Below are 72,089 nucleotides of genomic sequence, written 5' to 3' on the forward strand. Positions count from 1 at the left end.
AGACTTTATGCTGATTTTTATTCCCTCTCCACTCTAGTCTACTGGGTAGTTAGCCAGCATTTCCACCGACATATCTGAAACTCCACATGGCAAGGAAGGAGATGTGAACTGACCAGATCAGCTTAGTAGACCGTTAACTTCTGGTTCCCTCCATTGTAGTAGAAGATCAGACATCGTTGGAAGACAACAAGACTGGTTGTGCGGTTAATTCCAGTCTTCACACTTTGTCCATGTGAGGAATTAGCTTCCAATACTGGTGTGAAGTTCCCTACAGAAGCTAAGAATCACCGACGTTGTGGGATGGTGTACTGGTAAATCGTGGTTGTGAGACCAAGGAATTCTCTCCATGTTCCTGGCTGCTGAAACGTGCGGGTCTGGGTGAAGCCCAGCTTCTCCAAACACTTGTGGGCAATAGGTTGAGCTGAAGTGGCCTGTGCTATCACTGCCCTACAGCCCCTTTTCCTGGCAAAGTCTATAGCGGTCTTACACAATGCCTTCGCTATTCCTTTCCGACGGTGGATCCTACACACCATGAGCCGTCTTATCTCCATATGGTTTTCCCCGTCAGGGCCAGACAGTGGTATAATGCCCATCATGCCAGCAAACTTCCCTTCAGATTCTCCCACCCAGAAGCGGTAACCGTCCCGGTTCATGTAATAAGCCTTAATGTTCAACAGGTCATCAGACAGAATAAGCCGCGCATCACACAGGAACATATAACGGATGCCGAACCATGTCCAAACCAAGATGACAGCCAAGGTCAGGGTGGTGGCAACAGGAGGCAGAACCTGTACGACAGGAAGGAGGAGGACCACCAGTAGTGGAGAGCAGACATAGGACTTTTGCAGCAGATGGATAAAGGCGGTGTTGGCATGCTCCTTAACAAGGTAGATAAACAACTTCCTGACTGTGAAGTAGTCATAATCGTTATATATCCGGACTTTGGGCGAAGGCATGCCAAAGCTCTGTAAAGAAAAATGGTGATTATTAGTCTGGTTTACTTGCAGTAGTGGCTGCCCAAGCTTGGATATTGGCATGGTTTCTACTTCCACTGGTCTAGCTCATCATGGACTAAGATTGGACGGCACGCTCACACCAACACCCCACCCACCCATCCGTTTACAGGACCAGCAGATGTAGAGACAATGTCCCCGCTCCTGAGAGGACAGCCACCACTGGCAACGATAACTTCTCACCCTCCACCATCTATGGAAACATAGTGCTCAGAGTTGGTAGCAAGGGGAGGTGGAATAGAGACATGAAGAGTGCTGAACTAGTGAGCACTATTAAAAAAAGTTTTGTATTTTTTATAAAGTTGCCTTTAGATAAGGAATGTCGTACTCCAGTCCTCAAGTGCTGAGGGCTCCTCACACATTTTGGTACAAATCAATTGGTGGGACTAAATCAGTTAAAGTGTAGTTCATCAAGTAGAACATTTCTCAGTCCATCCTAAACACTGGCATGGATATGGCCCTCCAGGACTGGAGTTCGACACCCATGTTTTCGATGTAGTACAAAAACCTAGTTAACCTGAGAGCAATAGCTGAGGCACATTTCCACAATTGCATGTTCCATACCAGGGATGCCAACCATTTGTCATCTGTTAGAGTACCATGGGATTGTCCACAGATTACAGCACCAAGTACAAAAATGACGCTTCTCACCAGGTGTACTATTCAGCACCTTCTTGGTCACGACCTGCAGTGAGGGAGGACTCCTTCACCTGGAGGCAAGCCCCCTGGCAGAGGCGAGGGAGGCTCCAGCCTCAGGGCGCAGTATAGGAGGGGGCGCACAACTCACTCAGCTATCATTCCCCTATTGTGTATGAAGCAGAGAGAAATAAGAAAAGGGGATCCATGGCAGTGACTGCAAGCCAGATAACTAGAGATGTAGGTGTTGGGGGCCTTTGGAGCCTTTTAGTCTAATAGCAATCAGTGTGTGACGTCTGGGGTGGGAGGGATGGAGGAGGAGCCTCTTAGTATAATAGCAATCAGTGTGTGACGGCTGGGATGGGAGGGATGGGGAGGGGCCTCTTAGTGTAATAGCAATCAGTATGTGACGGCTGGGGTGGGAGGGATAGGGGAGGAGCCTCTTAGTGTAATAGCAATCAGTGTGTGACGGCTGGGATGGGAGGGATGGGGAGGGGCCTCTTAGTGTAATAGCAATCAGTGTGTGACGGTTGGGAGGGATGGGGGAGGGGCCTCTTAGTGTAATAGCAATCAGTGTGTGACGGCTGGGGTGGGAGGGATGGGGAGGGGCCTCTTAGTGTAATAGCCATCAGTGTGTGACGGCTGGGGTGGGAGGGATGGAGGGGCGCACTTTGGTGTCTCAGCCTCAGCCCGTGGAAACACTCTATGCTGTGAACTTATCAAGGAAATTGTAAGTGCAATGTCATTTTAAAATTTTGATTAAAGATACATTATTACACTATGCGAGGCGTTTTTATTGAGGTACATATGGTGAAGAGACCTGTCTGCTGGAGGTGTATCCGGACACTGCCAGAGTGGTGGGGGGACGACCTGATAACGATCCCAAAGAAAGTGCCTTCTGACCCGTCAGTTGGTCTTAACACATGGTGAGTGCATCTCACTGGGGTGTGGTGACGGCTTTACTATCCAATATTGTTTACCCTGATGTGGCATCAGATCAGCTAGGAAGCAATGATGGCCATTGTATGAAAAATACTGTATGTACAAGAAATGCCACAATAAGAAAGTCTTGTGACCACGCCTACATTTTAAACCCACCCACAATTCCCCAACGGTGCCCCCTTCTATATTGAACATTTTGCCATTAAAAAAAAATTAAAATAAAATTACATTTCATCAACAACCCTGTTCTATATTCATGTCCTGTGCCGATTAGAAGAGTCTCCCTCTGGTGGTGGACTGAACAAGCAAATCAGACCCATCAACCGCTGAGATAAAATGCAAGCCACCCGGTTTGCTGGAGGCATTGCTCACAATATCCACCTTCTCCTGTTTATCACCGCTTTATAAATGGCTGGAGAGGAGGTCTCCCAGCAGCTGCAGAGACACAGCAGTGAGGATGGAGAGCAGACATACCTTCTAGCTAGTTTCATGTAAAAACCGGATGCTATAAACAAGCCAAGTGCCCAGATGTCCCTCTCACAAGTCTACTGGCGGCAGAAGAATCCTAGGGCTCGATTTACTAAAGGGTGCTAAGTGTTTGCACAGTAGTGAAAAGCCGCTTTGCACGTGCAAACTACTTAGCACCTAAGTTTGCATGTGCAAAGCCTTAATGTCACAGGGCCCCTAGTGGCCGGGCCGCACATTGCCTTCCAATCGGTTTCAGCACACAGACCATGAAAGCTGTGGTCGCAATCGGTGCGCAGAAAGCGCTGGTATTTTGGCAGCAGACCAACTAGAAGGGAGTTTGTGAGTTACGGTAATACAAATTACACACTATTTCAGGGTATAACTGCCACCACCTCTGTTACCATGGGACAGAGGAACCCACTGACTGACTCTAGACCTTTAAATAGAAAACTGTTAAACACTATTTTTATCTAGCCATCAACAATAGTAGCGACTCTTCAGAAGCCAGGGTTCCGTTTGTGTTGCTGAATAATAGGGGTAGTCGGACAAATAAATGACGTTAGCGTTGTTTATTAAAAATACAATATAAATAATGAATATATACAGAAAATCGTTAAAATCAACAATTATAGAGACAAATAATAGCACAGTATGAAATAAAAAAATGGAATTCTTAGGTTCGTGGAAATAGGTCCTTTTTGGGAAAATCTGAGCACGTGGAAAATGTCCTTTGTTTCAGTTCAGGAAAATGGCCGCCAGCCACATGATCCTCTGGCTGGCTTGATCAGGTGATGGTACACAGGGGAGGACTGAGGTCCGCCTGCTGGCAATGTGCTTTTGAGGAAGCTGGTTTTGGGTGTGTGGCAACGGCTGCCCCCTCTGAATTACAAACCAATCACAGCTCATTCCCTCAGAGAGAGAGATTTAGGTTTAACTTATGAAACGCTGTAATTCAAAACCGATAAATGCCACATTTGCACTGATAACAGATTAATATTCCTCAGATTATGACAATTCCTATGACATCAGGCTTGATTAGGGTAGAGGGTCCAGTTCCTGAGAAGTTTAATAACTTTGTTTTCACATACCCCTTGCCCCTCAAGACTGGTATCAAAAGATTCAGCACGACTCTACAAATCCAATGATACAACTCTCATAATTATCTTAGATACTAGATTCCGTAAAAAGGCAAAAAAAAATCATATACAGCATTCATCTACTCTCTGCTTCTGACGGAGTCAGGCCGTCTGATCTCATGCTTGGTCTCCTCAAAAGGCATAAAGCTGGCCATACACTGGCCCGATTTGCTGCCATTCGACAGCAGTCGATCACTGGGATTGAATCTGCTGCCAATCGATCGCGCTAAACGCACTCGCCGATCCGATTTCCTCCCGAAATCGGATCAGTCCGGCGATCGCCCGCGGGTAGGGAGCGCGTCGCTAGCGGCGGCCGATCCGATACAGGAATACATTACCTGATGCTGGCTCCCGGGCATCTTCTCCGCACTGCACCGCTCTGTTCCTGCTCCATCCCAGCGTACATCAACTTCCTGTGTCACTCCAGTGACCAGGAAGTTCAAATATAGAGGGCGCTCTATTTGAACTTCCTGGTCACGGAGTGACAGTGTACGCTGGGATGCGGTGTGCGGGATGTGGTGCAGCGCGGAGAAGAGGACCCGGAGCCAGCTTCAGGTAATGTATACGGGGGGGGGGGGGGGTTGACAGGCGGCAGGAGCAGCTCAACAGATTGTGATCGGTTTCAGGCTGAAATCGATTCACAATCTGTTTGCAGTAAAGGCAGCCATACGATCCCTCTCTGATCAGATTCGATCAGGGAGGGATCTGTCAGTTGGTCGATCTAATGGCAAATCAACCAGTGTATGGCTACTTTAACACTTGCCATTTGCTTGCTGCTGGGGGCTTTCACACCTCAGTGTCACTGGCAAGGAAAGGGACTCTTGATCCAGTTAATTAACCACACAGGCCTTATCAGAGAGCACACTTGGCTCTCATGAAAAGAACTGTTAACACCTATGATTGCAACAGAGACCCCCAAGCTTGACTGCCTGGTATCCACAGACAGGCGATTCTGATCTGGCACGTCAACGGCAATCAGTGCAGTAAACTGATTGCGCTCTTTTCTCACGGCTCTTCGTGACACTTAACACTCGAGTTCGCACATACAAAGCCTTTACACATAACTGAGTTATCTTTTAGTGAATTGAGCCCATGTTAATATAACCACCATTCATAATTACATTAACATACTCTGTTTTACTGTGCGGCCGAAGCTCCACTGATTTCAAGGCTTTGCATGTGCAAACTAGGGTGCAAAGTAGCTTGCACTTGCTAACTACTTAGCACCCTAGTTTGCACGTGCAAAGCTTTTAGGCGTGATAACTGAGTTATCTCGCTTTTGTGCATCAAGCCCCTAGCGATTTACACTCCCTACAACAAAACAACTTCACACCTTATGACCCCCTATCTCCGAAATCCGCATGGACATTAAAGAAACAGAAGTCTGATCATACTTTATTCTATACCAAAATATAAGATTTACAGGAGAGTGAAGATCTGTGGAAAATGTCAAGCCGTCACACACGATATCACCGGTAGGAAGTGATGTCACAAGTCCTGAGGTCCACAGCCAAGTTGCATGGCTGGAGAAGTGGGGACAACAGAGATAAAGGTCCATTACTGAAGGGTTACATATGGGGGAACTCTGAATAGTAATGATTGTATTCCTGACATCACTTCCTGCCAGTGATGTAAGAGCTGCAAAGGACCAGTGAAAAGCAAATAATTCAGCAAATTTCTGCATCTTTAAAATCACCCAATGGAATCCCACCTCTCCTTCAAATTGTACTTCAATTTCAGGAAAAAATTTGCATAAGATACACATAATTTTACATAAACACATTGGCGTCTCCAACAGTTGCTAGTGTCGAAATCAACAGCAAAATGACAGTTTGGCCAATAGAGCGCAAGGGTAGAATAATGTTCAGGCTATAGGCCGACACCATAAAACATATACAGAAACCTTCCTTTTAGAGTTCCCAACCCTGCTCTGCGTCAGAAGCTGCTCCATAGAGGAGGAGACATGGATTGCGGCCTAACAGTTCAGCCCACCGCCGTGAGAACTTCTGAAATGACCAATTCTGGATGTAAGCTAGCAATGGCCATTTGCCCAAAACTTTAGAACTCAGCTGACAGGTGCGGACTTTGGTCAAGCTTGAACATCTCTGCTCACTTATGGTAGACTAAGTCAGAATGGAATCCTATACAATATAGCTGTAGCTACCTTTGCTCTTCACTTGGCTTTTTTGCAAAGTCAGTTGTTGTACAGGGTCAGAGGTGGTAGCCAAGCCCCTGGACAACAACTCAGCCCCCCAACTACCTAGGCGTGAGTGATCCAGCTCTGCAAACAAGTGACAGAGGCTAGGCAGCGGTACACTCTTCTTAGGGTTTGCCTGATCCAGTGATCCTGATTCCCTACCAAGCTGCACTTTACAGAACCCTGCTCTTGCAAACAAACTTAAGTTACTCTACAGTTCTTGGTTATAAGTTGGCATGAGTTTGCAAGTTGCAACCTCACTTGGGGTCACAGACAATTGCTGGGGCTGTGTACTAGCCTTAGTCCAGGTCAGGTGTACAGGGTCACTGCTCCTCTCCAAGCATTGCCTTCCTGGAGGACCTGGGTGACCCATGCCTGTGGTTTCAGTCAACAAGCGTGAGAGCATAAAGCAGCAGGAAGTGTGAATATGTCCAAGTGAAACAGTAGAGCAATAAGTCCATTCGCTGAACGATGGGGACTTTACACAGATTTTCACTTTCTCATGTTTCAATTCCACTGGTTGGTTAGCCAGGATTACTACAGAGTCAGAGACCTCCCATACGGCAGGAAAGGAACTGTTAACTAATTGGCTTGGAAAATAAGATGGTGAGTGATCATAGGAAGAGGTGACAAGCATGATGGCATATTTCAGGTTTCATGCTTAGTTCATGAGAAAGGAGTTCCTAGTTCTGGTGGGAAATACAGTTTAATCTAGCACAAAATAGCCCACGTAGGCTGAATCCATCATGGACTCTGTGGGAACTCATACTGATAAAGCAAGGTTTTGACATCAAGCAGCATTCTCAGAAACTGTGCCCGATAATACTTATGGATCAGTTTGAAACCCAGCTTCTCGTACAACTGGTGGGCAGCAGGTTGAGCTGAAGTAGTTGCTGTTATGACTGCCTTACAGCCTCTCTTCCTGGCAAAGTCAACAGCAGTCTTACACAATTCTTCGGCAATCTCTAGTCGACGGTAATTCTTAGACACCACAAGTCGTCTCATCTCCATATTGTTTTCCCTACCAGGAAGAGACAATTGAGCAATGCCCACTGTACCTACAATTTTTTGTTCTGATTCAGCAACCCAGAAGCAATAACCATCCCGATCCAAGTAGTAGGTCTGAATGTCTAACATGTCTTCAGATAGAGTGGACCGAACATAGGTGGAGAACATGTACCAACATCCAAACCACAACCAGAGAATGATGAAGGCCACAGACAGGGTGGAGGCAGCCGGTGGCACAAATTCTAAGATAGGAAGGAAGAGTAAGGCCAACAGTGGTGGCCACATGTGCGGCTGTCGTATTAGTTGTATGAAGGCGGTGTTAGCAAGCTCCATAACACTGCTGACCAGCTTCCTGGCTTGGTAGTAATCGGATTCCTCAAACAGACGGATTTTGAAAGACGACATGACAGCGGTCTGTAAGAAAAATAGAGTTAGTTTGTTACTCATGTTTAGTCGCAGCAGTGGCTGCCCATTCCATATAGTCACACCACCACTTCCACTGGCTCTAGCTCTTCATAGACTTAACACCAAGCACTGCAGCATGGTCATACTAACTCACCAACTACCGGTAAGACTACCGAAGCCAAAACCAACACAAGTAGAAGCAATGTCCTAGTTCCGAGCTCTAGAAACAACAGCCACCACTGCAAAGATGACATTTCAGCCTCCACCATCTATGAAAAACAAGTGCAGCAAGGCAGTGGTGGTGGGAAAATGATGGGGGTTGTGCTAGTGAAGAGGGATGGGGCGTCACACCTATGGCAGAGCTCAACTAGTCCACATCATTACCTTTAGATGGCATAAACACTGTACCATTTACCTAAGAGCCATTGTAGCAAATATCAGACCTGCACTACATGCAAATGTCCTCTACAGAAATAAAGAGTCTCCCTGTAGTGGTGGTAATGTTTAACACCTGCTGAGATAAGATCAAAGCCACATAGGAATCTGAGCTATCTGCAGAATATCTAGTGTTTCTGCAGTACAGGGGGAAAAAACCCTCCATACTACAGCTCTGGCTCCAGGCCCAACCCCGCAGGAATAACACCATACTACAGCTCTGGCCCAACCCAGGAGGAACAACTCCATACTACAGCTCTGGCTCCAGGCCCAACCCAGGAGTAATAACTCCATACTACAGCTCTGGCTCCAGGCCCAATCCAGGAGGAACAACTCCATACTACAGCTCTGGCCCAACCCAGGAGGAACAACTCCATACTACAGCTCTGGCTCCAGGCCCAATCCAGGAGGAACAACTCCATACTACAGCTCTGGCTCCTGGCCCAACCCAGGAGGAACAACTCCATACTACAGCTCTGGCTCCAGGCCCAATCCAGGAGTAATAACTCCATACTACAGCTCTGGCTCCAGGCCCAATCCAGGAGTAATAACTCCATACTACAGCTCTGGCTCCAGTCCAATCCAGGAGTAATAACTCCATACTACAGCTCTGGCTCCATGCCCAACCCAGGAGGAATAACTCCATACTACAGCTCTGGCTCCTGGCCCAACCCAGGAGGAACAACTCCATACTACAGCTCTTGCTCCTGGCCCAACCCAGGAGTAATAACTCCATACTACAGCTCTGGCTCCAGGCCCAACCATGCAGGAATAACACCATACTACAGCTCTGGCTCTAGGCCCAATCCAGGAGGAACAACTCCATACTACAGCTCTGGCTCCAAACCCAACCCAGGAGTAATAACTCCATACTACAGCTCTGGCTCCAGGCCCAACCCAGGAGTAACAACTCCATACTACAGCTCTGGCTCCAAACCCAACCCAGGAGTAATAACTCCATACTACAGCTCTGGCTCCAGGCCCAACCCCGCAGGAATAACTCCATACTACAGCTCTGGCTCCAGGCTCAATCCAGGAGTAATAACTCCATACTACAGCTCTGGCTCCAGGCCCAACCCAGGAGGAACAACTCCATACTACAGCTCTGGCTCCAAACCCAACCCAGGAGTAATAACTCCATACTACAGCTCTGGCTCCAAACCCAACCCAGGAGTAATAACTCCATACTACAGCTCTGGCTCCAGTCCAATCCACAATTAGAGGTTACTAATGACAAGCTTGTATAACCAAATCAGATATAAGATGTAATAAATGTAATTAGTGGTAATGTGTTACCGGTGTGCAACCTCATCATGCAGGTAACCCATTAAGAGTGATAAAATTTAGCAGGTCTGTACCGTCCAACACACATCACATAAGGTCACATTACTGACACAAACTGGAGCAAACTGCTCTCCAACTGCCTTTACTCAAAGTCCTGCAATACACAGCCACCCGCATACCATCCTGTAGCAGGGTACCAGCGTAGTGCAGGGCAAGGGTACAACTGACCAATGACGAGTCCCCAGATACACAGCCACCCGCATACCATCCTGTAGCAGGGTACCAGCGTAGTGCAGGGCGAGGGTACAACTGACCAATGACGAGTCCCCAGATACACAGCCACCCACATACCATCCTGTAGCAGGGTACCAGCGTAGTGCAGGGCGAGGGTACAACTGACCAATGACAAGTCCCCAGATACAGCCACCCGCATACCATCCTGTAGCAGGGTACCAGCGTAGTGCAGAGCGAGGGTACAACTGACCAATGACAAGTCCCCAGATACAGCCACCCGCATACCATCCTGTAGCAGGGTACCAGCGTAGTGCAGAGCGAGGGTACAACTGACCAATGACAAGTCCCCAGATACACAGCCACCCGCATACCATCCTGTAGCAGGGTACCAGCGTAGTGCAGGGCGAGGGTACAACTGACCAATGACGAGTCCCCAGATACACAGCCACCCACATACCATCCTGTAGCAGGGTACCAGCGTAGTGCAGAGCGAGGGTACAACTGACCAATGACGAGTCCCCCAGATACACAGCCACCCGCATACCATCCTGTAGCAGGGTACCAGCGTAGTGCAGGGCGAGGGTACAACTGACCAATGACGAGTCCTGCAATACACAGCCACCCACATACCATCCTGTAGCAGGGTACCAGCGTAGTGCAGGGTGAGGGTACAACTGACCAATGACGAGTCCCCAGATACACAGCCACCCACATACCATCCTGTAGCAGGGTACCAGCGTAGTGCAGAGCGAGGGTACAACTGACCAATGACAAGTCCCCAGATACACAGCCACCCACATACCATCCTGTAGCAGGGTACCAGCGTAGTGCAGGGCGAGGGTACAACTGACCAATGACGAGTCCTGCAATACACAGCCACCCACATACCATCCTGTAGCAGGGTACCAGCGTAGTGCAGGGCGAGGGTACAACTGACCAATGACGAGTCCTGCAATACACAGCCACCCACATACCATCCTGTAGCAGGGTACCAGCGTAGTGCAGGGCGAGGGTACAACTGACCAATGACGAGTCCCCAGATACACAGCCACCCACATACCATCCTGTAGCAGGGTACCAGCGTAGTGCAGAGCGAGGGTACAACTGACCAATGACGAGTCCCCAGATACACAGCCACCCACATACCATCCTGTAGCAGGGTACCAGCGTAGTGCAGGGCGAGGGTACAACTGACCAATGACGAGTCCCGCAATACACAGCCACCCGCATATCATCCTGTAGCAGGGTACCAGCATAGTGCAGAGCGAGGGTACAACTGACCAATGACGAGTCCCCAGATACACAGCCACCCGCATACCATCCTGTAGCAGGGAACCAGCGTAGTGCAGGGCGAGGGTACAACTGACCAATGACGAGTCCCCAGATACACAGCCACCCACATACCATCCTGTAGCAGGGTACCAGCGTAGTGCAGGGCGAGGGTGCAACTGACCAATGACGAGTCCCCAGATACACAGCCACCCACATACCATCCTGTAGCAGGGTACCAGCGTAGTGCAGGGCGAGGGTACAACTGACCAATGACGAGTCCCCAGATACACAGCCACCCGCATACCATCCTGTAGCAGGGTACCAGCGTAGTGCAGGGCGAGGGTACAACTGACCAATGACGAGTCCCCAGATACACAGCCACCCGCATACCATCCTGTAGCAGGGTACCAGCGTAGTGCAGGGCGAGGGTACAACTGGCCAATGACAAGTCCCCAGATACACAGCCACCCACATATCATCCTGTAACAGGGTACCAGCGTAGTGCGGGGCGAGGGTACAACTGACCAATGACGAGTCACTAGATACACAGCCACCCACATACCATCCTGTAGCAGGGTACCAGCGTAGTGCAGGGCGAGGGTACAACTGACCAATGACAAGTCCCAGGAGACACAGCCACCCACATACCATCCTGAAGCAGGGTACCAGCGTAGTGCAGGGCGAGGGTACAACTGACCAATGACGAGTCCCAGGAGACACAGCCACCCACATACCATCCTGTAGCAGGGTACCAGCGTAGTGCAGGGCGAGGGTACAACTGACCAATGACGAGTCCCCAGATACACAGCCACCCACATACCATCCTGTAGCAGGGTACCAGCGTAGTGCAGGGCGAGGGTACAACTGACCAATGACGAGTCCCCAGATACACAGCCACCCGCATACCATCCTGTAGCAGGGTACCAGCGTAGTGCAGGGCGAGGGTACAACTGACCAATGACAAGTCCCAGGAGACACAGCCACCCACATACCATCCTGTAGCAGGGTACCAGCGTAGTGCAGGGCGAGGGTACAACTGACCAATGACGAGTCCCCAGATACACAGCCACCCACATACCATCCTGAAGCAGGGTACCAGCGTAGTGCAGGGCGAGGGTACAACTGACCAATGACGAGTCCCAGGAGACACAGCCACCCACATACCATCCTGTAGCAGGGTACCAGCGTAGTGCAGGGCGAGGGTACAACTGACCAATGACAAGTCCCAGGAGACACAGCCACCCGCATACCATCCTGTAGCAGGGTACCAGCGTAGTGCAGGGCAAGGGTACAACTGACCAATGACGAGTCCCCAGATACACAGCCACCCACATACCATCCTGTAGCAGGGTACCAACGTAGTGCAGAGCGAGGGCACAACTGACCAATGACGAGTCCCCCAGATACACAGCCACCCGCATACCATCCTGTAGCAGGGTACCAGCGTAGTGCAGGGCGAGGGTACAACTGACCAATGACGAGTCCCCAGATACACAGCCACCCACATACTATCTGCACTACGCTGGTACCCTGCTACAGGATGGTATGTGGGTGGCTGTGTCTCCTGGGACTTGTCATTGGTTAGTTGTACCCTCGCCCTGCACTACGCTGGTACGTAGACAAGATGAGGTAAAAAGACAGTGGGAACCTATCATTATGGAGGGTGGAGAGGGGGGTGGGGACAGTGTAAAGATTAAGGAGGTTGGTAAAAATTCAAGTAGCCCATTTCATGTAAACAAAATTGGTAAATGTGGTGGTAAAAATATAAAGTGCATGGTAACCAATGCTTGGAGCCTTGCAAATAAAATAGACGAACTAGAGTTCATTCTGAATGACAAAGGCTATGACATTGTGGGAATAACCGAGACATGGATGGATGAAAGCCACGACTGGATAGCTAATTTAAAAGGAGACAATGTGTTTAGGAGGGATAGAACAGGGAAAAAAGGTGGAGGGGTTTGTCTCTTTGTTAAGAATTCTCTTACAGCTGTCCTCAACGATGAGATGGAGGAAGATTGCGAAGATGTAGAGTCCGTTTGGGTAAATATTCATGGTGGAAATAAAAGTTGCCAATTGCTTATTGGGGTATGCTACAGGCCACCTCTTATTAATGAAGCTGCAGAACTGCGATTACTACAGCAGATTGAAAAAGCTGCAGGTAAAAATGAGGTCATAATTATGGGCGACTTCAACTTTCCAGACATTGACTGGAGTATTGAGGCTACCCATTCTGGTAAAAGCAGCAGATTTCTGGCAGCACTACAGGACAATTACTTGACACAAATGGTAACGGAACCAACTAGGGGGCATGCGTTACTGGATCTGATCATTTCTAATAGACCAGATAATGTATCAAATGTGCAGGTTCAAGAACATTTGGGAAATAGTGATCACAACATGATAACGTTTGATCTGGTGACTGATAGGCCACGGGGCAGCGGGACCACTAAAACTATGAATTTTAGAAAAGCAAAGTTCAATCAAATTAGGCAGGCACTAAGTTTGGTGAACTGGGATAATGTACTACAAGGGGACGACACTGAAGGGAAATGGCAAGCTTTTATACTTATTCTCAATCAATATTGTAGTATGTATATCCCATATGGAAACAAAATGTCTAGGAATAAAAAAAGGCCTCTATGGATGAATAGAAAGGTTAAAGATAAAATGAAGAGGAAAAAGAATGCCTATAAGGTCTTAAAACAGGAGGGGACCGAGGATGCACTAAGCAATTATAAGGAGTGCAATAAAAATTGTAAAAAAGAAATTAGGCAGGCAAAGATTGAAGCTGAAAAACAAATCGCTAAGGATATCAAATCTAACCCAAAAAAGTTTTACAAGTACATTAACTCTAAAAAAAGAAAGGTTGACTGTATAGGACTCCTAAAGGATGAGGGTGGGAACTCAATGGTGGATGACCAAGGTAAGGCAGAGTTATTAAATGCTTTCTTTGCTTCTGTCTTCACAAAAGAAACAGCACTGTTGCAAACTACAGAGGCGGAAGAGTCTCAATCTTCTAACTGTAATATTAAATACTTAACGCAGGAAGAAGTGAAGGCAAGACTAAATAAATTAAAAATAGACAAGGCACCTGGCCCGGATGGCATGCATCCTCGGGTCCTAAGGGAATTAAGTTCAGTTATAGATAAACCCCTTTATCTTATCTTTTGTGACTCTCTTGCAACTGGCAGAGTCCCAGTGGATTGGCGTACAGCCCACGTTTTCCCATTATTTAAGAAGGGCAAAAAATCTGATCCAGGAAATTATAGACCTGTAAGCTTAACATCAGTTGTATGCAAACTATTTGAGGGGTTACGAAGATACTATACATGACTTCATAGTAGAAAATAATCTTATTTCTCAGCATCAACATGGGTTTACTAAAGACAGGTCCTGTTTGACTAACATGCTCAGCTTTTATGAGGTAGTGAATGCTAATATGGATATTGGGAATGCTGTAGATGTGATATACTTGGACTTTGCAAAGGCCTTCGACACTGTTCCCCACAAAAGTCTGGTGCAAAAGTTGAGGATGCAAGGTCTGGGGAAGAGTCTGTGTTCATGGATAGGGAACTGGCTAATGGACAGAAAACAAAGAGTTGTGGTCAATGGATCGTACTCAAAATGGGAGACTGTTAGCAGTGGGGTCCCACAGGGGTCTGTTCTGGGTCCAGTGCTCTTCAATTTATTTATTAATGACCTAGTAGATGCAGTAGTGAGCAATGTTGCTATTTTTGCAGATGATACAAAATTGTGCAGAATCATCAACTCTCAGGAAGATAGTGTCATATTGCAACAGGATCTGGATAGGATGGCTATATGGGCACATACATGGCAGATGAAATTCAATGTTGACAAATGTAAGGTCATGCATTTTGGACGTACTAATGGTCTAGCACCATACAAAATAAATGGGATACAGTTGGGGACATCAAACTTGGAGAAGGACTTAGGAGTACTCATTGACAACAAGTTAAATAATCGTACTCAATGCCAAGCAGCTGCAGCTAAAGCTAACAAAATTTTGGGATGCATTAAAAGGGAAATAAAAACTCGAGATGCTAGCATAATATTGCCCCTGTTTAACTCTCTAGTAAGGCCATATCTGGAATATGGAATTCAGTTCTGGGCACCACATTACAAAAAAGATATTGCAGTTTTAGAGCAGGTGCAGAGACGAGCAACAAAATTGATGCGTGGGATGGAAGGTCTCACTTATCGAGAGAGGTTAGATAAACTGGGTTTATTTAGTCTAGAGAAAAGACGCCTTAGAGGGGATCTAATTAACATGTATAAATACATCAGAGGGCAATATAATACCTTGGCGGATGAGCTTTTTGTCCCTAGGCCTTCTCAAAGGACTAGAGGACATGATCTGCGCATGGAGGAAAAACGTTTTAGCCATTTATTTAGGAAAGGGTTCTTTACAGTTAGAGTGATTAAGATGTGGAATGCATTGCCACAGGAAGTCGTTATGGCAAACTCTATACCTGCATTTAAAGGGGGCTTAGATGCTTTCCTTGCGTTGAAAGACATCCATGGCTACAATTACTAGGTAATGCCTAATGATGTTGATCCAGGGATTTTATCTGATTGCCATCTGGAGTCGGGAAGGAATTTTTCCCTTTAGGGGCTAATTGGACCATGCCTTGTAAGGGTTTTTTCGCCTTCCTCTGGATCAACAGGGATATGTGAGGGAGCAGGCTGGTGTTGTACTTTATACTGGTTGAACTCGATGGACGTATGTCTTTTTTCAACCAAAATAACTATGTAACTATGTAACTATGTAACTATCCTGTAGCAGGGAACCAGCGTAGTGCAGGGCGAGGGTACAACTGACCAATGACGAGTCCCGCAATACACAGCCACCCACATACCATCCTGTAGCAGGGAACCAGCGTAGTGCAGGGCGAGGGTACAACTGGCCAATGACGAGTCCCGCAATACACAGCCACCCACATACTATCCTGTAGCAGGGAACCAGCGTAGTGCAGGGCGAGGGTACAACTGACCAATAACAAGTCCCCAGATACACAGCCACCCGCATACCATCCTGTAGCAGGGTACCAGCGTAGTGCAGGGTGAGGGTACAACTGGCCAATGACGAGTCCCCAGATACACAGCCACCCACATACCATCCTGTAGCAGGGTACCAGCGTAGTGCAGAGCGAGGGTACAACTGACCAATGACGAGTCTCCAGATACACAGCCACCCGCATACAATCCTGTAGCAGGGTACCAGCGTAGTGCAGGGCAAGGGTACAACTGGCCAATGACGAGTCCCCCAGATACACAGCCACCCGCATACCATCCTGTAGCAGGGTACCAGCGTAGTGCAGGGCGAGGGTACAACTGGCCAATGACGAGTCCTGCAATACACAGCCACCCGCATACCATCCTGTAGCAGGGTACCAGCGTAGTGCAGGGCGAGGGTACAACGGACCAATGACAAGTCCCCAGATACACAGCCACCCACATACCATCCTGTAGCAGGGAACCAGCGTAGTGCAGGGCAAGGGTACAACTCACCAATGACGAGTCCCCAGATACACAGCCACCCGCATACCATCCTGTAGCAGGGTACCAGCGTAGTGCAGGGCGAGGGTACAACTGACCAATGACGAGTCCCCAGATACACAGCCACCCGCATACTATCCTGTAGCAGGGTACCAGCGTAGTGCAGGGCGAGGGTACAACTGACCAATGACAAGTCCCGAAATACACAGCCACCCACATACCATCCTGTAGCAGGGTACCAGCGTAGTGCAGGGCAAGGGTACAACTGACCAATGATGAGTCCCCAGATACACAGCTACCCGCATACCATCCTGTAGCAGGGTACCAGCATAGTGCAGGGCGAGGGTACAACTTACCAATAACAAGTCCCCAGATACACAGCCCCCCGCAAACCATCCTGTAGCAGGGTACCAGCGTAGTGCAGGGCGAGGGTACAACTGACCAATGACAAGTCCCCAGATACACAGCCACCCACATACCATCCTGTAGCAGGGTACCAGCGTAGTGCAGGGCGAGGGTACAACTGACCAATGACAAGTCCCCAGATACACAGCCACCCACATACCATCCTGTAGCAGGGTACCAGCGTAGTGCAGGGTGAGGGTACAACTGACCAATGACGAGTCCCCAGATACACAGCCCCCCGCATACCATCCTGTAGCAGGGAACCAGCGTAGTGCAGGGTGAGGGTACAACTGACCAATGACGAGTCCTGCAATACACAGCCACCCACATACCATCCTGTAGCAGGGTACCAGCGTAGTGCAGGGCGAGGGTACAACTGACCAATGACGAGTCCCCAGATACACAGCCACCCATATACCATCCTGTAGCAGGGTACCAGCGTAGTGCAGGGCGAGAGTACAACTGACCAATGACGAGTCCTGCAATACACAGCCACCCACATACCATCCTGTAGCAGGGTACCAGCGTAGTGCAGGGTGAGGGTACAACTGACCAATGACGAGTCCTGCAATACACAGCCACCCACATACCATCCTGTAGCAGGGTACCAGCGTAGTGCAGGGCGAGGGTACAATTGACCAATGACGAGTCCCAGGAGACACAGCTAAGGGCAGATGGAGGTAGATGGCTCCAGTAAAGGGCAGTTTGCCGGGTGACAGGGACGTGACCTTGTGCGACATGCTGAATATTTTATTGCCGTGAATGATTAACCTGCAAGATGAGATTACACATTATTACCAGACCAGTAATGACATTACACTTTGTATCTGATTAAACTGGCATGGCATAGTAACCTCATCCAGCATTATCCTACGATTACTGGCTATGTGTGATCTGGATTTGACCAGGCTCCACCCACCATGTTACTGAACCCACCCAGCAATATCCCTTACACCACCAATTGTGAAGGGTTTCTGGTGCTAGCTATGTGTGATTCGGGTATATGCGACCAGGCTCCACCCACCATGTTTATGACCAAGTTATATATTGAGATGTACAGGGGTTGGACAAAATAATGGAAACCCCTAACATTTTGGCATCATAATCTTTGAATGCGTTTTAAGCAATGAAAACTTGACATAGGTTAATTTTTTGGTTTATTTTTATTTGATGGGTTTAACTAAAAAAATTTTTTTTTTACAGATAAACAAAAGTTGGTGATAATTTATAAAAATGGCAGATCTCTCTGACTTTCAAAGAGGCCAAATTGTTGGTGCTTGTATGGCAGGCGCTACTGTAACAGAAACTGCCCGAATGCTTGGCATTTCAAGAGGTACTGTCTCAAAAGTAATGACTGCCTTTGAAAGAGAAGGAAAAACGTCCTCAGCAAAGCACAGTTGTGGCAGAAAGTCGAAGTTGTCAGAGAGAGACCGTCAGACTCTAAATCGAATTGTTAGAAAAGACCACGGCTCCCAAAATCACTGCAGATCTGAATGAACACCTACAAAACCCGGTTTCCACAAAAACAGTCAGGAGCTGCACAAATCTGGATTCCATGGCAGAACTGCAATTTGAAACATTTGTCTTTCAGAGCAGAGGTTTTCTAAGCGTTTAGAGTGGTGTAGAAACCACCAGAATTGGTCTCTCGAGCAGTGGAAAAAAGAGAAAAATGTGATTTTCTCTGACGAATCATTGTTTACCTTATTTTCGACCTCCGGCCAAGTGTACGTTTGGAGAAAGCCAAAAGAAGCATTTCATCCAGACTTCTCCCAACCGTAAAACATGGCGAGGGTTCTGTGATGATCTGGGGTGTCATTTCTTGGAAATCCGCTGGGCCAATGATTTCCGTTCATGAAAGAATACCCGAGACTAAGAATTTTGGGCGACCAAGTTCATCCTATGGTTCAAGAACTGTTTCTGGAGGGGAATGTCATCTTTCAAGATGATAATGCCCCAATCCATACAGCTAGAATTGTTAAAGAATGGCACGAGGAACATTCTAATGAAGTTGAGCATCTCATCTGGCCACCACAATCCCCAGACCTCAACATTATTGAGCATTTATGGTCGTTATTAGAGATTCAAGTAAGAAGTCGATTTCGGGCGCCATCGTCTCAAAGAACAGGAGGGTGTTTTAATGGAAGAATGGCCTAAAATCCCTTTGGAAACAATTCACAATTTGTATGAATCAATACCTCGGAGAATTGAGGCTGTAATTGCCGCAAAAGGTGAACCTACACCATATTAAAATATATTTTATTGATTTTCAAAGTGTTTTGTCCAACCTCTGTACATTAACACATGTGTTGCTGCCACTAGCATCCTGGTCTTGTTGGCCACTGCCAATCCTCCGTCTTCAAACCACCCTCTTCCCAGCATCTGAGAAAAGGTTTGAACCAGGATTGGAAAAAACCCATCCAGGCAGTTCCTCCGCATACACCTTACCAAAATTATTCTTTAAAACTAAGGAGGAAAAAACCCACCGTGCCTGGATTGATAAGTGACATTTCTCTTAAGATGGTTCATCTCATTTCCCCAAAGCATTTGGAAAAGCAGGCTGTAGATTCTCGTGTGAAGAGAGACTGGCAAAATACAGACAACATTTTGTTGAAGTTTATCAAGGCCGTAGAACTGCTTATCTGCCCTGTGCCCTGAAATTCGGTTTGGGTAAGTTGGCTGAACATATTCTGATGGAAAATATTTCAGGAACACAACATATTTTCCATGATAAGACGGAAGGAGATTACCATATAAAGGTAGTCACATTCATGGCTGTGCAGTGTGTCCAACCACCAGATCACAGAGGCCATCTCCTGTGATCTCCTGGATGTGATTAACAGCCATGACACACTGACTGCCCATCTCCCAGGGTGGGGTCAGGATTTTACCCTTGGCTGGCTATTTATAAGAGACCGACAGCCAAGGGAGGTCACGTCACTTCCTTCTACTTCCTGTATTGTCTTTCTACTTAGACTTGCTTCGTACTCGTACATATGCTGCATTGGTCTTAGGGTAACATATAAGTGTTCTTAAAGTGGACCCAAATTAAAAATACAAGAATTCAGAAATAAAATCTATTTTCTAAATTATAATAATAAATAGCAGCCTTTTTTCAGCGGCATGATGACAAATATAAAATATTTTACATTTATTGGAGGAACCCCTCCCTTCCTTTCAAATTGCCGGGATATTTCCGGCAAACTGGTGGAGTAGATGGTGTCCGGAAATGGAAGAATTGCTAATGGCTGCCTCCTGTATAACCCTAGCTATCAAAAGAGAAGGGTGAAAAGCATGCACTGAAATGCTCATAGGCTTGAAGGAGTGTTTATTTATCTTTGTATGTGTCAGAGTGGTGCAACTAAATATTTTTAATTAAAAAAAAATGTTTGCTTTGGGTCCGCTTTAAAGGGGTTCTGTGGGATGTTAAACAAACTGACACTTACCTGGGGCTTCTATCAGCCCCCCTATAGCAGTCATGTCCCCATGCCGTCCTCCGATCCACCGTTCTCCACTGCCGGTCCCGGTCCCGGTTTAATTATTCAACTAACGTGACTGCGCGACTGTATAGTCTCTAGGAGCTTACTGCGCAGTATGAGAAAACCTCGTACTGTGCCTGCGCAGCAAGCTCCCGGAGACGCGAGCGGGAGCGCGCACTATTTGTCTTGTTAGACGGTTAATTGGACCAGCACCGGCGGCAGGGAATGGATGATCGTAGGACAACTGTGCAGGACACGACAGCTACAGGGGGCCTATAGAAGCCCCAGTTAAGTGTTTAACATCCCACAGAACCCCTTTAAGATGAACCAGAGCCAGTCACTAGGACTGGACTCAAGATGCCATAAAACGCAAGACTGACTTCAGATTCGTGCTTGGCGGAGGCACCACAGTTTGCTTAAAACTGTCATACCTGCATTGCCAAATCTCCTTAGTTAGAAGACATCAGTGCCCAGTGGCATTTTATAAAATAATAATAATAATAATAATAATAATAATAATAATAATAATAATAATAATAATAAAGTCTCCCTCCATTGCTTGCTGCTGCTGCTGCTGCGAGGATGCCTAGTTATTGCAGTTCCTGCGATATGGTCCTGAAACAAGGTGGTAACCCCTAGCAACCACCAATTACGTTCCTTACGGGAGGAAGTTCATCCTCTGCAAGGCTGCGATTGAAACCCTCACCAATACAGGCCAGTAACCCACCCTACTTGTACTAGAAAGTGGACCTCATCCAGCTTGTAGGAGCATGGAAACATAAGTACATTACAATATATAGCAAATATTCCAGCAAGACTGGTTTTGCTTTGTTTGCTCACTTTAAGGTGCAGATATTCAATACACAAGTCAGCGATTTGGAGAGAAAAAAAAAAAAAACAAAAAAAAAAAACACCACTTACAGCTCAGCATCCTCCCTTCCCCTAAATCACATGTGCCAGGTCTGGTCTGCAGAGCCATCAAATGTGGCCCCCATGTGGTTTCCCCACTCTGAATTAGATTTGGCCCACTCTAGACAACCAAAGCAGCTAAATTGGAGGCAAAGCCCTAAATCACCAGGGAAGCCATATCGGGGAGGGAGGAGGGAAAAACACTAGACACCAGGGAACTGTATGGAGGGAGGTCCACCAGGGAACTGTATGGAGGGAGGTCCACCAGGGAACTGTATGGAGGGAGGTCCACCAGGGAACTGTATGGAGGGAGGTCCACCAGGGAACTGTATGGAGGGAGGTCCACCAGGGAACTGTATGGAGGGAGGTCCACCAGGGAACTGTATGGAGGGAGGTCCACCAGACACCAGGGAACTGTATGGAGGGAGGTCCACCAGACACCAGTAGTCATGGGAAGGCCAACACCAAACAGGGTACAACTGCTTTGTGAATGCACCTGACCTCCCATCACTAAGCACTATGGGAGCAACACTAGAAGAAAACAGCACACAAATTGAAAGCCACTTTTTGAGAAGTACATGCCCAATTTTCAACAATTAATATTTACTAGTGTCAACTCGTACAAACAATGATTCGCTCACCTGACGTTCTCACGTATGCCGTTTGTGGTGCGGTAAACGCAGCATTTTGTCAGTGTGAGCCAGGCATAACCCATACACTACCTTATCGCTATGTACACACGCCGGACGTTTTAAAGCAGCTTATTCCACAAATTAAGGAATGTTATGGATTTCTGCCCTTCAGGGATTAAAGCAGGCCTCTGGGTAAAATACTTAATTTTTGGTGGAGCTTCTGCCATGGATCCCCCTCCGGCATGCCCCCGTCCAGGCGTTAGGCCCCTTCAAACAACTTTCAGCCCAGAAACTCACTAGGAGCGATTTTCTGAGCGCTTTGTGATATGAAAAGCTCTTGCTAATGTAATGCTATGGGTGGGATCCCACTAGAGGGATGTGATTTTATAAAAATCCCCCCTAGCATTGCATTAGCAGGAGCTTTTACAAATCAGTAGCGATTAGAAAAGGCTGCTGGAGGGTTTCTGGCCTAACAGTTTTGTGGCAAGATCAGCCCTATAGGTGTTACAATTCACCTGCCCCTTGAGGTCTATGGCAGCTCGCAAACTATTGCAGAAAATTCACAAAAGCTTTTGAGAACACAAACATTTCACGTTCGTCTATCACTACTGCTTAACGCCTCTGTGGATTGGATTGCCAAAAAATGTGAACGGTTGGTGGTACTTGAGGCCGGGCTGAGGAAGTTCTGACCAACGGCCATCGAGAAAAATTTAGAGCCTCATATAATGTAGAATTTTCTGTAAACACCTACAAAAAAAGTTTTCTGATGCCTCATACACCAGTAAAAAAAAAAAAAAAAAAAACACCACACACACACACACCTAGAGCACATTTTGGGTCAAGGGCCAGGTCAACATAAAAGTATATATAAAATGATGGCATACCTAGGTGACAACCTGCAGTCCAATTGGACAGCAATGTCACCTGATGTAGATTGGAAACCACTGAATTACTGCTTTCTGGCTTCCATGTAGATGAGTGGTGCCAGCCAGGGGCGTAGCAATCAGCACAGCAACCATAGCCGTTGCTATGGGGCCCGAGTCCCACGTCACAGGGGGCCAGCAGCAGGATGCCCCGCTAGGACCTGGAGGGGGTCGCAGCATGAGGGGTGAGCTTGGTAGCACGTCGGTGGGGAGGGGGACGGGCCCCCCCTCCCTCACCTCGGGCTCTCCCCTCCAGCATTAAATAGTGCACGTATGCAGGCGGCTGGCAGCGGCAGATACATACCTTAAGTGAGCTCCAGCGCGGACGTTTCTCCCTCTAGTGTATGACGCTACTTCCTGTTTATACAGGAAGTCGCGTCAGAAGCTAGAGAGAGGAGCATCCGTGGAGCGCACGGAAGGTATGTAACTGCCGCTGCCCGTATACGCGCACTATTTAATGCTGGAGGGGAGCACAGAGGGGAGAGCCCGAGGTGAGGGAGGGGGGACTGCCCCCCCCCCCTCCCCACCAACGTGCTACCAAGCTCTCCCTTCATGCTGCAACCCCTCCAGCCACCAAGAACAGCCCTGAGCGGACCCGGGGGGAGGGGGAGGGGCGGCCTAACCTAACCTGGGGGTTCCGCCTGTCACTCACTACCTAACCTGGGGGTCCCGTCACTGCCTACACTGGGGGGCTCCCGTCACTGCCTTAACTAGGGGGCACTTGTCACTACCTAAACTATCCAGGCCAGCCAGCCCAGCATCACCACCAGCCAACCATCCCAGAATCACTGTCAAAAAGGCCACAACATCACCACCAGTCAGGCCAGCATTTACTTCAACCAGCCAAGCACAGCCCAGCATCACCACCAGCCAACCCAGCCACAGCATCACTGCCAGGCATTTCAGCCCACACATCCCCAATCCAGCCAAAAACAGTATTGCCAGGCACAGCAGCCAGTACAGGAGAATTCAGAAGCCAGGTGAGAGGTGCCTACCATATTAAGGGGGCATTCTGCCTATTTATGTGAAATTCTGTCTATTTATGTGCCTCATGACTGCTGAATTTGTCATGTTGGGTGTCAGGAAAATGCCCCGCGGCAAGCCTGCAGATACGGTTACCGACTGCGGGTTTGACCAGATCGAGAGGGGAAGCAGCCTTAGTCGAGCTAACACAAGGCTGTAACCCCTCAGAACACTTCTCACTGCCACCACTAGCTGCCGCTAGACACTTCCACTCTGCTGTCGAGTGATCTGCACGCAATCCGTGTTTTGGTATTCGGGTCAGCTTTGCGCTTTAGGCCGAATACGGGAACGCCACACACAGTACAATCGTACAGTAGCAAGGCACAATCAGGCACTGACTTGTAACGCAAATTACACTGCAGTCTCTGTAGGCTATGAGCGTTAGCTTAGTACAGCAGAAGTCAAACTTATTAAATAACGATTTAATATTCCAGGAAAAAAGTGGAACAATGCAGAAATTATATACACAAGATTTACAAAAAACAAAAGTAAAAATTACAAAATAAAAGTTACAAAGATACAAGACAAGTTGCATAAAATAAAATGGGATAAACAGAAATTAAACTTTTACCAGCGCAAATGTCCAACCGTGGAGGGACACGAATTTTCTGATTCGCTCCGGATCATCTCTAGCTATGCGCTACCCTCAGGAGAAGATGATTTTTAGGCATCTGGCCCTGCCTTTTATACTGGGAGATATGCCTGGAGGCTGCAACTTCATTGGGAAGGGGAGGCCCTAGTTTTAATTAACTTTCCAGGCATTTTCCATCTCCCCATATTATATTTACACACATCAAAGACTTCTCGACTCCAAGTTACAGGTGACAAACATTGGTGACAGTATTTCCTAGCAGATCAAAGGTATGGATCTGACTGGCTATTGACTAATTAGCCATCTCCTTGCCAGAGGCTAGCAAATCCATTTAGCATTCCCTGCTCCTATTCAGACCAACAGGTAGCCGATCACCTGTATAGGCTTCAAAGCAACTGTCTGATTAAGTGTTTCCTAATTAGAAGCAGACAATGATAGCTCCTGTGCTGGATACTGAATGCAGATTCAATTTACATTTACATAAGGAACTCCAAGAAGCCAGACTGGCCTACATACACCTCTGAAAGATACACAGCAGATGAAAAATAGGGCTTCCACGAGATACAACCTGGCTGCTATGTTCTGCATATTGCCGTACATATCCTCACATGGGGGCCTCATGATTGCTGAATTTGTCTTGTTGGGGGCTTCATGATTGCTGAATTTGTCTTGTTGGGGGTCACATGATTGCTAACTGCGAGACTATGGGAAAAGCTGAATCATCATCGTATGAGACAATAGCATTAAACCTACTGTTTCTAGCTTTTTAAAACAGAAAATAAAACTGAAGTTCTAAAAAAAAAAAAAAAAAAAAAAAAGGATGAATACATTTTTCAGGAGTAGGATGGATGAAATTGTTTATCTTCACAGTTTATTTTCAACTTGGATTTTCCATAATGTTCATGTATGAGTTAAAATGTTTGTACAGTATTTAGTTTAAATTGCTGTTGCCACAAGGGGGCCCAGTGATTTTCTAGTTTCGCCCCTGACTACTACCTAAACTGGGGACACCTATAGACCTGGCTACTTATACTGTACTTAGAGGGGTGTGGGAATGTTGGGGTGGAGGGCCCTGGAGGAATGTTTGGGTGGGAGGTCCGAGGTCCGTGGGGTTGGAAGGTCATGGGGGGCCCATAAAAATTTTTTGCTATGGGGCGCAGTCATTTCTAGCTACGCCCCTGCGAGCCAGCACTGCTATTCTATATGCGTACCAACAATATTTAAACATGTAGCTGACCGCATCTATAAGTAGTACATTTTGTGTGTCGGGGCCAGAAAAAAAGCCTCAGGTGGCCACATTCGTCCTGCGGGCCTTCGTTTGAGGACCACTGATCTTGAGTCAGTCACTTAAAGAGACTCCGTAACAAAAATTGCATCCTGTTTCTTATCATCCTACAAGTTCCAAAAGCTATTCTAATGTGTTCTGGCTTACTGCAGCACTTTGTACTATCACAGTCTCTGTAATAAATCAATGTATCTTTCCCCTGTCAGACTTGTCGGCCTGTGTCTGGAAGGCTGCCAAGTTCTTCAGTGTTGTGGTTCTGCTATGAACTCCCCCTTCCAGGCCCCTCTATGCACACTGCCTGTGTATTAATTCGATTAGGGCAGCTTCTCTCTTCTCTCATCTTTTACAAGCTGGATAAATCGTCCTCTGAGCTGGCTGGGCTTTCACATACTGAGGAATTACAGACAAGGGCAAAGCTGTTTGCAGGAAGAAAAGAGCAGCCTGAAACTTCAGTGCATGAGAGATGCAGGGGAAAGAAACACACAAATGATCTCTTGAGATTCAAAAGGAAGGCTGTATACAGCCTGCTTGTGTATGGATGTATTTTCTATGTGTAGACATACTGTACATCAACCTACTTCCTGTTTTGGTGGCCATTTTGTTTGTTTATAAACAAACTTTTTAAAACTGTTTTTAACCACTTTTAATGCGGCGAGGAGCGGCGAAATTATGACAGAGGGTAATAGGAGATGTCCCCTAACGCACTGGTATGTTTACTTTTGTGTGATTTTAACAATACAGATTCTCTTTAATGTTGTGGAGAAGACCTGAAAGCACATCAGACCACACCTGGAAGCCCATCATAAATTTATTCTATGTTTTTGAGCAGAACATGAAATCACTGTGGCTTCAGAATGTCATAGCGGTAGAATAAAACAACAAAGTCCATAAATTTGTACAGGAAGCCTGGTGGCTCAATCTTGCAAATCAGTCTGAAGCCAAACTTCTCATACAGTTTCCTAGCACCGATCTGAGCATTGGTGGTTGTCAGTACCACCGCCTCGTAGCCCCTTTGTCGGGCAAAGTTCACAACCGTCCTACACAGTGCCTGGGCAATCCCTTTACCACGATGACCTGCAGACACCGAGAGTCTCCTCAGTGCCAAGTCTTTTCCTTCACTGGAGTGGGGAGAAGGAAAGGCGGCCACAATCCCCAACAATTCTCCTGCCGACTCTGCCACCCAAAAGCAGTGGTCATCTTGCTCCAAGTAGAAGTTGTGGATGTCCAACATATCATCAGCCAAGGTGGCCTGGACATAGGAGGTGAGAATGTGCCGGCCCCCAAGCCATACAGCAGCCACTGCCAAAGTGAAGGCAATAAAAGAAGAACCAAGAGACACAATCTGAAAGGCAGGAAGGACGACTACTGCCAACAACGGGAGCCAAATGTGCGTCAGGTGTAACGCGTGCTTAAACATTTGTCCATCATGCTCTAGAATTCCACAGACAAACAGCTTCCTGACCTCATCATAGTCAGAATCCTGGTACAGACGGATAGTGAAACGTGACATGACTGTCCCCTGCAACGAGATTAACACACGACTGAAAAACATCCACCAGAAGCAATCCAAATAACCGAGAAACTAGATCTGAGCTGATTGTGTTGTAACAAGAGGAAGGTCACCTCTAGGGCAGAATGTGGACTTTGTGAGCAAAGAATGAGCAGGATTCTGCTATTCTACAACACACCGGGTTATTTCTGACCCGTTTATTACCTTAGATAATGTGACCCAACTCTTCACATTCCAACCAAACAAGCCACCTGCTATAATCACTCGGCATTTAACTGTCACAGGGGAATTTCTGTAAGACGAAAAACACTAGAATACTTTGCCCAGTCCTAGTGCCAGCCTCAGTCTGATGGGGGAGGTGCTGGATAGGGGTAGATGTTACGAGATTATGCAGGATTATTTCAGGTTTTGTATGAAAATGCATGCAGCTTGAAAATGGACCAATCGATCCCTTTTTAGGTGGAATGTGATTGGTCCATTCTCAAGCAGTTTAAATTTGCATATAACATTTTTATAATTCTGCATCAACTCTGAACAATTTGCATCTCATGGACCATCCGTAGTGCTGGAATCCCAGAATATCTGAAGCACCCGAGGAGGCGAGGTGTGGTGGACAATGAACAGCGCAGGGGAAAGTGGGTGTGGCCAAGACAGATTACAGGCGGGGCCAAATACTGAGGACCACAAATGTAGGCACAAATTGCACATACAGCGGCTGAACAATACAAGTTGTCAGCCGTACTTTCCAGTTTGATACTCGTATTTCATATCTGTGAATTCATGACGCCTTACAGAATGCCAATCTGCAACAACTCATTTCTTGATATGACTGATGGGCACAGAGAGATCAGCTTGCCTGGAATTCTGCCAAGATCTCTCTCCCTGAAGGGGGGACTGCCCCAGCTCCAATTACCACAGGGCTGGACTTTGTCATAGCCACTCCCAGCTACAGAGTGGGTGAGAACCCGGGGACCCACTCAGGTCCTGCTTCTTTGTGCTTTTGTCAAATTCCATCTACTGACATACGCCAGCAGGTCACCGGCCACAAATCGCCATTTTCGCTTGTTCAATACAAAGATTGTGGGCATATTACGATTAGCGACAATTGCAAAATGTGTTACCTGCAGCATTTTTGCCGCAATTTTGAAACAATTGCGGTACAGAGCTTAAAGCGCTGATTGTGATCATTCGGAATCACAGAAGTGCACAGTGATATTAGCGTGCTAACCGCAGTAAAATCACCCGCTAAACGCTAGTGCTAAGCTAAGTGTGAACTGGCCCTTTGGCGTGCATGCAGAAGTGGACCGAGTTCCTGCAAACTTCTTGCAAATGTCTCCAACCTGGTAGAGCAGCGGATACATTTCAGATACAGCTGATATCTGCATAAAACTGCCAAAACATTTGCACAAGGTGACATTTCTCTGCATTCCTTTCCCAGCCGGCTACAATACTCCTCGTCTATCCAGGATAAGCACAGGGCAGAGATCCACTCCAGCCCAGGTGAGCTCCTCTACCTGGAGAGCAATAAGCACTTGCCCCAGGGGCAGTGTGTAGCGGAGAACATATGGCGTCACTTCTGCCCCTTCCCCCATGTGGCTGTTCTTATCTCAGCAGGCAGGCTTGTAGAATGAGGTATTAACCCGCACTATACACCCCCCCCCCCCCCCCCCCCCCCACCACCACCCCGGATATAACTGTACAGGACCCAATCCTGGCTATATGGAACAAGCAGTGTGGGACATGACACTACACGTGGCTTCAGGTAAACAAGGCAACCCCCGCCCCCAGGTAAACAAGGCAAGCCCCGCCCCCAGGTAAACAAGGCAAGCCCCGCCCCCAGGTAAACAAGGCTAGGTAGTCAGAAAGGAGGCAAAACATGGAGGCTGGCAGTACAGAAAGTTATACAGCAATTATAACATGCTGCTTGCTGGTCTATGTAGTGCACCTCTGGTAATCTGAGCCTGTGGGCCAGAACCTGCATTCTCATTGGCCACCTCTAGAGGCCAATAACCCGAGCCAATGTGATAATCATATGCAGCTGGTAACTGGCAGAATCCGCCGCACACTGCTGACTGATTGGCCCAGTTCCCGGCTGCATACAATTTACATTACATTTTCATGCAAGACATAATTACCATCTCCTGTTGCTGAGATTTCAGCCAGTTACTCAGCAGGAAGCAGAACTCGCCCGGCTGAACCAGAACTTTGCACAGGAAGTATCAGAAGAAGGGTGAGCGATTCATCGATGCCGTCTATGACCGACCGTCAGGGACATGCAAATGTTACAAGTTGTATGCCCCGGGAGCTCTGAGCCAATCACAATGCATTTCCTGTGATATTGGTCTGTAAAGCTGGCCATACATCAGGCTACTTGGCAGCCAATCAACCATCCAATTCGATTATAATCGCATTGGATGAAAACCAGTGCAGCCAAGTGCATGCCCAACCGACAAAGCAACCAACTTGCTTAATCAGGTGTGCAGCAGTAACGGCGAGCAATATCGGGACAAGTACCAAACAACACCCCCCGGCGCTGTCCCCCCAATGGTAACTGTCCTTCCGGTGCCCAGCGCAAGTTATACATGACCTGTCCGCAGCCTCCGCTTGTCCCCGCGGGCGCCGGGTGCACGCCGCTCCACATACACGCCCCACATGGTTGCCTAGTAACATGGCCACATGTATGACACAGGACCAGTGTGGTTTGAATTATAGAACATATGTTTCTTATGAAATCTTTATGGAATCGTGACTAGGGGTGTGATGGGGCGGGATCAGGAGTGTGGCAGGGGTGTGGTTTAAGTGTCCCTCTTTCTCATCTCAAAAAGTTGGGAGGTATAATGACATCACACGCGTGCCGTTACTAGGCAACAACGTGGAGTGTGTATATGTAGAGCGCAGTGTACCAGGAGCCAGCAGGGACAAGCGGAGGCCACAGACAGGTCATGTATAGCTTGGGGCCCATTTATCATTAGGAGGACAGCGTCAGGGCAGCGAGGTGGTGGATGTGGTGTGACAAGGCCTTATATTGATTGATTTTAGCATGACATTGATCAGGAATTGGCCTGCTGTGTGTGGGCAGCTGACAGATCTCTCTGTTATTAGATCAGAGAGATCTGTCTCTTGGTCGATCTGCCCAACATTGCTGGGTGTATGGCTGCCTTTCATCCATATCCATCCAATGCCAATCTTCACCCTTCTGAGTCTGACTAGTCCTGACACAGAACTGGCTCAGCCCAGGAGAGGCACGCCTCCCATCTCATCCATGATCACGTCAGGTGAGACTCAGCCAGCTTCCCCTGCAGTGATATAACATGGCAGCCTCCATGATGAGCGCACCAGAGGTGAGGAGACAACAAGCCAGCCTCCAGGATCAGCATGTGCTCATAGGGGGAAGGGACACAACGACTCACCTGTCCAGCCAGCTCACACCTCATACAGGGAGGTAGCTGGAGGGGGTCCCATAGATAGCAATGGGTGTGACATCACATCTCTCCTCCCACAGCCCCACCCCCTCCACACTGCAGTAATATAACATGGCTGCCTCCAGGATCAGCATGTGCTCACCGGGGGAAGGGGGGGCACAAGGACTCACCTGTCCAGCCAGCTGACACCTCATACAGGGAGGTAGCTGGAGGGGTTCCCATAGATAGAAATGGGTGTGACATCTCTCCTCCCACAGCCCCACCCCCTCCACACTGCAGTAATATAACATGGCTGCCTCCAGGATCAGCATGTGCTCACCAGGGGAAGGGACACAACGACTCACCTGTCCAGCCAGCTGACACCTCATACAGGGAGGTAGCTGGAGGGGATCCCATAGATAGCAATGGGTGTGACATCTCTCCTCCCACAGCCCCACCCCCTCCACACTGCAGTAATATAACATGGCAGTCTCCATAGTGCCTCCAGAATCAGCATGTGCTCACCGGGGGAAGGGGGACACAAGGACTCACCTGTCCAGCCAGCTGACACCTCATCCAGGGAGGTAGCTGGAGGGGATCCCATAGATAGCAATGGGTGTGACATCTCTCCTCCCACAGCCCCACCCCCTCCACACTGCAGTAATATAACATGGCTGCCTCCAGGATCAGCATGTGCTCACCGGGGGAAGGGGGGGGCACAAGGACTCACCTGTCCAGCCAGCTGACACCTCATACAGGGAGGTAGCTGGAGGGGTTCCCATAGATAGAAATGGGTGTGACATCTCTCCTCCCACAGCCCCACCCCCTCCACACTGCAGTAATATAACATGGCTGCCTCCAGGATCAGCATGTGCTCACCAGGGGAAGGGACACAACGACTCACCTGTCCAGCCAGCTGACACCTCATACAGGGAGGTAGCTGGAGGGGATCCCATAGATAGCAATGGGTGTGACATCTCTCCTCCCACAGCCCCACCCCCTCCACACTGCAGTAATATAACATGGCAGTCTCCATAGTGCCTCCAGAATCAGCATGTGCTCACTGGGGGAAGGGGGACACAAGGACTCACCTGTCCAGCCAGGTCAGCAGACTAACACCTCATACAGGGAGGTAGCTGGAGGGAGTCCTATAGATAGCAATGGGTGTGACATCACAGCCCCGCCCCCTCCACACTGCAGCTTGGGGGTGGTCAGTGAGATGCAAATCATTGTGAGCTGATGCAAGGCTGTGCTAATTGTGTATGCAAATATAGGAGGCCTGCAATGTGCATTCAGGCAGGGAAGACACTCAGCAGAAACGCATTCGCTTTCCCCATAGCACATATATGCCATTCTGCTAAGTGTGTTCCCTGCCTCCACCTGGAAACACTGAGGGCCTCGTTCACACTGTGCGCATTATAGGAGGGCGAGCTGCAGTGGAGACCGCCCATCAGTTACAATGGGCCCTATTCACAATCATTTTCCGCTTGCAGAAATGCACTTGTGGTAAATTCCCGACTTGACATCTTGACATTCACAAATGTTTACGCATTAATTACCCGCATGCGTAAAAAATGCGGTAAAAGTCCGCAAAAGTCAGTAGTTTCCGCAAAAAATCTAAATTCACCAAAAAAAAGAGGCGCCTTATTTCTGACTTAACTAGCGCATTTTTATCACCTACCAGTACTTGGTGAAATATTTCACTTCCCATTGACTTAAATGGAGTCTGGAGCCTTCAGCGCCGTGTTTGCTGGACTTTCATTTTTTTTTTTTTTTGGACAATTTTTTTGGTACTTATCCGTTAGCCGGGCGCATCCGGCAGGTGGCGCTAATTACTATTCCCCCTCCAGGCCGACATGGATAGTAGGGAAAGATGTAACTCTGGTGGAGTTTTGTCGCCACCTGCCGGATGCGCCCGGCTAACGGATAAGTACCATTTTTTTTTATGCCACTTTTTTTCCGCATGGTTTCCGCATGTTTACTATGTAATTACGCATGTTTCCAAAAAAAATTTACGCATTGTTCCCGCATGCGGGAAACATGCGAAACATTTTTAGTGAATGTGGAAAAATGCGAAAATTATCACTGGCGCTAAAAAAATCTCTTACCGCATGTGTGATTGTGAATAGAGCCCAATGCAGTCAAAATTGCTTGTTGTTTCTGCATGCAAAAATCGCATTACAGTTGAAAAACAATGTTAGGCCACCTTTCCATGAACTGTTGAGCCGTGTGCTCAGCAAGCAGTTACCAGGCAGCAACAAGCAGTTACTAGGCAGTTACTAGGCAGCAGTGAGCAGTTGGGAGAGTTTAAGGGGCATTTCACTGCCTGTCAGCGCACTGTGGAAAGGAGGCCTCTTTTCCATGGACCGCTGATACGGAGCAGTGCTTTTCAGCGCTGCTACATTTGGGCTCAGCCAGCGCCGCCATAGACTATAATGGGAATCAGTCTATAGCGGCGCTCAGTGAGTAACGTCGGTGCCGTCAGAAGACGGAGCCAAAGTTGCTTAAAAAACATAATAATTCGGCCTCCAGCAATCGCTGGAAGCCGAATTATATAATTCCCCCACTATCCATGGCGGCCTGGAGGGGGAATAGTAATTAAATCGGCCCGGGCTTGTGCAGAAGCAGGATCAGCCTTATACCGCTGTATCCTGCGCCCAAGTCTACCGGCGCCGATTTCAAATGTACTCCGCTGATAGGCAGTGAAATGCCCCTCATACTCTCCCAACAGCTCACTGCTGCCTAGTAACTGCTTGTTGCTGCATTGCCACCTGGTAACTGCTCACTGCTGCCTGGTAACTGTGCACTGCTACCTGGTAACTAGTGCTTGCTGAGCACACAGTTCAACAGTCCCTGGAAAAGAGGCCTTAGGCTCCTTCACACTAGAGGTGTTTTCAGCCTTTTTTCAAGCACAAGCGATTTTCAAAAATCGCCCACAAAACACTTGTGCAATGATTCTTTATGAGAAGATTAATATCAGCGCGTTTCGTCCACTTTGCACTCCGCAAATCGGTGGGGTGATTGTGGTATAGGAAGAGTGCTAAACTGTTACAAAATCGCTTTGTACGGCAATTTTGAGAATAAATAAATTATATTTATTTTCCGGGTCAAAGAGTTCCCTTCCTGACCTGCGTCAGGGCTGAATAAAAAAAAAAACCCTCTGCAAAACCGCCTTAGAAAAGCGCTTTTAAAAAAGTGCAGCGCGCAGTGTAGCACCAGGAGGCACAAAAAAAAAATTGCGCACAAAATTGCAAAACGCTTGCGAATTCAATTTTAGATGTGAACAAAGCTTTAGGCCCCATTCACACTTGAAAGTGCAAAACGCTGGCGATTACCACCGGCTACTTGCGGGAGCGATTTTCCCACAATTACACGCGGAGAAATCACTGGACACTGTGGCGATTTCTCCGCGATTGCGTTTAGCGCTTCTATAGCACTGAAATGCGATCGCCTGAAAATGGTGCAGGCTACTGTTTGCGTTTCACAATTTTGGGCGATTTGCGGCAAATAGAGCAAATCACCCAAGTAAGAACGGGCCCATAGGGTTTTATTACACTAGCGCTTTCAAATCGCTAGCGTTTGAGCGTTTTGCTGAAATCGCCGTCAAAACGCTCTAGTGTGAATGGGGCCTTAGCCCTTTTTTCCATGAACTGTTGAGCTGTGTGCTCAGCAAACAGTTACCAGGCAGCAGCGAGCAATTACCAGGCAGCAGCGAGCAGTTACCAGGCAGCAGCGAGCAGTTGAGAGAGTTTGAGAGGCATTTCACTGCCTATTGACAGTTCGTGGACAGGAGGCCTTAGGCTTCTTTACCATGAGCGGCGGAAGGTGAAGCATTCACAGCCTGCCACCTGCTTACGCCATTTGTATGCAAATATATGCAACTTGAAACTGGACAAATCATTGATTGGTCCATTTTCAAGCTGCAGATATTTGCATAAACATTTGCATAAATTTGCATCTCATTGATCATCCCTCCCAGGCACAGGTGGTGGACTCCTCCCCCACACGGTGTAATCTGAGCATGGCGCAGTGTCACTGAGCGCTGCCATTCAGCTGCATGTAATTGGCCGGCAGACAAATGATCAGTTCAGCCGTCCGCGAGTCAGGGCTGCCGCACACCAAGAACGCTTTTCAGATGGCTTGGCTAATGTTACCCTATGAGGGAGTTCCCACAGCAGCGTTGTGATTTTCCTAAAGTCGCACACACGCTGCATGGAGCATTTTTAAGAGCGATTAACGTGATTAAATGAGCAAAAACACTTATCCATTCAAAAATCGCTCTGAAAATTGCTTCACAAAATCGTAATCACAAATTGCAACAGCGATTTCAGTGTGCATCAGTCCTTAGGGCCCATTCACACCTAACATCCCTAACCACTAGCAATTTGCGGTAGCGGTTTCTGGGGGTGATTTTTCCGCGATTTAACATGGAAAAATCACTGTACAAATTAGCGTTTTTGAAGCGATCGCGATTAGCGTTTGTATATATGCTATTGGCGATCGCTCCTAAATCACCAGAAAAATGCTGCATGCAACATGTTTGTGATAAGCGATAATCATTCAAGTGTGAACACTGCCATACACTAATATAGCACTACGCTAGCGCTTTAGCGATTTATCGGGAGTCGCACGATTCCCGCTTAGGTGTGAAAGGGCCCTGAACGAGATGGTTCACGGGTGTATTCAACATTTTTGCATACAAGGGGAAAAAAATGATTTTTTTGCACATTAAGGGACAACTGTAGCAAAAGGTCTGGGAAGGCTGCCATATTTATTTCCTTTTAAACAATACCAGTTGCCTGGCTGTCATGCTGATCTATGTGGCTGCAGTAGTGTCTGAATCACACACCAGGAACAAGCATGCAGCTAATCTCGTCAGATGTGACGATATTGTCAGAAACCCCTGACCTGCTGCATGCTTGTTCAGGGTCAGTCCTAGGCCACCATGAGGCAGGTTCCTCAGTAGGGATGATCGAATAGATGCAAATTATTGTGAGTTGATGCAAATTTATGCACATTTTAATGCAAATTTATGCAGTTTGAAAATTGACCAATCAATTTGAACCCAGGTTTAAATTAATTGATCCTTTGTCAAGCTGCATATGTTTGCATACAAATTTACATCATTTCAGAAGTATTTGCATCTCATTGATCATCCCTATTCCTCAGGTGGCTAAGGGGGGGAGGAGCAGGCACAGGGGTGGGGAAGGAGGTCAGACCCCCCCCCCCCCCACCCCCTCATCTGGGTCCCCCTGACCGGCCTCCCCTTCCAGCCATGCGCACACCTTCTATGTCAGCAGCGGTTTCCGGTTTCGTTTTGCGCTTTTCTGTGCGCAGGCAAACAGGAAGTGCACTCTTTGACCAGGAAATGAATGTCTTTTAAAGCAATTTTGCTTAAAGGGGAACTGAAGTAAGAGGTATACGGAGGCTGCCATATTTATTTCCTTTTAATCAATACCAGTTACCTGGCAGCCCTGCTGGTCTATTTCTCTGCAGTAGTATCTGAATAACACCAGAAACAAGCATGCAGCTAGTCTTGTCAGATCTGACTTTAAAGTCAGAAACACCTCATCTGCTGCATGCTTGTTCAGGGGCTATGGCTAATAGTATTAGAGGCAGAGGATCAGCAGGGCTGCCCGGCAACTGGTATTGCTTAAAAGGAAATGAATGTGGCAGCCTCCATATACCTCTTACTTCTTAAACGCTCACAAAATCGCTGTTCCAAGAGCATTTAGAGCAATTTATGATTTTGCTATACTTGGCATTAAAGAGGAAACGCTCAGGAAATGGAGCAGGACCTGCGTTTGTGATTGGAAAGAAAGCTCATCGCTCCGGTGAGAACACTCTCATTGGATTGCATTGCACTTGCACTTTTACAGCACTTATAAAAACACTAGTGTTTTTTAAAAAAAAAAGCTCAAAGCGCTCATAGTGTGAACAAGCCCTATTAGGCTGTTTGCGGGCTCTGCTGTGTACCAGAGCTGTCAGGGAATAAAGATTTGATACCCACCCGCGGCTTCCTCCAGCCCCATAAGCACTTCTGAGTCCCTCGCCGTCCACCCGCGGTCTGCCGTTCAGCCGTGATCAGCCCCGGTAGCGGCTCAGTTGTGGTCTTCTGTGCATGTGTAGGAGGTCCGTGCATACGCAGTAGACCCGGACTGACGCGAATGAACCAGTTACCGGGGCTAAGGCCTGGAACCCACTAGCAGAACTTTTCTGAGCGCTTAGAGATTAGATAAGCTCCTGCTAATGTAATGCTATGGGTGTGATCCCACTGGAGCCATGTCATTTTATATAAATCCCCCATCGCATTGCATTAGCAAGAGCTTCTCAAATCACCAGCGTTTAGAAAAGGCTGCCAGTTGGTTTGAGCCCTAATAGCAGCTGAACGGCAGACCGCGGGTGGACGGCGAGGGACTCAGATGTGCTTATGGGGCTGGAGGAAGCGGGGCTGGAGGTGGGTATGAAATCTTTTTTCCCTGACAGCTCTGTACACTTTAAAGGATACCACAACTGAAATGTGACATAATGAGATAGACATGTGTATGTACAGTGCCTAGCACACAGATAACTATACTGTGTTCCTTTTTTTATTTTTCTGCCTGAAAGAGTTAAATATAAGGTATGCAAGTGGCTGACTCAGTCCTGACTCAGACAGGAAGTGACTACAGTGTGACCCTCACTGATAAGAAATTCCAACTATAAAACACTTTCCTAGCAGAAAATGGCTTCTGAGAGCAAGAAAGAGGTAAAAAACGTGAATTTCTTATCAGTGAGGGTCACACTGTAGTCACTTCCTGTCTGAGTCAGGACTGAGTCAGCCACTTACATACCTGATATTTAACTCTTTCAGGCAGAGAAAGAAAAAAAGGAACACAGCATAGTTATCTGTGTGCTGGGCACTGTACATACCCATGTCTATCTCATTACGTCACATTTCAGTTGTGGTATCCTTTAAGGACTTGTTCCCACCACAAGCTTTTCTGCTTTTTTTTAAAGCCTGGAACCCACTACAACACGCTATTGCTAACCGCAATCGCTAGCGTTTTTAATGAGCGGTTTGTAAGCGATTTCAAGAGCGATTGCTGACGATTTTGGCATCGTTTTTAAAAAGTGTCAGCTTTTTGCCAGCGATTTTGTAGCGATTAGCGGTTTTTATTCTGATTGGTCCTTTTAATTAATTGTAAGTTTTTTACAGTGTGCAGTAATGTAAAAATTCTAGCAAAATCGCTGTGTGTAGGTTTTGACGAGCGATTACACCAGCGTTTATATACTGAACTTTACATTGCAGAAAAACTAATAGCTAAAAATGCTGCAAGCCCTGCGTTTGTGATTTTAGTCCTCGCAATCGCTCCAGTGGCATTTGGCCCGTCCATTAACGTTAGCTGAGCGTTTAGGGAAATGGCTAGCGTTTTGAATCGCTCCCTAAATGCTCAGAAAATCGCTGTAGTAAGTTTGAGCCCTAAAAGCGCTTGTGCAATGTTGCTCTATGTCAGTGTTCTCACATGAGCGATGAACTTTCTATCCAATCGCAAATGCGGATCCTGCACCAATGTCTGAGCGTTTTCAATTCAATAGAAAGGATAGGAAAATCGCTAAGCACTTGAAGAAGCTCTTTGAAAAGTGATTTCTCGAGTGCTTTTAATGAATAAATACATTATATTTATTCATATTTATTTCCGGGGCAAAGAGTTAATTTCCTGCCTGACGTCAGGAAGTGAAAGAAAACAAGTTACACAAAAGCGCTTAGAAAAGCACAGAAAAACCGCAAACGCTACAAAATCACAGGAGGAAAGCAAACGCAGCCAAAAATGCTGCCAAAAACAAGAAAGGTGTGGTTTCCTGTACTGCCTACTGTGTTCTCAGCCCGTCCCTCAACCAGACGTCATACATGGCCAGCATCAGCCAATCCCCATCAGCGGCGGATCACCAAGACCCCTCTGTATAATATTATGTGCAAAAATTATCATTACATCCAACCATCCCATCCACCAACAGCAATTTCAGGTGTAATGTGATGTTGACTAGTGTGATCCCAGCCTGAAATCTCATCCATCAATTCTACTCTATGGATTTACACCACTCGGGATTGCCATGCGAGATTTTCAATCACCTCTGCCCCCCCCCCCCCCCCACACACGTCCCCCCCCCCCCCCCCCCCTTTCCAGGCGGATGTGGAGGTCCTGTGTCACTGTGCAGTATACAGGCGATCAGCATTCTGCAATGTGCGCTGGTCTTACTGCATATGGTCAATGGTGACGCAGAGGTATTGCCTTTTAGTGCGTTTTGCATGCTTTTTTATGCGTTTTTTTAAATAACAACTTTGATGATTTTTTTCCCATTCCTGTTGACTTCCAAGTGATTGCATAAAACGCATTAAAAAAACACATACAAAACTCATATGTGATTTATATATGCGCAAGGCAAATACATTAAAACGCAAGAAAAATGCATGTGCAGGAAAAACACAAATGCACAGAAAACTCACTAAAAACGCATATGCAGCAAAACGCGACCGTTACCTCCCTGCCTGGTGTGTTCCTGCCCGCAGAGCGGCCGCATTGCCAGGCTGGTCGTTTTCCCACGCAGAGCAGAATAATCCCGATCACACTGGCTTCTCCTGGGAGAGAGAGAACATTCTGCCGCCATTCAACGTGACTAACGTGAAAGCTCTAGTCACAATCACACGTGCGCTAAAGTTTTTTTAATACCGCAAAATTCCCGCCAGCGGTAATTTTCGAATTTTTTCTGCATTCACTAAAAAAATGTTCTGCATGTTTTCCGCATGTGAGTAGATGGCGGTAAAAAAAACACACGGAAAAAGTCATGAACTTCTTGCCGACCGCTCGACGCCAAATGGTGTGAATGCGACGGAAACCCCAATGACAGGTCCACACCGATCTGCATGAACGGCCTTCTATGGGGCTAGCAGGAGAGCGTGCTCGCATCTTCACTTGGAAGGCGGAGCTTCAGTCTCCCAGCTGCTATCGCCGCTCACAGACTGTCTAATATACCTTTACAGCGCTGCGATCTAAGGCAGCGCTGTACTGGAGACAGCCGTGTGACACAGCTGTCCCCCAGGGGGACGCAGGAGCGATCGGCGGTGATAGGCTGACTGGGGGAGGGAGGGAAAATTGATAAAAAAATAGGCAATAGGGCTGCTCAAATCCGAATCCGGGAGATACCCGGATAGTTGCTATCTGGATATCTCCCAGTTACCTGTGCAGGGGGGGGCGGGGGGGCAAGCTTACCTGTCTGACGTCTTCTTAGGTCCGTCCCTCGGCGCCTCCCACGATACGTTCCACGTGGTGGTCACATGACTACAAACACTTCCTCCTTCCAGGTTGAAGGAGGAAGTGTTTGTAGTCACGTGATGCACGTGGAACGCATCGTGGGAGGAGCCGAGGGATTGACGAAGAAGACGTCAGACAGGTAAGCTTGCTCCCCGCCCACCCTGCACAGGTAACTGGGAGATATCCAGATAGCAACTATCCGGGTATCTCCTGGATTTGGATTTGAGAAGCCCTAATAGGCAAATTTATAAAAAAATATATATATTTACAGAAAAAAAAAAACAACATAGGGGGAGCTCTGTTTGTGGGCAGAAAAGGCGGGGGGGGGGGGGGGGGCGGTCACTTGTGTGCTAAGTTGTGCGGCCCGGCAGCGAGCCCTTAAAGCTGCAGTGAACCAATTTATGAAAAATGGCCTGGTCACTAGGGGGGTTTAACACTGCGGTCCTCAAGTGGTGAAACGTGCGGTAAACATTCATATTATTCCAACATTCAAGAAAGAGAACACTTGCACTGCTGGAAATATACAATAATAATATAATATCGTTTAGTAAACAGAAGGCTTTCAGCCGCTTACCTTCCTCTGTTGCCCAATGATATCGGGAGTTGGACACCAGGAGCAGTAATTGTCTCTCTAGTTTTCCCGAGCAGGCTTTTCACTACCCTGGTGGTTGTATTTCCAGCCGGTGAGAGGAGGTAGCTGATGCCGGCACTACACCGGATCCCCGCCAGCACCCCAGGTAGTGACAGGTCCTCAGTCATTGCCAGCGGCAGTATGACTGTGTGTCAGCCACAATGCCTCACACACATTATTTTACTAACATCGAACCTTCCAGCATCTCTCACAGTCAGGGCTGGTTTAAGCAACAATGGGGCCCCAGGGCAAAATAAACCTGCCCCCCCCCCCCCCCCCCCCCAACAGATACCCCGGAGCAAAAATTGGCATTAAGGGACTTTTTTTGCAGCTGGTATAGTCAGGGTTTGAAGCCCCAATCGGTCGGAGCTCCACATTCTGGCTATCCCAGCCTGCATGGGGGACAAGGGGTTAAAAAGTTTCAGGAGGGGGGACCCCACATCATTTAAAAAAAAAAAAAATTCCCACACTCTAAACATAAAAAAAAAATTGGGAAAATAGGAAAAAAATGCCAGGGATCTTCATACAGCCATATTGCGGCTGTATAGCGATCCCTGGCCAAAGCGCTGCGGCTGCGTATGGACCCCCTGGAAACCCCGTCAGGAAATGTATTGCTCTTTCTTTTGATGCATGTAAAATTACACTACCGTTAGGTTTGCTACTAAAAACATTTACCGCATTTAAAAGTATACTTTTTTCCTTCGAAACTTTAAAATCGATTTTCTCAAAAACTATGAGGTCTTTTGGAAAATGTGTTTTTTCCTCTTATTCCTAATAATCTCTTTAACATATCCTGCAAATGTAGGGTTTCTAGCATTTAAGGTGGATTTGCTATTAACCATTAACCACTTCAGTGCCAGGGGGGTGCCTGATCGGTGCTGCGTGGGCTCTCCAGCCCGCAGCACCGATCAGCTGGCAGCCAGGGCGATCAGACTTCCCCCCTTTTTTCCCCACTAGGGGGATGTCCTGCTGGGGGGGTCTGATCGCCGCCGGCTGCATGCGCTTGCGGGGGGGGGGGGCTCTTCAAAGCCCCCCTCCGCAGCGCTCCCTGGCCTCCTTCCCCTTCCCTCCCTCTCCCTCCCTCTGTGAGCGGCGCAGGACGGAACTCCGTCCTGCGCCGGATAGGATAGGCTTCAGCCTATCAGGTGCCGGCGGTCCCCGGCCAATCAGAGGCCGGGGATCGCCGATCTCTGCCACGGCGCTGCTGCGCAGCAGCGCCGTTCACATGTAAACACCGGGGAAGATCTTCCCCGTGTGTTTACATTTACCCTGCGAGCTGCGATCGGCGGCTCGCAGGGTGTTCACGGAGACACGCTCCGTGAACTGACATGGAACGGCATACGAGCGGCCGTTTCCATGGCATCCACTTCAGGATTCAGGGGCGTAGTTAAGCGTACGCCGAATCCTGAAGTGGTTAAAGTCGGCTGGTTTTTAAATGTGTATTTTTTTTTCCTTTGAAACTTTAAAATCGATTTTCTCAAAAACTATAAGGTCGATTTGAAAAATTTTTTTTCCTCTTGTAGCCACTGGGGGCCCCTACAAGCTCTGGGGCCCTGGGGCAGCTGCCTCCTTTGCCTCTATGGTAGCGCCGGCCCTGCTCACAGTGTAAGTGAAATCGATAAAACACATCGGCACACAAATAAGAGCAGCGACTCTCTCCCCAGCACAATCTCATGTGTATCTTTCTTTGCTCCAGCTGCTGTCAGGAGGTAATGTCCGTATGCAATCCTACAATCCACCTCTTCTCCTGGAGATCATTGCTCATCTTGTATTGTATAACTTTGCAGCACTTTGCAACTGAAAAAGCCCCCGAGCGATTATCCCACCTCTCAAATAAAAATGACATCAATATCACTCACGAGAAACTCAGGAGAAGAAGTTATAGCAGTAAGCAGGGGGGTAGCAATGGGGGTTGCAGAGGTAGTCACCGCATTGGGGCCCCATGGGGCCCTCCCTCAACCAAAGTATAAGCTGTTGAGATCTGAGCTCCATAGCTACACCACTGGCAGTAAGGTATTGTACCGTGTTACCCATCAGAAACAGGAGTGAAGCCAGACAAAGACTATACAGCCGAAAGCTTGCTTAGGCCTTGTCCACATTGCGTTCGGCTCGCATGTACGTCCGCAGTGGCAATCGCTTACGTTTTCCCAATACCTTCCATTGAGGCAAATCGCCTCAAAAATGGCCCAAGCACCGCAAACAAAGCGCTCTGATATTACCTCTGTCATAGAGAATCATTGCACAATCACTTTCAAAGCGATCTTGAAAATCGCGCGCGCTTAAAATTTTACAAAAACAGATATAATGTGAACAAGGCCTGACTCTTATTCTTTTAAGTTATTCCTACCATAGTCATAGTCTAATGTCCTACCATATTATTATTATGTATTTATATAGCACTGGCATCTTCTGCAGCACTGTACAGAGTACATAGTCATGTCACTGACTGTCCTCAGAGGAGCTCACACTCTAATCCTACCATAGTCATAGTCTAATGTCCTACCATATTATTATTATGTATTTATATAGCACTGACATCTCCTGCAGCACATTACAGAGTACATAGTCATGTCACTGGCTGTCCTCAGAGGAGCTCACACTCTAATCCTATCATAGACATAGTCTAATGTCCTACCATATTATTATTATGTATTTATATAGCACTGACATCTTCTGCAGCACATTACAGAGTACATAGTCATGTCACTGACTGTCCTCAGAGGAGCTCACACTCTAATCCTACCATAGTCATAGTGTAATGTCCTACCATATTATTATTATGTAGTTATATAGCACTGACATCTTCTGCAGCACATTACAGAGTACATAGTCATGTCACTGACTGTCCTCAGAGGAGCTCACACTCTAATCCTATCATAGTCATAGTCTAATGCCCTACCATATTATTATTGTGTATTTATATAGCACTGACATCTTCTGCAGCACATTACAGAGTACATACTCATGTGACTGACTGTCCTCAGAGGAGCTCACACTCTAATACTACCATAGTCATAGTCTAATGTCCTACCATATTATTATTATGTATTTATATAGCACTGGCATCTTCTGCAGCACATTACAGAGTACATAGTCATGTCACTGACTGTCCTCAGAGGAGCTCACACTCTAATCCTACCATAGTCATAGCCTAATGTCCTACCATATTATTATTATTATTATGTATTTATATAGCACTGACATCTTCTGCAGCACATTACAGAGTACATAGTCATGTCACTGACTGTCCTCAGAGGAGCTCACACTTTAATCCTACCATAGTCATAGTGTAATGTCCTACCATATTATTATGTATTTATATAGCACTGACATCTTCTGCAGCACATTACAGAGTACATAGTCATGTCACTGACTGTCCTCAGAGGAGCTCACACTCTAATCCTACCATAGTCATAGTCTAATGTCCTACCATATTATTATTGTGTATTTATATAGCACTGACATCTTCTGCAGCACATTACAGAGTACATAGTCATGTGACTGACTGTCCTCAGAGGAGCTCACACTCTAATCCTACCATAGTCATAGTCTAATGTCCTACCATATTATTATTATGTATTTATATAGCACTGGCATCTTCTACAGCACATTACAGAGTACATAGTCATGTCACTGACTGTCCTCAGAGGAGCTCACAATCTAATCCTACCATAGTCATAGTCTAATGTCCTACCATATTATTATTATTATTATTATTATTATTATTATGTATTTATATAGCACTGACATCTTCTGCAGCACATTACAGAGTACACAGTCATGTCACTGACTGTCCTCAGAGGAGCTCACACTCTAATCCTACCATAGTCATAGTCTAATGTCCTACCATATTATTATTATTATTATGTATTTATATAGCACTGACATCTTCTGCAGCACATTACAGAGTACATAGTCATGTCACTGACTATCCTCAGAGGAGCTCACAATCTAATCCTACCATAGTCATAGTCTAATGTCCTACCATATTATTATTATGTATTTATATAGCACTGGCATCTTCTGCAGCACATTACAGAGTACATAGTCATGTCACTGACTGTCTTTAGAGGAGCTCACAATCTAATCCTACCATAGTTATAGCCTAATGTCCTACCATATTATTATTATGTATTTATATAGCACTGACATTTTCTGCAGCACATTACAGAGTACACAGTCATGTCACTGACTGTCCTCAGAGGAGCTCACACTCTAATCCTACCATAGTCATAGTCTAATGTCATACCATATTATTATTATGTATTTATATAGCACTGATATCTTCTGCAGCACATTACAGAGTACATAATCATGTCACTGACTGTCCTCAGAGGAGCTCACACTCTAATCCTACCATAGTCATAGTGTAATGTCCTACCATATTATTATGTATTTATATAGCACTGACATTTTCTGCAGCACATTACAGAGTACATAGTCATGTCACTGACTGTCCTCAGAGGAGCTCACACTCTAATCCTACCATAGTCATAGTCTAATGTCCTACCATATTATTATTATGTATTTATATAGCACTGACATCTTCTGCAACACTGTACAGAGTACATAGTCACGTCACTGACTGTCCTCAGAGGAGCTCACACTCTAATCCTACCATAGGAGGAGGAGGACGTGGGTTGGGAGAGCTCCTGGACTTCCAGGGGAGGTCTTTGATCTGCATTGCCGGATCCAGCTTTGGAGTGCTTTTCTGGGCATACTTTCCACCTGAAGTCCCTGTTCCGGGCCTTGCCGGGCAGGGGCTTGCCTAAGCTAACTGGCCGCTCCAGCCATGGAGCGGCCAGCTCATACCCCCCCTACGACTTCACCAACTTACCTGGGGGACGTTGGAAATTCCTCAGATGGGGATGTCGCCAATAATGCGATTGCATGGGTAAAGGCAGCGAAAGCCTGCATGGATACCCTGGAAAAACTGAGGTACAGCTTTGCAAAGGCCCGCTTCCGCTATGGGATCAAATGGAAGCCAGAGATGCTGTGGCAGGACGAGACGATAATAGACCTGAGGATGCAAATTATACAACAAAAATCAAGGTTAGCAGAGCTTGAGAAGATTGGTGGTCCCTTTTCTGAACAGTTGGGATATAAAAAGAGGTTCAAAAAGATGTTGATGCCTGAACGATATGTAGATGACAGCGACACAGAAGATGACTGTGTCGTATTTGAAGACGAGTGCACCCCCCCGGAGAGACCTCCGTGGATGAAATCGGAGGTGTCCCAGTCTCCCATCCCGCCCGGGCAAGGTGTGTGTGCAGAAGACCCCATGGAAGGTGGAAGCAAGGTGCAAGTACCGGGCCCTGTGGCGGGTGTCCGGGTGAGTGCCGATGATGCTGGTGCTGCCGCCCCTGCTGCTGGGGTCCCCGGTGAGGCGGTGGGTGGTGGTGCTGGTGTTATCCCTGCTGTAGCCGCGGCTGGCATGCCCCCCTCCAACTTACCTGGAGGTGGTGGTGTGGCTGCGGCTGCGCAGGCCTCCCCGGATGCTTGCGTGGTCCCTGCTCCTGGTGAATCCTCGGTCCTTGCACCAAAGTCATCCCTGGTGGCTGGTGTAGGCTCTGGGGTGAAGCTGGGAGCGGGGCCATGCGCCCAGGGCCATTGGGAAAGCTCTCCGCCGTCCAAACAAGATGGCGCCGGACTCCTGAGCGTTTCCCCGATCACGCCAGCTTCACTTCCGGTGAGCGGGGCGGAAGTGATGCCGTTTCCGCCTCAACACGGAATTACCATTGAGGCCAATGGAGCCGAACACGGAAACGCGTCTGGCATTGAAGTAGCGGTAAATCCGCGTCCAGGCGGAGGTTCTGACGCGTTCAAAGCGTCCAAAGATCCGCATGAAGGCGGAATTCACAGTGAAAGTGATGGTAATGGATGCGGAAATTATGCAGATGGCGCTGATAGCGGAAATACAGTTGAAGCAAGTGGGGAAGAAGGCGGAATTGGCCCTGATGTTGCCACAGACGGAAATACTATTGGAGCAGATGGAGAGAAAGGCGGAATCTGTCCAGGGGATGCAGGGGATGCATCTCCACTGCTGTTGGTGACAAGGGATGCAGAAAATCGACAGGCAGATACAGAGTTGCAGAAAGAAGCGGCTGATGACAGCGGAGAGGAAATAAAGGTCCAAAGGATGCAAGCTGAGGATGCAAAAAGCGTGATTGCAACCACAGCGGTAATGCTGCAGCAGGATCCACAAGGAAGTGGGGCAGCATTTCTGGGACTTTTTAATTCTACGCTTAGTAAGGAGCAAAGTCAGGAAGTATTACGTTTGGCAGCACAGCCAAATTTAGAGATGGATCTATCTGTGGAAGAGCTTGTGGAGGAGGACATATCGCAAGTGGTGGAATCGGAGCAGGACGACTCTGATGACATGGATGTTATTGAGAGCGATGCAGAGCAATTGGCTCAGAAATTCGTGCCAACCTCCGCTGATGAGGGCACGAGTTCGCCTGAGGACCAAAGCGGGACTGAGGACACTGGACAACAGACTGGTGAGGTACAAGATCCTTTACTTAATAAGTCGCATAAGAAAAGAATTAAGAAAAAAGGAAAAAATAAATTAAGTAAGGCAAAGAAACTAAAGTTTGATATTGGTGGAAAAAAGGGGAGGAGTAGGAGAATTTCTGTGTCTGAGGTAGAGGAGATAGATGGGTCTTCCCAAGCTGCCCAAGGGGTGGTGGATTCCCAGAGTAAAGGGGGTCCCCCTGTATTTATACAAGAGGATGAAGGTGGGGAAATTCTGATGGTGCGGGAGGGGGAGGAAGGTACCCCCAAAGTGAAAAGCAAAGGGGAGCGAGATCTCGACCAACTTTTTGGGAGAAACCTTCTCTCGGATTTCATATCTGAGGGTGGGAGAGGTTCCCAAAAAAGGGGTAAGAAGAAGAAAGAGAAAGAGATGTACCCAGAACCACCCCCTCTGGTGGCTGAAAATATTATTACTGAATTTAAAACAATTGACTTAACTTACAGGTTGGAAAAAACTCAGCTTGTGGTTATCGATGACCATTCTGGCGAGGCTGTTGTTTTAGCGGTGGAGCCGGGGGGATATTATGGGGGCCTGCACCTGGTTGGCAAAGGCGACCCCGCTTGTGGCCTTCAACTTGAATTTCACGCAAATGGGAAAAAATTTTCCGTGCGTAATGACAATATCACTAGATATTCTTTTTCAGGGCGTGAAGAGTGGATTGAGGTCATACAGGGACTTGGGCCTAATGCCCCCAGGTGTGAGCCCCCCCCTCCCCCCGCCTCCACTGCGGTCAGCCTCGTCCGGACGGTTGTCCCCACTCCTGCAGCCGATGTTGGTGCTGTTGGAGGGGTTACGGGCACTGTCGTTGGTGCCAATGTTGTGGTGGGAGCTGGTGAGGGTGCTGCGGCTGGGCCGGAGCTGCCGGAGCTGGAGAGTGTCCTCAGAGTCGGTTTTCCTGAATTGGGTCCTGCCCAAAATCCCGGGGCTCTGGTTCCTCTGGCGGCTTCGGCCCAGAGCGCCTCGGCGGCTCGTCCAGTCTCTTATTCAAGGGTTGCTAGGGGTGCTGCTCCTGGTAGGAGGGTCCTAGCCCCCCTGGAGACAGGATTGGAGGACGGCGTCCCAGGTCGAAGGAACGTGGTGCGGCTTAAATGGGACCATGCTTTTCTACCCGTCCCGACTAGGAAACAGTTCACCAGGTATCTCTTCGACATGGGAATCAAGCCGGCAGACCTCTATGCGCTCCTGGCTCCAGGGGATCCTCCGTCCTATTATGATGTGTCCTTCCTCTCCCAACACGGTATGGAGTCCTTCTTAGAGGACCGATTGCGGTTCTCTGAGAATGGCGAATGGCATGGATTTAAAGTCATTCCATTGTCCAGACAAACGTTGGAGAGGAAGGCACACATCGTAGTGCAGAACGAGAGCATTCCGGTGAGGGACCTGATGACTTGGGTCCAACATTATGCTGACATAATGTCCCCGCCGCACAAGGTCCTGGATGAGCTCGGGATCTGGTGGGGGGAGTATGAGGTGGCGATCCGACTCCACACAAAGGAGGGGGTCGTCACCCATATTCCCCGTTCCGCCCTCATAGGGCGGGACAAGGTTATTACCTATTACCCGGGCCAGCCCAGGACCTGCAACAGGTGCGGCAGGCGGGGGCATTTGGCCAGCGGCTGCCCGGATCCGAGGTGCAGTCGCTGCCAGGAGTTCGGGCACTCTGCAACGTCCTGCAGAAAGATCAAATGTAATTTTTGTTTTGAATTTGGCCACCCGTACACAGAGTGCCCGATCTCCTGGGCGACAATGCCCTCGGATCTGAAGGTCGCCATGTTGGCAAGGATGGAAGAGAGCCAGGATGTCTCTGTGCCTGATCCTAATGTGTGTGTAGAGTCTGTCCCAAGCCCTAGTGTGTCCACGTCTAGTGTGAACCAGTCTTTTGTAGTCCCTTCCCCCGGCTCTCTTCTAGCCAGCATGGCCTCTATTAGGCAGCCTGGGCCTGAGTCGTCGGCTCCCGCCCGGGATGTTGCTCAGGGCGGAGGTGGCCCTCCTCCCAAGGAGCAGAGACCCAGACCCGTGAGGAGCAGAGAGGGGGGGGGCCTTCGGCCCCTCACTGCTGCCCCGGCGGGTTCATCTTCGGTACCCGTACCTCCTCCTAGGAGGAGAGGGGTCCCTCCTGTTGCCACTGCGGCCGCAGGTGTTTCCACTCTCCCCTCTCCTGCCCCTGTCCCCTCAGCTTCTGCAGTGTCCCTTCCCCCTCCTGCCTCCCCAGTCCCTGCAGTGTCCCTCCCTCCCCCTGCCCCCCCAGTTCTTGCAGTGTCCCTTCCCCCTCCTGCCACCCCAGCTCCTGCAGTGTCCCTCCCCCCTCCTGCCCCCCCAGTTCTTGCAGTGTCCCTCTCCCCTCCTGCCCCCCCAGTTCTTGCGGTGTCCCTTCCCCCTCCTGCCTCCTCAGCCCCTGTAGTGCTCCCCCCCTCTCCTGCCCCTGTCATCCCAGCTCCCTCTTTGGCCCCCCCTGTCATTACCCCGCCCCCTCCTACCCTTTCCACTTGCCCCCCGGACACTGCCAGTGGCAGTGAACTTGCCGTGCCTGGTTCTGTTCTCTCAGGCTATGCTTTTTCCGCCCCCAGTCCTACAGATGCGGCCCTTGCCCCTTGGAGAAGGGAGCATCTGTCACAAGAAGACAGGGATTATCTTGAAGAAAAATTCAAGGTAAAAAAAAGGAGGGGCGTTAAACCCCTGTCTAGAGGGGATCTCCCTGACAATCCGAGGGAAGCGGTAAGGACAGCTGCTGTCCAGAGGAGAATGAGGGAAAAAGAAATAAAGTTGACAAACAAGTATGGAGTCTTAGCCGCTTCTCCTCTTGCTTCTGAGGAGGAGGAGATGGTTGTGGAGAGTTCTGCTTCCACTGGGGAGGCACAGTGACTTGTGTTTATGTTTTTTTTTTTCCTTTTTGTAGATGTCGTCCTTTTGTTTTTGCATTTTTTGTCTTTGTCCAAAGAAGGATAAAGGGAAGCCTTAAATCACTCTGATGGCGGTTCCCCCACCACTCATACTAGCCACGATCAACGTCGCTGGTATTAAAATGACCAGAGCTCGAAAATTGGCTTTCTCGATTTTGGCTGCCCATGAGGCTGACGTGTTTTTCCTGCAGGAGACCAGGCTCACCTCTGCGGCTGACCTTTGGTTGGCTGAGAGGGACTGGGTGTCCGGTCCGAGTTTTTGGTCCCTTGCGGGAGAGCCTGGTAGTGGTGTGGCAGTCCTTTTTAGGGCTGACATGGTAACCTGCCGGCGGGTTATTGAGGTGGAGTTGGGTAGGTGTCTGGTCCTAGACGTCTGTGTGAAGGGGCAGGATCTCAGGCTTATCAACATCTATGCCAGCCCCACGCGTAAAGGGGAGAGAAAACGCCTCTTTACACAGATCAGGCCATACCTTTTTTCAGCCTATCCGGTGATCCTGGGTGGTGATTTTAACACCGTCACTAGGGCTATGGACAGGGCAAGGGCCCAGGTCCGGATAGACGGTGACAGTAGGTTTTTAGGTAAGATGGTTAGGGAAGCTGACCTGGTGGATGTGCACATTCGTCACTCCCAAGGTCTCACGGGGTTCACTTTCCAGAGAGGTAGTAGTAGGTCTAGAATAGACAGGTTTTTTGTTTCAGAGAGCCTCATCACTTCAACTCCTAAGTTGTTGGCGGTGGAGTTCTCGGATCACCTTATTCTGTCGGTGGGCTTGAATGCTTCGGATGTTCCTCCCAGAGGTCGGGGTATCTGGAGGATGAATTCGTCCCTGCTGCTGGAGGATGAGATAAGACAATCCTTTGAGGAGTTTTTTCAAGCACAGGTCTCTATCCTGGACTGCTTTGACAATAGGTCTGAGTGGTGGGAAGAGGTCAAAAAACGTGTCATTAGATTTTTCAAGGGCCTAGCTACCCGTAGAGGCATTGATAGAAATTTGGCTTACCAGGCTCTGAGGGAGAGGTTGACTGTCCTCGTCTCTGAGGGCGGAGATCCGGGGGAGATCTCTGAGGTCAAGCTTTGCCTTAAGCAGCAACAGTACGACCGGTTGGCTTCTTTGGCTCTGGAGAGGGATCATGGCAAATACCACTCGCCTGACCCTTACCAGAGTTTCAAACAAAGTTCAGCGCTTAAGACGGTCATCGGTCTCAGGGATGGCTCGGGGTCTCTGGCGAAGTCCAGGTCGGAGATCCTAGCCATCGCTAGAGAGTTTTACGTTGATCTGCTTGGGGAGAAGCCACTTGACCAGTCGAGGATGGAAGACTTCTTGGATTCCACACCAGGTCTGGGAGATATTGATATTTCTGCCATAGACTTGACAGCAGACATTACTGCAGATGAAGTAGCAAGAGCCATTGGTGGCCTTGCGCCCAAAAAGACTCCGGGTCCGGATGGACTGACGGCCGAGTTTTACAAAGCCTTCACGTCCATTCTGGCCTCTCAATTGGCTGGAGTGTTCAATGATTGCCTTGCTGAGGGTCAGTTAACGCCCTCCATGAGGCAATCTGCGGTAATTCTGCTGTCAAAAGGTCGTGATCCTGAGATGATTGAGAATTGGCGTCCCATCAGCCTTCTCAACGTCGACAGGAAGATCTTGGCGAAAATTTTATTCTGGCGATTGTCCCAGGTGACAGATGTGCTTTCCTGCCATCAGCACTGCTCTGTTGTGGGAAGGAGCACGCTCTCAGCGCTGTTAGCTGTCCGGGAGGTCCTGGAGCGGTGCAGGGCTGAAGGTTGGGGAAAGTACCTGCTGGCGTTGGATCAGTCCAAAGCTTTTGATCGGGTCAATCACAAGTACTTGTGGCGGCTGCTTTCTGTGTACGGTTTGCAGGGGAGGTTTGTGGATTGGCTGCGAACTTTGTACAAAGGGGCTGAGAGTTTCATGTTGATCAATGGATGGGTAGGCCAGCCTTTCGAGGTGAGCTCGGGGGTGCGCCAGGGTTGTCCGTTGAGCTCTCTGCTATACGTGTTTGCCATCGACCCCTTTGTGAGAAGGCTAGAGGGCAGCACGCTTGGTGGGGTTCCGGCGGGCATCTCTGGGAGCTCATCTTTGAAGGTGGTGGCATATGCTGACGATGTCACTGTGGTGGTCTCGGATGCGGAGGAGGCGTTGGTGGTTGCTGAGGAGATCACCCGGTACTCGTTAGCATCTGGTTCCAAGATCAATCCAGATAAATGTGAAACTTTCTGGATGGGCAAAAATGGAGAGTCCTTTACACTTCCTGGACCCTTTTCCGTGCCCCAGAGCGAAATTAAGATCCTTGGCATCAAATTCGGCCCAGGCGATTACGGCCTGCGAAATTGGGAGAGCAAGCTGTCTGATGTCGACAAGAAAGTGGTTCGCTGGAGAGGTTGGAGTTTGACCTATAGGGAAAGAGTTGACCTGATCAAAACTTACTTGATTCCGATAATGTTATATGTCAGCTATGTCATGATTTTGCCAACATCTCTGTATGCCAGGGTCAATAGCTTGTTTTTCCAAATGTTATGGGGGAACAAGCTAAACCATGTGCGTAGAAATATTACCTACAAATCCAGGCGGGAGGGTGGCCTAGGTATGGTCAACCCGATCGTTTTCTTCTCCTTAATCTTTATTAAGCACAATCTTGGTAGTATGTTGAAGGAGAACCCGCCTGGTTGGGTAGGGATCTTTCAGACGTGGTGTGAGCCTTTCCTTGGAGAATGGAAGAGCGGTGGTCCGGTGAAAAATCTGAGGAGACGTCATGGCTATCTTCCGGCCTATGTCATACCTTGTTTGAAGAAACTAGGGCAGTGGGGATTGACGGTGGAGGACATCAAATCGGTCGATAGGAAATCCCTGTCGGCTTGGGTGGTGGACTCTTGCTTTCCTGACTCACTGGCCTTGAGGGATTGCCCAGGCACAATTTTGGAAGAGGGTTTGCGTTTATTGAACTCACCGCGGATTCCTAACAAATTGTGGGACATCGCCTGGCTTACCTTCCAGGGCAAGCTTTATGTTAGAGGGCTCATGAAGTGTCGGAGGGTGGAGGACCGTGGCTGTCCTCGGCAGGAGTGCGCTGTTGAGGAGACCATGGACCACTTTTTGATGTCATGTCCCTTTAATGTAGAAGTGTACAATCAGGTGGGGAGGGCCCTGAATATCCCGTTTCTGGCGCATCTTAGTTATGCCGAGTGGGCCTATGGAGCTTTCAATCAGCGCCAGGGTTATGATTTATGCACGTTATATATAGTTAGTTTAGTGGTTAGGAGACACTTGTGGTTGGCACGGTGTGATTTAGCCATTAGAAACAAAGACTTGCCCGTCCAGGTGGTGGTGAGCACTATTCTTGGTGAGGTGGGAACTATTCGGTTCTTAGAGAGAAAGAAGCTGGGGAGAGGAGCTTGGGTTCTGGCTTGGCAGAACATCAAGCCTCCTTGACTTGGTGGAGGTCTCTCTTGGGTGTAGCTTACTGTTTCTGGTCTTTCCACCCTAGATTTTTTCGATTTTTCGTCGTGTTTTTTGAAGTATTGGCCGCAGGCACACAGGGAGTGTCCCTTTGTGCTTCTTTTTACGTGTAGGTGAGGTTTTTTGTCTTGTCCTTGGGTATTTTTTTTGGTTTTGTCTTGTCTTGTGTTATGTCCATAGTCTTGTGTATTTTGCTTCCGGGCGTAAAAGTCCCGTGGTATGTGTGAGATATGCGTGGCGTTATGTTGGTGTTGTCTATTCACTTTTGGGGGTGGTGTTTCGTGTCCTTTATTTTTTTTTTTTTTTAGTCATGTCGATGTGAAAGTTGTATCGTAGGTGCTGTCATTGTTGTTATTGGTGGTGGGTTTATGTTACATGTGTTTTATTTCTGGTTGTTGTCTGGTTGTCCTGTCAGTTTGAATGCTAATGAGTGGTGTCTCTCCAGCTTGGCTTATCGTGTCTATGATGTAGTAACAAAGTGTTGATACAGATATTGTGTCTTTCTCTTATTTCTGTATGTACGGAGGAAAGTTTTGTTTAATGTTTTAATGCATATGCATAAAACTTCCTTGTTATTGTATGTTGAAGCTATTTTCAGTTTTATAGTAGCATACTCCTTTCTTTTAACTTTTATTTATTGATGTATGCTATTACTTTGATATGGTTAATAAAATATTCACACTCTAATCCTACCATAGTCATAGTCTAATGTCATACCATATTATTATTATGTATTTATATAGCACTGACATCTTCTGCAGCACATTACAGAGTACATAGTCATGTCACTGACTGTCCTCAGAGGAGCTCACACTCTAATCCTACCATAGTTATATTCTAATGTCCTACCATATTATTATTATGTATTTATATAGCACTGACATCTTCTGCAACACTGTACAGAGTAAATAGTCACGTCACTGACTGTCCTCAGAGGAGCTCACACTCTAATCCTACCATAGTCATAGTCTAATGTCCTACCATATTATTACTATGTATTTATATAGCACTGACCTCTTCTGCAGCACATTACAGAGTACATACTCATGTCACTGACTGTCCTCAGAGGAGCTCACAATCTAATCCTACCATAGTTATAGTCTAATGTCCTACCATATTATTATTATGTATTTATATTGCACTGACATCTTCTGCAGCACATTACAGAGTACATAGTCATGTCCCTGACTGTCCTCAGAGGAGCTCACACTCTAATCCTACCATAGTCATATTCTAATGTCCTACCATATTATTATTATGTATTTATATAGCACTGACATTTTCTGCAGCACATTACAGAGTACACAGTCATGTCACTGACTGTCCTCAGAGGAGCTCACACTCTAATCCTACCATAGTCATAGTCTAATGTCATACCATATTATTATTATGTATTTATATAGCACTGATATCTTCTGCAGCACATTACAGAGTACATAGTCATGTCACTGACTGTCCTCAGAGGAGCTCACACTCTAATCCTACCATAGTCATAGTGTAATGTCCTACCATATTATTATTATGTATTTATATAGCACTGACATTTTCTGCAGCACATTACAGAGTACATAGTCATGTCACTGACTGTCCTCAGAGGAGCTCACACTCCAATCCTACCATAGTCATATTCTAATGTCCTACCATATTATTATTATGTATTTATATAGCACTGACATCTTCTGCAACACTGTACAGAGTACATAGTCATGTCACTGACTGTCCTCAGAGGAGCTCACACTCTAATCCTACCATAGTCATAGTCTAATGTCCTACCATATTATTACTATGTATTTATATAGCACTGACATCTTCTGCAGCACATTACAGAGTACATACTCATGTCACTGACTGTCCTCAGAGGAGCTCACAATCTAATCCTACCATAGTTATAGTCTAATGTCCTACCATATTATTATTATGTATTTATATAGCACTGACATCTTCTGCAGCACATTACAGAGTACATAGTCATGTCACTGACTGTCCTCAGAGGAGCTCACACTCTAATCCTACCATAGTCATATTCTAATGTCCTACCATATTATTATTATGTATTTATATAGCACTGACATCTTCTGCAGCACATTACAGAGTACATAGTCATGTGACTGACTGTCCTCAGAGGAGCTCACACTCTAATCCTACCATAGTCATAGTCTAATGTCCTACCATATTATTATTATGTATTTATATAGCACTGGCATCTTCTGCAGCACATTACAGAGTACATAGTCATGTCACTGACTGTCCTCAGAGGAGCTCACACTCTAATCCTACCATAGTCATAGTCTAATGTCCTACCATATTATTATTATTATTATTATGTATTTATATAGCACTGACATCTTCTGCAGCACATTACAGAGTACACAGTCATGTCACTGACTGTCCTCAGAGGAGCTCACACTCTAATCCTACCATAGTCATAGTCTAATGTCCTACCATATTATTATTATTATTATGTATTTATATAGCACTGACATCTTCTGCAGCACATTACAGAGTACATAGTCATGTCACTGACTATCCTCAGAGGAGCTCACAATCTAATCCTACCATAGTCATAGTCTAATGTCCTACCATATTATTATTATGTATTTATATAGCACTGGCATCTTCTGCAGCACATTACAGAGTACATAGTCATGTCACTGACTGTCCTCAGAGGAGCTCACAATCTAATCCTACCATAGTTATAGCCTAATGTCCTACCATATTATTATTATGTATTTATATAGCACTGACATTTTCTGCAGCACATTACAGAGTACACAGTCATGTCACTGACTGTCCTCAGAGGAGCTCACACTCTAATCCTACCATAGTCATAGTCTAATGTCATACCATATTATTATTATGTATTTATATAGCACTGATATCTTCTGCAGCACATTACAGAGTACATAATCATGTCACTGACTGTCCTCAGAGGAGCTCACACTCTAATCCTACCATAGTCATAGTGTAATGTCCTACCATATTATTATGTATTTATATAGCACTGACATTTTCTGCAGCACATTACAGAGTACATAGTCATGTGACTGACTGTCCTCAGAGGAGCTCACACTCTAATCCTACCATAGTCATAGTCTAATGTCCTACCATATTATTATTATGTATTTATATAGCACTGGCATCTTCTGCAGCACATTACAGAGTACATAGTCATGTCACTGACTGTCCTCAGAGGAGCTCACAATCTAATCCTACCATAGTCATAGTCTAATGTCCTACCATATTATTATTATTATTATTATGTATTTATATAGCACTGACATCTTCTGCAGCACATTACAGAGTACACAGTCATGTCACTGACTGTCCTCAGAGGAGCTCACACTCTAATCCTACCATAGTCATAGCCTAATGTCCTACCATATTATTATTATTATTATGTATTTATATAGCACTGACATCTTCTGCAGCACATTACAGAGTACATAGTCATGTCACTGACTATCCTCAGAGGAGCTCACAATCTAATCCTACCATAGTCATAGTCTAATGTCCTACCATATTATTATTATGTATTTATATAGCACTGGCATCTTCTGCAGCACATTACAGAGTACATAGTCATGTCACTGACTGTCCTCAGAGGAGCTCACAATCTAATCCTACCATAGTTATAGCCTGATGTCCTACCATATTATTATTATGTATTTATATAGCACTGACATTTTCTGCAGCACATTACAGAGTACACAGTCATGTCACTGACTGTCCTCAGAGGAGCTCACACTCTAATCCTACCATAGTCATAGTCTAATGTCATACCATATTATTATTATGTATTTATATAGCACTGATATCTTCTGCAGCACATTACAGAGTACATAATCATGTCACTGACTGTCCTCAGAGGAGCTCACACTCTAATCCTACCATAGTCATAGTGTAATGTCCTACCATATTATTATGTATTTATATAGCACTGACATTTTCTGCAGCACATTACAGAGTACATAGTCATGTCACTGACTGTCCTCAGAGGAGCTCACACTCTAATCCTACCATAGTCATAGTCTAATGTCATACCATATTATTATTATGTATTTATATAGCACTGACATCTTCTGCAGCACATTACAGAGTACATAGTCATGTCACTGACTGTCCTCAGAGGAGCTCACACTCTAATCCTACCATAGTTATATTCTAATGTCCTACCATATTATTATTATGTATTTATATAGCACTGACATCTTCTGCAACACTGTACAGAGTACATAGTCACGTCACTGACTGTCCTCAGAGGAGCTCACACTCTAATCCTACCATAGTCATAGTCTAATGTCCTACCATATTATTACTATGTATTTATATAGCACTGACATCTTCTGCAGCACATTACAGAGTACATACTCATGTCACTGACTGTCCTCAGAGGAGCTCACAATCTAATCCTACCATAGTTATAGTCTAATGCCCTACCATATTATTATTATGTATTTATATAGCACTGACATCTTCTGCAGCACATTACAGAGTACATAGTCATGTCCCTGACTGTCCTCAGAGGAGCTCACACTCTAATCCTACCATAGTCATAGTGTAATCTCCTACCATATTATTATGTATTTATATAGCACTGACATCTTCTGCAGCACATTACAGAGTACATAGTCATGTCACTGACTGTCCTCAGAGGAGCTCACAATCTAATCCTACCATAGTCATAGTCTAATGTCATACCATATTATTATTATGTATTTATATAGCACTGATATCTTCTGCAGCACATTACAGAGTACATAGTCATGTCACTGACTGTCCTCAGAGGAGCTCACACTCTAATCCTACCATAGTAATAGTGTAATGTCCTACCATATTATTATTATGTATTTATATAGCACTGACATTTTCTGCAGCACATTACAGAGTACATAGTCATGTCACTGACTGTCCTCAGAGGAGCTCACACTCTAATCCTACCATAGTCATAGTCTAATGTCCTACCATATTATTATTATGTATTTATATAGCACTGACATCTTCTGCAGCACATTACAGAGTACATAGTCATGTCACTGACTGTCCTCAGAGGAGCTCACACTCTAATCCTACCATAGTCATATTCTAATGTCCTACCATATTATTATTATGTATTTATATAGCACTGACATCTTCTGCAACACTGTACAGAGTACATAGTCATGTCACTGACTGTCCTCAGAGGAGCTCACACTCTAATCCTACCATAGTCATAGTCTAATGTCCAACCATATTATTACTATGTATTTATATAGCACTGACATCTTCTGCAGCACATTACAGAGTACATACTCATGTCACTGACTGTCCTCAGAGGAGCTCACAATCTAATCCTACCATAGTTATAGTCTAATGTCCTACCATATTATTATTATGTATTTATATAGCACTGACATCTTCTGCAGCACATTACAGAGTACATAGTCATGTCACTGACTGTCCTCAGAGGAGCTCACACTCTAATCCTACCATAGTCATATTCTAATGTCCTACCATATTATTATTATGTATTTATATAGCACTGACATCTTCTGCAGCACATTACAGAGTACATAGTCATGTCACTGACTGTCCTCAGAGGAGCTCACAATCTAATCCTGCCATAGTCATAGTCTAATGTCCTACCATATTATTAATATGTATTTATATAGCACTCACATCTTCTGCAGCACATTACAGAGTACATAGTCATGTCACTGACTGTCCTCAGAGAAGCTCACACTGTAATCCTACTATAGTCTAATGTCCTACCATATTATTATTATGTACTATCTGATTGCCCAGCGTTGCCCGGGAATGTATTTGGCTAGTGTTGGCTGTGCCCACTTTTTCTAACCCTAACACACAATTACTCAATGACCTAGTTTGTGAGCGGTCTTTGGCATCAATGATTTGCATTGAAACGAAATAAATCTAATTTGGCTGTGGCTCCACCCTCTTTTCTGAATTTGAACCTTAGTCACCCAATGACCAACTGTACCAGGTTTGAGGCTTGTGCCATTAACAGTGCAAGAATGGCAGCAATGTAAATATTTCCCTTGAAAATCAATAGGTTAATTTTGATTGGCTTATGCAGGCTCCACCCACCTTTCTGAACATTAATCCCAGTCACCCAGTGACCAACTGTGCAAAGTATGAGAACCCTACCATTAACAGTGTAAGAATGGCTGCAGTTTACATTTTCTCAGTGAAATTTGTATTTGTCTCCGCCCCCTTTTTGGTTATGGGAATAAAAAGTATCCTATACTTTATTCCAGGTAATGTACTATGTGTGTGCCAAATTTCATTCACATCCGTTCAGCCAGTTTTGCGTGATCGAGTAACAAACATCCAAACATCCGAACTTTCCCATTTATTATATTAGTAGGATTTATATATCTCTAACATCTTCTGCAGCAGGAAGCAGTGTACCCTGCAGTCCTGGAAGACATGGACTCCTGTGCAGCTGTACCCTAGAAGGCTCAATCACTGGACAATATCAGACCAGAGGCTACCCTACTCCACCAGTGAAGGCGATATCCTCCTGCAGATCTGGAAGAAAAGAGAGCTCCAGAGCTGGCCAGTAGAGATGTTGCGAACCTCCGATTTTCGGTTCGCGAACCTTCGCGGAAGGTTCAGTTCGTGGAAAAGTTCGCGAAGTGCAATAGACTTCAATGGGGAGGCGAACTTTGAAAAATAGAAAAAATTATGCTGGCCACAAAAGTGATGGAAAAGATGTTTCAAGGGGTCTAACACCTGGAGGGGGGCATGGCGGAGTGGGATACATGCCAAAAGTCCTGGGGAAAAATCTGGATGTGACGCAAAGCAGCGTTTTAAGGGCAGAAATCACATTGAATGCTAAATTGCAGGCCTAAAGTGCTTTAAAACATCTTGCATGGGTATACATCAATCAGGGAGTGTAATTAGAGTTCTGCTTCACACTGACACACCAAACTCACTGTGTAACGCAGCGCAAACAGCTGTTTGTGTAGTGACGGCCGTGCTGGACTGGTGCGCACCGTGGCGAGAGTGTAGACCGTGGCGTTTTTCAAGCCCATATGGTCGCCGGGCTGTGGTAGCTCAATGATAGAACAACAGTGACTGTCCAGCTGATCAAATTTGGTCTGACCACAATGAAGCAACGACCTTATTATCTTTTGTGTGCCACCCCCACCCGAGACACTCATATAGCCGGCGGTCATTGCTTCATTGTGATACGCAAGCCCCTTCACCGCGGCAAGGTAAGGATCACGAAGGGGGATGGGCACATGTACATGCCTTTTGTTTTTTTGTTGCAGCCGCACGCAGTGCAGCCAGAAAAATTAGGCAGGCATGTACACGCACCAGAAAAATTAGTGTAGCGGCCGCTGCTAGCAGCGGCCTTAAAAATTCAGGAATCCGCCTAGAGTCCTGGACCCTGTTGGTGGTGGCGGAGAAGGCAAGCGGCCTGAAGGCAGAGATGCTGTGTGTGGGGACTGACTTAGTCTTCGGTCGTGCAGTAGCCCTCCGGGATCCATTCCTCATTCATTTTGATAAAGGTCAGGTACTGAACACTGTCATGACTTAGGCGACTTCTCAGTGACAATGCCTCCAGCTGCACTGAAGGTCCTTTCTGACAGGACGCTTGCGGCAGGGCAAGAGAGAAGTTGTATGGCAAATTGGGACAGCTCTGGCCACAGGTCAAGCCTGCGCAACCAGTAGTCCAAGGGTTCATCGTCGCTTTTCGCAGTGTCTACATCCACACTCAAGGCCAGGTAGTCGGCTACCTGCCGGTCCAGGCGTTGGTGGAGGGTGGATCCGGAAGGACTATGGCGAGGAGTTGGACTAAAGAACGTCCGCATGTCCGACATCACCCTGAGATCGCTGGAGCGTCCTGTTCTTGCCTGCGTGGTCTTGGGAGGAGGAGGGTTACTGCCAGTGGTACCTTGATTGCGTTGTGCAGCCACATAACCCTTAAACGCATTGTAAAGCATCATCGACAGCTTGTTCTGCAAGTGCTGCATCCTTTCGGCCTTCTGTTGAGTTGATAACAGGTCCGCCACTTTGTGCCTGTACCGAGGGTCTAGTAGCGTGGCCACCTAGTACAGGTCATTCGCCTTGAGTTTTTTGATATGGGGGTCCCTCAACAGGCTGGACAACATGAAAGAGGACATCTGCACAAAGCTGGATGCAGACGTACTCTCCATCTCCTCTTGCTCCTTCTCAGTGACGGGACGCAACTCCTCTTCCTCCCCCCAGCCACGAACAATACCACGGGAACGTGGAGCAGCAGAAGGCCCCTGTGACGGCTGCCGCGGTTGTTCTCCTTCCGCCGTCTCTTCCTCCTCCACAGAAACACCTTCCTCATCATCACCATCATCAGAGTCTGACTCCTCTCCTTCCCCATACGACTCCTCTTCTTCCTCCTCCTCCTCCTCCCCCCTCTGTGCTGCCGCAGGTGTTGTGGGAACATCGTGGTCGTGTGTAAATGGCTCCCACGATTCCTGCTGCCGTAACTCTTCTTGTTCACGCTCCTCCACAGCTGTATCCACCACTCTACGCACGGCACGCTCCAGGAAGTAGGCGTAGGGGATCAAGTCGCTGATGGTGCCCTCATCGTGACTCACCAGTTTGGTCACCTCCTCAAAGGGCTCCATGACCCTGCATGCATTTCGCATCAGTGTCCAGTTGTTGGGCCACAACATCCCCATCCTTCCAGATTGTGTCCTTGTACTGTAATTATACAGGTACTGGGTGACAGCTTTCTCCTGGTCTAGCAGGCGAGAGAACATCAGCAGGGTGGAATTCCAGCGAGTCAGGCTATCGCAAATCAGGCGTCTCACCGGCAAGTTGATTCTACGCTGAATCTCCGCAAAGCGTGCCATGGCCTTGTAAGAGCGCCTGAAATGCCCACACAACTTCCTGGCCTGCTTCAGGACGTCCTCTAAGCCTGGGTACTTGGACACAAATCTTTGCACGACCAGATTAAGCACATGTGCCATGCCGGGTATGTGTGTCAGCTTTCCCAAATTCAACGCAGCAATGAGATTGCTGCCGTTGTCACACACCACGTTGCCGATCTCAAGCTTGTGCGGGGTCAGCCATTGCTCCACCTGTTTGTTAAGAGCAGCCAGGAGAGCTGCTCCAGTGTGACTCTCCGCTTTCAGGCAAGACATGTCTAACACTGCATGACACCGTCGCACCTGGCATGCAGCATAGGCCCTGGGGTGCTGGGGCTGTGTAGCTGGAGAGGAGATGGCGGCACCAGCCAAGGAGGAGGAGGAGGATGACGACAGCGAAGCGGTGGTAGCAGGTGGAGAGGAGGTGGCTGGAGGCCTGCCTGCAAGCCGTGGAGGTGTGACAAGTCGGTCCTCTGCGCAGCCACGTACTCCCTGCTTGCTGCCATCAGTCACCAGGTTGACCCAATGGGCTGTGTATGTAATGTAGTGGCCCTGCCCGTGCTTGGCAGACCAGGCATCCGTGGTCAGGTGGACCCTCGACCCAACGCTGTGTGCCAGAGATGACACCACTTGCCTCTCAACTGCACGGTAGAGTTTGGGTATGGCCTTTTGTGAAAAATAATTGCGGCCTGGTATCTTCCACTGCGGTGTACCAATGGCCACAAACTTACGGAAAGCCTCCGACTCCACCAGTTTGTATGGTAATAGCTGGCGAGCTAATACTTCCGCCACGCCAGCTGTCAGACGCCGGGAAAGAGGGTGACTGGCAGACATTTGCTTCTTACGCTCAAATACTTCCTTCACGGACACCTGGCTACTGCTGTGGGCAGAGGAGAAGGAACCGCTGAAGGGAAGAGGCGGTGTGGAGGAGGGTGGCTGTGAAGGTGCAAGGGACAAAGTGGATGAAGACGATGCACCTGAAGGAGGAAGAGGAGAAGGAGGGTGGCTTGTCTTTTGAGGGGTGCACCTTTTCCTCAGGTGTTCTTGCCATAGCTGTTTGTGCCTTCTCTCCAGGTGCCTTCGTAAGGCACTTGTCCCTACGTGAGAGTTGGCCTCTCCACGGCTCAATTTTTGCTGGCAGAGACAACAGATGGCTTTGCTCCGATCTGAGACACACACATGAAAAAATTTCCAAACCGCTGAGCCCCCCTGGGGTGATGGCGCTACGGTGGCATCAGCAGCTGACGTTGAAGGGCATGTTGGCTGGCTGGCCATAGCTGGCGATACATGGCGCCGGACACTGCCCCCAGCTGTTTCTGAGGACGAGCTCCCTCTGCTTCTATCATGGAGTCGTCTCCTCCTACTCCTCTCTGACTCCTCCTCTGAACTGTCCTCCTGGTCATCTCCTCTACCGGGAACATATGTGGTATCCGTATAATCGTCATCATAATCCTCCTGGCCAGCTGCGCTTTCCTCAGACACCTCCTCAACTGCACCAACTTCAGTTGGTCCATCATCCCCATCCACACACGTTACGTCCATACTATCGCCACCTAACTCAGACGTATGAGGTGGTGTACCTGCGCCTTCTTGTTGTTGTTGCAGACAGTAGTGGCTGGGAATCAGTGATTTCACCACCACCAAATAACTCCTGCGAAGTGTCAAATGCAGCGGATGTGGTGCTTGTTGTAGCGCTGGTGGCTGCGGGAGATGAGGTGTTCTGTGTTAAATACTCAAGCACCTCCTCACGACTTTGGGAAGTGATGGCACGTGCCTTCTTCTGAGCACTGTATTTTGGGGCAGGTCCGCACGAAATCACAGCAACACCACCTCGCACAGCCACAGACCTGCCGGTGCCTGGTGGCCTTCCTCTGGGTCTGCCTCTACCTCTTCCTCTACCTGGTTTGTCCATTTTGTCCATCTCGGGGGGATGCTAGGTATATGCAGTGAGGTGGGTTCACTCAACACAACAGGTAGTTAGATGCAGTGAGCTGGGTTCACTCAACACAAAGCTAGGTATATGCAGTGATGAGGTGAGTTAAGTAAACACAACAGGTACTGGGTAGTTAGATGCAGTGAGCTGGGTTCACTCAACACAAAGCTAGGTATATGCAGTGATGAGGTGAGTTAAGTAAACAAAACAGGTACTGGGTAGTTAGATGCAGTGAGCTGGGTTCACTGAACAGTAAAGGTACTTAAGATGCAGTGAGGTGGGTTCTCACTCAACACAACAGGTAGTAAGATGTAGTGAGCTGGGTTCACTGAACAGTAAAGGTACTTAAGATGCAGTGAGGTGGGTTCTCACTCAACACAACAGGTAGTAAGATGCAGTGAGCTGGGTTCACTGAACAGTAAAGGTACTTAAGATGCAGTGAGGTGGGTTCTCACTCAACACAACAGTTAGTAAGATGCAGTGAGGTGGCCAGGTGGGTTCACTCAACACAACAGTAAGTTAGATGCAGTGAGCTGGGTTCACTCAACACAACGCTAGGTATATGCAGTGATGAGGTGGGTTAAGTAAACACAACAGGTACTGGGTAGTTAGATGCAGTGAGCTGGGTTCACTCAACAGTAAAGGTACTTAAGATGCAGTTAGGTGGGTTCTCACTCAACACAACAGGTAGTAAGATGCAGTGGGTTAAGATGCAGTGAGGTGGCCAGGTGGGTTCACTCAATACAACAGGTAGTTAGATGCAGTGAGCTGGGTTCACTCAACACAAAGCTAGGTATATGCAGTGATGAGGTGGGTTAAGTAAACACAACAGGTACTGGGTATATGCAGTACTGGGTAGTACAATACAATACAATATACAATACAATAACATTTGTACAATGTGCAGCTCCCTGTCACACACACAGGTAGTCACTGAATGTGCTGGGCTGCTGGCAGTGGCACACACACACTATCAATTAGCAAGGCTGTGCACGCAACAAAAGTGTCAGTTTGACACACAGAAAAAAAAAATATGTACAGGATAAGCTCTGACAAGAGCTGTTGCTGTTGATGGGTGCTTTAAAAGCAATAATAATCAGTCAGGAGCAAGCAAAGCAGCCTAGAACCTAACTAATCTGTCCCTAGGAGAAAAAGTCTACAGCAGCTGTCCCTTTCCTCTCTCTAGCAGGCACACGAGTGAGTGTAATGGCCGGCGAGCCTGCCTTATATAAGGGGGGGTGGGGCTCCAGGGCTTAGTGTAGCCTGATTGGCTACAATGTGCCTGCTGACTGTGATGCAGAGGGTCAAAGTTGACCCTCATAGTGCATTATGGGGCGAATCGAACTTCCGCAAAAGTTCGCCTGGTGCAGGCGAACGCGAACCCCGTAAGTTCGCCTGGAACCGTTCGTCGGCGAACCGTTCGCTACATCTGTACTGACCAGGGATAAGCCACAGGAGCACATGACCTGGATGGGTGAAAGGTGACCCCAGGCAGTGTTGATAGGTCAGCAGGGGTCAAGGTGACAAATAAGGGCGGGCAGAAATCTGCTAGCCTATGATAATTACAAGTTGGACAAAGGAACTTCCTTTTCAACTCAGGAGAGCAGCATAGCAGCATCTCAGGAGAGCAGCAGCAGCAGGAGAGCAGGCCCACGGACAGGCAGACACACACGCACCTCAATGCCAGTAAGGTCTTTTAGCTAAGTTGGAGGTCCAGAGCTGGGCCAGGACGGCAGCCGCTCTGCAATTCCCTATCCCCAGTACCATCCGCGCCATCCCCCAGGCGCTGCACAGGCCCACAACAAAATGGTGCATCTTCCACATCCAGCAGGCGCCGGGGCAGGCCACGACAAAATGGCGCATGCGCATACCCGGAAGCGGCCTGCAGTGGACACGCATCCTTCGGTGAACACAGACCATATGCCGCATCCACCCCAAAATATCACCACCCCTCTTGCGGAGCACTCTCCACCTGCCTCCCTTCAACCGCCGCAACACCCGGCAGGTCCAATTACCGAAGCCTGCGCACGCGGGCAACAGGAAAATGGCGGACGGCACCAATGCAGGCCACACCAAGATGGCGGACACCAGGAAGCGGCCTGAAGCAGACGCGGAAATTCCATGGTGGATGCAGTTTGTTCTCCGCATCCACCTCAAACTGGCCAGCAACCACCACCCCCACCTTCTCCAGCCCCTCCATCAGGCGTCCCCCCCCCCCCAACCGAAGCCCGCACACGGGCACAACATATTCATAAGAAAAATGGTGGACCGCCGGTGGTGGGGACACCAGACCATAATAGGGGGGGCACCGGTATTCAACCCCCCCCCCCCTCACTACAGGCCCCACCACCTCCCGCTCTGCTCCCATCACCATGATTGCAGACGCAGGGTTCCCAGACGTGGCAGGCACTGCAACCCACAGCAGGGCCAGTGGCAATCAGCGCCAGGAGAGAGGGAGGGAAAGAAGCAGGCAGCTCGGAAGGACATACCCTGGGCCAGATATAAGGCAGAGGAGAGGAAAGGAGGGGAAGCGAGGAGTAGGGACCACCCGAGACTGTCCCAGCAGGACAGGCACTTATGGGGGGACAGGGGAAACAGGAGTGATGGCAGGCTCTAGCCGGGGCCGTGCTGATGAGGCTACTCGCCCCAGAAAAAGGATTCAGAGCCGTTCAAAGGAGGACAAGGCAGGCTCCCCTAGGGGCAGTGCTCGGAGGCGGACAAGGCAGGCTCCCCTAGGGGCAGTGCTCGGAGGCGGACAAGGCAGCGGCTCCCCTAGGGGCAGTGCTCGGAGGCGAACAAGCCATGAGTCGACGGAGCAGAGGAAATCTCACCTGCACAGCAGCCACACCGCACAGGGGAGACCGCAGGCTCTCGGATGTGCAGAACGGGTGGCTGCGCTTCTACTACCACAGCATATATTGGTAGGTGAACAGAGGCACCAGAAGGATAAAAGTACATAAAATTTAAAAAAAATTGCTGGGAGGAAGTGGTGGATAGGGATGGTCGGAATGCCAATTTCCGATTCCGCGATAAATCCGCATTCCGTCATGTACCAATTACCGATTCCGCTACCGCTTTCCGCTACCAATTTCCGCATTCCAATGCGGAATTTCCGCTGGAAATCGCGGAAATTCCGCCCGACTTTAACATCGATTTTCTCAGAAACTATAAGGTCTTTTTGAAAACTTTTTTTGCATCTTGTTCACAAGATTCAGTTTAATAAACCCTGCAAATTTGATGTTTCTAGGACTTACGGGGGCTTTGCTATTAACCGCTAAAGTTGGCGGATTTTTACTGTAATGTAAAATGCAGAAAATAGGCAGATGCAGATTTTCTGCATTTTACATTACAGTAAAAATCCGCCGAATCTAGCGGTTAATAGCAAAGCCCCCTTAAGCCCTAGAAACACCAAATTTGCAGGGTTTATTAAACTGAATCTTGTGAACAAGATGCAAAAAAAAGTTTTCAAAAAGACTTTATAGTTTTTGAGAAAATCGATGTTAAAGTCGGGTAAAATTTCCACGATTTCCGGATGGAAATTTCCGCACTTACATTACCGATTTCCGCATTCCGATTCGGAAATGCAATTTCCGATAGGAATTTCGGAAATTGCATTTCCGTGGAATCCGAATGAGCATCCCTAGTGGTGGCCTCGCCTCCGTTAAAGCAGACACTAAGGACTGTAAATATATAGATATACACATTTATTGAAAATACCCCAAAGATGCAACGCGTTTCGCGGGCACAGCCCACTTCTTCAGGCAATAAGCAGGGGATACACAACAGCAATTCAGTTATAGCAAGCAGAGCGCCTCTGTGTATGTGTATATCTATATATTTACAGTCCTTGGTGTCTGCTTTAACGGAGGTGAGTCCACCACTTCCTCCCAGCAATTTTTTAAAAATGTTTATGTACTTTTATCCTTCTGGCGCCTCTGTTCACCTACCAATATATTTGAGTCCACCCCAGGTGGAGGGCCTTTCTTCCTATCTACAGAGAGCGACTTCTTAATCCTGAGTGAGGACAGGTCTAATCTCCTCACCTGCCTAATGAGTGGTTACCTAGGTGGTAACCCGTGTTTGTGAGTATTACCATCTCACTGTTTTATTTATCCAATCAATTTTGACATACTACACCATATTGGGCTCTCGATTTCTCTTCAACTCTACTACCACAGCAGTACCAGACGCTACAACAGCACAACGGACAGCCCCTGGAGCAAGATGTTCAGGGTAGAGGGTCACCAGGAACCGGACCAGAGGCGCCTATGGCGGCAGAGTCAGGTGAGGAGAATGCTTCAGAGGAAGATTCTGACGAAGACTATGTTGAAAATGACTATTTTTGGGGTGGGGAGGGTGGTGTACAGGTGTTTTTACCCAGGGATGCTCAGCCGGCTATCCCGGCTAATAGTTCACCAACTGACCCCCTATGGGTCGAACAAATGAATCTGTTGCAAAACATGAGGGAAATGCTAGTGGGGATGCAGAGCAGGGTCCAAGAGGAAGTGATTAGCGGGGATTCGCATAGGAGTCGCAGCAGCTCAAGCTTCAGCAGCGCTAGCGCAGATAGAGAGCGCAGATAGATCGTGCACAAGCAGCAGGAAACGATCGCGGAAACATTCTGTTTCTGACGCAGCAAAAAGAAACACCTACGTGGTCTATGAAGGCCCCCTAGGGACACATTTAAAAAAGAAAATGAAGAAAAAGGTGTGGAAATGGGAGTATTTCGATATATTTTCACTCCTCTCCCTGGACCGTTTTCCTATGGAAAAATGGGAAAGAGGAAAGGAACATAGAAAAGACAAGGACGAGGTCAGGAGGAGGGTCAGGCTAATTCCCAGAACATTTACTAACTGGTTACAGGCATTTGTCACAATGGGAAGCATAATTGGGGAGAGGATGCCAGAGCTATGCTCCTCCCTGCTTTGCTACCTGGACAGTATAATAGATGCATACCGAGCTTATGGGGGGACAGCCTGGTTGAAGAACGATGAACAGTATCGCCAGCGAATGGCTGTCTGGCCCTCACTAGGGTGGGACCTTCCCCTATGGACACGTCTTTTCACAGACCCCAAAGCAACATCGTCAGGGTCAGCCAGGGCACACGAGGGATATGGTTACGGCGTACTGCGAGGTAACCAAACCTCCTTTCCTGGGGCTGCCGGCGGTCCACAATCAGGTTCGTCGGCACCAAAAAAGAATGGACCATGCTGGCTTTACAATAATGCGCATGCAAATGGGGCACTAGCTGCCGATATAAGCACGAATGTTCTGCCTGCAGCGGACTTAACCATACTTGGGAAAAGTGCTACAAAAGGCTCCGGTCGGCCCAGCAAGCTCATGAGCAAGGTGGGAAAGGGGAGGTCGCCAGTGAACATCGTAGAGATGCAGCCATGGCTAGGTAAGTACCCTAACAGGGAGCTAGCAGACCTGGTGAAAAACGGTTTCACTAACGGCTTTCGTATACCCTCACAAACAACTTTGCCAACAAAACATTGCAAGAATTCAAAATCAGCCCTGGAACTTCCACACATTGTACAGGAAAAATTAGATAAGGAAGTAGAAATGGGACAAATGATTGGTCCCTTTAATACCCCCCAATTCCGAACTCACAAATTTCTCCCCTAGGGGTCGTACCTAAGAAGGAACACGGAAAATATTGAATGATTCACCACCTCTCCCACTCAAAGGGGGAGTCGGTGAATGATGGGAAAAGCACCGAACTATCATCAGTAACGTATACAACATTTGACCAGGCGGCTGCCTTAGTCAAGGATATGGGAAAAGGGGCTCTTATGGCAAAGGTAGACATCGAATCTGCTTTCCGGCTCCTGCCAGTGCACCAGGATAGCCTTCACTTACTAGGCTGCAAATGGGGCAGGGCATACTACATAGACTGCTGTCTCCCGATGGGGTGCACCATATCATGCGCCTATTTTGAAGCCTTTAGCTCATTTCTAGAGTGGGTGGTAAAGAAAAGGTCCAACCTAAAAGGTTTGGTGCACTATCTTGACGATTTTCTGTGCGTGGGCCCCACAGGTTCGGATGATTGTAGAACAGTTCTGGAAACACTGGAGGATTCCTTTCAGAAGTTCGGGGTACCGCTAGCACCAGAAATAAACGGAGGCCCTACTGAAGTAATTCAGTCATGGAATACAGACCCCCACAAGATAAGCTGACCGATTTAAGGGGGGAGATCACACGGGCTTTAGCAGCAAAAAAATTAAGTCTAAAAGCTCTGCAGTTGCTGTGGGGGAAGTTGAATTTTGCATGTAATGTCATGCCAATGGGTAGGATTTTCTGTAGAAGGCTGGCCTTTCTGACAGCCGGGGTTACAAATCCACAGCACCATATTAGAATAAAGGCAGAGGGCAAAGAGGACTTAAAGGTGTGGAAAAATGTCCTCGATGAGTACAACGGGAGAACGCTGTGGATGGAGAAGCCAATGCACAGCAAGCAGATTGAACTGTTCACTGACGTGTCCGGGAGTATTGGGTTTGGCGCATATTTCCAGGGGCAATGGAGCCATGGCAGCTGGCCACCCGCTTGGCGCAGGGCTTCCCTCATACGGAACTTAGCATTACTGGAATTTTTCCCGCTTGTGGTCGCGGCAGAGATCTGGGGCCCAACACTGGCCAATAAATCTGTGATATTCAACACCGACAATATGGCTGTGGTGGCTGTAGTGAACAAATTGACATCCACCTCAGGGCCAGTGGTCAACCTAGTCAGACACTTTGGGCCTGATTCACAAAGCGGTGCAAACTTTTTTGCGGACTTTTGCGCGCGCAAAGTGCCGCGATTCGCGCGATCGCGGACTTTTGCGCGCGCAATTTGCCGCAACTTTGCGCGCGCGAAAGTCCGCGAAAAAGTTTGCACCGCTTTGTGAATCAGGCCCTTTGTATTGCAATGCTTAAGACACAATATCAAATTCAGATATCTAACGGTATAGCTGATGCTTTGTCTCGTTTTCAGCAGGAGCGCTTCCGGGAACTGGCTCCGCAAGCACATGCCCATGATACAGGTACCACATCACCTATGGGACATCATCTCGCCCTAATGGCGGACTTGGTTAAGCAGTCAATAGCGGAGAGCACGTGGAGGGCATATTCCCGGGTATGGAGTCAATGGGGAGGGTTCCAGTCCAGAATAGGACACACGCGGGTAGGTTGGGGGGCAGACAGAGACCGCCTGATTGCATTCTTAAGTGGGATGTTCCAAAAAGGCTGTTCGCCAGCAGCGATAGATAGGAGCATGGCGGCTCTGGCCTTCATGTTCAAGCTCAAAGGGGGGAGGGATGTGACAAAGGACTTTCTGGTGCGTCAGGCAATAAAAGGTTTTTGCAGGGGCCCAAAAATGGCAGATAAAAGACGTCCTATAATCCTCCCATTACTTAGAGACATCATGTTCAGCATTGAGAAGGTGTGTCGAAATGATCATGAAAAGAAGCTATTCAAATTGGCTTTCTCCTTAGCGTCTCACGGGCCCTACGCCTGGGGGAATTGGTTAGTCAGTGTAAAAAAGGACGGGGGGGATTACAGGTCAAAGAGGTTTCAATAATAAAGGAGTCCCTATACATCCATATACCAAAGTCAAAGACAGATCAGAGTGGGAGAGGGGTGACGGTAGCATTGAACGCGGTGACGGTAGCATTGAACGCGATGACAGTAGCTTAGAACGCGGTGACGGTAGCATTGAACGCGGTGACGGTAGCATTGAACGCGATGACAGTAGCTTAGAACGCGGTGACGGTAGCA

At 47.7% G+C, this 72,089-nt stretch overlaps 2 protein-coding genes across 2 annotated transcripts; both read right to left on the reverse strand.

The window, feature by feature from the left end:
• Window positions 1-268: 268 nt before the first annotated feature.
• Window positions 269-30,791, reverse strand: LOC137544818 (probable N-acetyltransferase camello). The gene is made up of 2 exons (XM_068265914.1): window positions 30,713-30,791; window positions 269-965 (listed from the first exon to the last, which is right to left on the reverse strand). Exons 1-2 carry the CDS (start codon window positions 30,734-30,736, stop codon window positions 285-287), a joined length of 705 nt encoding a protein of 234 aa, XP_068122015.1. The 5' UTR covers window positions 30,737-30,791; the 3' UTR covers window positions 269-284.
• LOC137544829 (probable N-acetyltransferase camello) lies at window positions 26,595-27,400 on the reverse strand. The gene has a single exon (XM_068265922.1). The coding sequence runs from the start codon at window positions 27,342-27,344 to the stop codon at window positions 26,631-26,633; it is 714 nt and encodes a 237-aa protein (XP_068122023.1). The 5' UTR covers window positions 27,345-27,400; the 3' UTR covers window positions 26,595-26,630.
• Window positions 30,792-72,089: the final 41,298 nt, after the last annotated feature.

This window comes from Hyperolius riggenbachi, chromosome 1 (assembly GCF_040937935.1).
Source record: "Hyperolius riggenbachi isolate aHypRig1 chromosome 1, aHypRig1.pri, whole genome shotgun sequence".
Taxonomy (NCBI): domain Eukaryota; kingdom Metazoa; phylum Chordata; class Amphibia; order Anura; family Hyperoliidae; genus Hyperolius; species Hyperolius riggenbachi.

Coding starts and splice junctions, on each gene's coding strand:
- LOC137544829 (XM_068265922.1), bottom strand. CDS start 27,344: ATGTTTTTCAGTCGTGTGTTAATCTCGTTGCAGGGGACAGTCATGTCA.
- LOC137544818 (XM_068265914.1), bottom strand. CDS start 30,736: ATGAGGTGTGAGCTGGCTGGACAG. Junction 966..30,712: donor GGTGTGAGCTGGCTGGACAG/GTGAGTCGTTGT, acceptor TTTTCTTTACAG/AGCTTTGGCATGCCTTCGCC.